The sequence below is a fragment of the Apodemus sylvaticus genome, chromosome 17, assembly GCF_947179515.1.
Source record: "Apodemus sylvaticus chromosome 17, mApoSyl1.1, whole genome shotgun sequence".
Lineage (NCBI taxonomy): Eukaryota > Metazoa > Chordata > Mammalia > Rodentia > Muridae > Apodemus > Apodemus sylvaticus.
The window spans coordinates 68878856-68950037 of NC_067488.1; the positions used below are offsets into that span (position 1 = coordinate 68878856).

Consider the following 71182-nt stretch of genomic DNA (forward strand, 5'->3'; position numbering starts at 1 on the left):
TCCTAAGAACAGGTTGACTGGGAGTAGGTAGGGCAGTAGATTCCAGATGAAGCTGGCCTTATGTCCCCAAACCTGAGTCTCTCGATATTGTCATGAGTTTTCTTCTAGAACAAAATAATTACTGAATAAATAAAAATAAGTAGATCTCAGACTCAAACTTCTCTCACTGTCCTTGGGAAACTGGGTAAAGGAGGTCCAGCACTCTGCAGGACCCCAGATAACCTAAAACAACCTCTGTCTCTCCTAAGATGTTAGATCTTGGAGGAAGTTTCATCCGGGACCAACCCTTTCCTCAAGTGCCAAGCTGCCTGAGGCCTTCCTGGTCTGTGCTTTTGTTAGCACTCTCTTCCCCCATAAGCTACCCTAAAGCAAGGGAGAAATGGGGACTGGGGACACTCTTCCTCCAGAACCAAAGATTAGCCTCTGGGTGGGGACAGTACCCAAATAGGCCAAGCGGGAAGGACTGGGCAGTACAGAGAGACCCCTTTGTTTTTCAACCCGATTTTCATAAAATGCAAATTCTCAACAAGCTGTTCATTGTGTGTAGGGGGAGCCAGGGACCATGAGAGAAGGGCGCGGGGTGGGGGGGTGCGTAGGGAAGGGCTACCCATCCCTTCTCTTTAACCTGGGTCTTGGGTCTCAGCATCTGAGGACTCAGGTCCTCTCGGGCCAGAGAGGAAGAACTTCACTTAGAGGGAGACTTAGGGCAGAGGGCGGGTGCGGCCCGCATCCTTCCTGCCCTGTGACTCTCCCACCGCGTCCGGTCCTGGCTGAAGTAAGAAGAGAGGCGCTTTCGCATCCCGCATCTAAGGTGCGGGACAAAGCGCGAGGCCCTCAGCCCAGGAAGCCGGGTGTCCCTGAGGAGGGGGTGTTTTGGGGAATTCCCAGCATTACTTCTAAGGGGTCATTAATCTCTCTCCGGTCCAGGGCTCAAGGACCCTCAACTTGTTCGAGGCAAGCGGTGGGGTTCCTTCCGTAGCCCTGCTCCAACTTGAGGTGTTTGGGCGGCATGGTCCCGAGAGTTTTTAAGACTTCTGGACACCCGCAGGCGGAGCAGGAGGCGGCAGAAAGCCAGATGGAGCAAGCTGGAGAAAGAGGGTGCTGGGGCGGAGTCAAGGCAAGAGAGTGGGAGGAGATGGGGCGTCCGCGCGTGGGGAATGGAGCGGAGAGCCACCCGAACTGGGGGCGTTGTGAAGGCGGGGGCTACAGCCTCTGACACCCGAGTGGGCAGGTTTGCACCTTCTGAAGACAGGGCAGAGCAAGGCGAATGGCCCAGGGTCGGAGGGCCGGGGAATGGGGCAGTCATCCGGCGCTGCTGCGGGTGACTGTGTCCTGCCGAAGGAAGAAGGCAGGGTACCGAATCTGGGGATGCAGGTTAAGTAACGCACCTTTCGGCGGGGCAGGGTACCCCCGGACACGGCGAGCGCGCGGTACAGCTCGGCAGGGTGATAATCCTCCAGTGCTGCGTACAGCTCCTCCCCGGGGGCTCCGGGCGGAGCGGCGGCAGCCGGGGGGCCGGAGGGCGTCGGCGAGGCGCGAGCAGCTTCGGAGTCGGGAGCCCGGCCAGCGGGGTCCGGCGCGGCGGTCGCCTCCTCCTTCTGCTGCAGCTTCCTGAGTCGGCGGAGGGTCATGGCTCCGGCGTCCGGCGCCCCTTGTCCCTCGGAGGCCGCGCTCACTCTGCTAGATGGTGTTGGAGACGGCTTTGGGACGCCAGCCCAGCGGGCCGCGTGTAGCCTTGCTTTATAGACTCCCGAGAGGCGTGGGGAGCGGCCTCCAGTGGCCTCGCCCCCCGACACGCAGGCACCTCCCCCAGGGGGGACCGCTATGGCGAGCCCCGCCCACAGTGCACAGCCACCAGCCGGGCTCCGGGAAACTCTGGGGGACTTGGGAGCTCAGTGGGGGAAAGCTAGCTGCCCGCGGCAGCGTGAGGGACAAGATATCTGGGGCGAGCAGGAGTTTGCATGCTACCGGAAAGCAATCTGTGAACGCACATTGGATGACGTTAGGGACTGGATGATGGCTTTATTGGTTCGTGGAGATGGGGCACAGTAAGGAGTCGTGGTAAATAAACTGAGGGAAGCTTTGAGATGGGGAAGCAGGGGCCAGACTGCAGGAAGCCCTAGACGGGAGAGGGGGAGGCCGGGGCAAGGCATGGGAGGGCTGTGGTTTCTGAAGAAGGAACTGGGAGACACCCCTGAATTCACCCAGCAGAAGCCCCTGGGGAGTGAGGGGCTAAGGGCTTCATCTTCCCACCTACAGGGTAGAAGAGCTAAGTAAAGCACCCTTCCTTTCCCAGGGCTAGGAGAAGGGGAGCCTTGGAAACCTGCAAGCAGGCTTCATTCCGAGCCTCCCCCCCTCCCCCATCCAACCCCAGGCATGGCATCATCTCTTTGGATGCTGGTCTTAAGGTCCCATTCCTCACCTAGAGTCTGGAATATGTCCAGAGCAGGTCCTCAAAGTTGGGCCATGACCGTTGCTGAGCCTTTCTCTAGTCCTGTCTTAGATACCATTCCTCAAGCTCTTTGTTACCATGGCTGCCGGTCTGTGGGAGAGGCGGGAATGACCCACAGCCCAAGTCTGTCATCAGTGGCACCCAAATAAGAAGCAAGAGAGGGAAGCAGTCTGTGTCTAGCCACCACAGAGGGAGTCCACATTCGGACACGAGACACTACTACGTGTGTGCTTTACATACATCACAGCAAAACTTACGAAACAGGCACCATTATTATCTCTTCCTGAGGAGGAAACTGAGACCCAGACAGAAGGCACCTTGCCAGGAGGGTCGCTCAGTGACAAAGTTGATGGTCCAAACGAGGCAGCCCCATTCTGGAACTTCTGACTAACTCTGTGATGTTGACTTCAATTCTTCATCGTGAGTTTGAGCCCTAGTCTGTGGCGGGGCTGGCTAGGCACTGGTGTGACAGAGGTGCTTGGTCTGGGAGCAGGTTGCATGCTGTACATGTGCTGTGTAAGACCTGCACAATAGGGAGCAGAGGCCAGAAAAGACCTTCTTCTACCTGTTCATCAGTCTGGCTATCTCCCTGTGTCTTGCTTCCCCTCCCCCAGCCCCCAACTCCCGCCGGGGCCTCTGTGCCCTCACCGCACAAGAAGTGTGAGTGGGAGGGGTGGCCCTCCACCATCAGAAATTGCAGAGGTCCAGATGGCAGGATGCTTGTGGGGTCGGGGGAGGGGTGGCTTAGGGACTGTGTCAGCTAAGATGTCTCCCTTAACGCTTCTCTCCCTGTTTCAACCACCAAGTGGCAATCAGTTGAGGGGCCAAGGGAGTGTCGGTGGGGAAACATGGGATTCTATTGAGAGCAGAGCGTTAACACAGATGGACCCCAGACCGTCTGTCCTGACAGACGGCATCTGTAGCGGGGGAGGGGGTGGAGAGTTACAGAAGCAGAAGGCACAAAAGTTTGTATTACATTCATTCTAATTCCTATTCACGAAAGGCCCCTCCCCCAACGGGATCCTGTGCCACCTCGACTATGAAGGAGCCACCTGCCTACGCCAAAGGATTAGTGAATGCGTATCTGTATCTAACAGCCCTGTTGACAGACCTCCTTTGTGCTGATATAGAGGTAAAAACCTCTCCCCTAACAACCCCAGTTTGTACAATTGCCTCTGGCCTCCAGGTGAGAAGCCACCACAGGGAACTGAAGTTCTCACTTAAGCAAGAAGGTGCTAGAAAACCAAGAGCAAGTGTGAGCCCAGAAAAGGCGATTTCTTTAAATCCTTGGCATGATTTCCTCAAATCTTAGGATTTCATAGCTGGAAGAGGCCTCATGTTCTGGAAAAGACGTGTGTGGCCCTGCAACAGCAGCCAGAGAGGAAAAGACTGCCCGGGATGGGCTTAGGAACCCAGGACTCTTGACAAAGACTGCTAATTCAGCAGCTGGCAGCTGGGGAGAGGACTGCCTGATTCCTCTGCGGTTCCACAGTTTCTCCAGGGAGCGATGGGTAGGCCTGGGTGCCTCCCTGTGGGATGGTGGCGCCCTCTGCTGGTCGTGAGCCTTGTGGTGGAAATATCTCCAGACTCAAAGCCCGCTGGTGCCCGGCGCCACCTGGAAACCCAGCCATATTTTGAGATTTCCACACAACATTTGTTCCTTTGTGAGGAAGTTGTGAAGAAGGAGATGCTGCCAGTGAAACGCACTCCACAGCACGGCTTCAGAGTCCAGCCTTCTCTTCCCCCACCTCCTCTTAGCCACGCCCTGTGTCTAGCATCTGTTTTCCTCCAAGAAGCATTTCCCAGGCCTCCTGCCACTCCAGAATTTCCCTCACCTCCTCATGCCTCTTAGCAAATCCCCTGTGGTCCTGCTGCTGAGAAATCTATACTTTGTCTGCAACTTATGTCGAAGCAGGTGTCCTGTTCTCAGGGAGTTCAGGTTTCCCAGCTCTTCGGTTCCAGCTGCCCCGGCTGAGACGGGGTTTGAGGCGGGGGACCTGGGTAGCATGGGATTAGTAGGGGCTGTCTAACAGACAAAGCCCCTTCTTTAGGGACAGCCCCTTGCCAAGTCTCCCACCAATCCACAATTCCCTGTGAGGAGCTGGAGGAAGTGACTCCTGTGACCCCACAGACCTGCTTAAACTTTGGGGAACCCTCGGGAGGTTGGAACACTCGAGCTGCGAAAGTTCAGACCCCGTAGAGTCCCAGTGAGTCAGTTACTTCAGGGCAGAGAACTAGAAAGGATGAATAAATAGCTCTGTGGATGCCTCCTCTGCTTCTGTGTGGGAGGGGGGAGGGAGAGGGAAGGCAGAGCGGGGTTAGCAGCAAGAGAGGGCCTGGGGCTCAGCTGGCTCTCTGGTGCACCAGGAATGACAGGCTGGGCCCCAGCTGCATGACATCACTGCTTGCAGGAGGCGTAGAACAGCCGGTGGGCAGCTGGCTGGGCAGGGAATGCTTGTTTTCTTAATGGCTCCTAGTGCCTAACAACGTTTGTGGTTTAGTGTGCTGTGTTGCTGCTGGGTCCCTGCCGGGGGAGGGTTCTAGCAGCAGGTTTGATCCAGCACAGCTCAGAGACCTGACTCCCAGGAGATCTGCAGGTGGGAGTCAGGTGGACAAGACAGTTTGTGTTGGCTATAGTGTCTCTGGTCTTCCATCCCGAGGCCAAGGGCCATCTGCCTCTTGAATGGCCAGGTTGGAGTAACAGAAAGAAGGGACACTCAATCTGGTTTTCCTCAGAGCAGCAACACATCACTCATAAGACATGGAATACATATTTTCTCACCTTTCACTTTAGCAGGAGAAATGCAGAAATTGAAAGCTCTTAGGGCAGGGACTCCACAGATCTCTTCCCTGTTGGCAAAGGCACACCTGTTCAGCATCCTAATCCCTGGCTTTTGGGTGATGGGCAGATAGCATTTGGGTCAGGCTACCCAAACCCCAAAACACATACACTAGGCCTCCGGGCCATGGCTCTCTCCGCCACTGACTTCAGAGAGAAGTCCGTATCCCCTTTCTGCATGGCTTTGTGATCATGCCTGAACCTGTCTCCTGCCCACTGGCTGTGCCTCTCCTCACAGTTCTGGTCTGCTAACGCAGCAAGTGCCTCCCTACAGACAAGCAGAGCCACATCATTCCCCTGCTTACAGTCTGCTGTGGTCTGGAAGCTGCTGTCCCACAGACCCAGCCCTCTCTGTGATACTAAGTGGTGGAGGTTTAGGAGGCAGTCAGGAGGGCTCTATCCTCACGAATGGGGCAGGCACTGCGCTGGGCAGTTTTGTGCCAACTTGACACAGACTGGACTTTTATCTGAAAGACGGGAGCATCAGTTGAGAAAATACCTCCAAGCCTGGTGGTGGTGGCACACTTAGGAGGCAGAGGCAGGCGGATCTGAGTTTAAGGTCAGCCTGGTCTACAGAGTGAGTTCCAGGACATCCAGAGCTACACAGAGAAACCCTGTCTCAAAAAACAAGCAAGCAAGCAAACAAACAATGCCTCCATAGGATCTGACTATAGGGCATTTTCTTAATTAGTGAATGATGGGGAGAGCCCAGCCCTTTGTGGATGGTGCTGTCCTTGGGCTGGTGGTTCTGGGTTCCATAAGAGAGCAGACTGAACAAGCCAGTAAGCAGTACCCCTTCATGGCCTCTGCACCAGCTCCTGCCTCCAGGTTCCTTTCCTGTTTGTGTTCCTGTCCTGACCTCCTTCAAAGATGACCAGTGCTGTGGAAGTGTAAGACAAATGAACCCTTTCCTTCCCAACATGCTGTGGCCGTAGCACTGCCATAGAAACCCTAAGACAAGCACTCGTATAAAGGAGTCTTAAGGGGGGAGCCTGCTTCCCTTCTTGCCATGTAAGAACTGGGAAAGCATCGTCTTCCAGAGCTAAGTTCTCTCTTAACGCTGATGCTGCCAGTGTTAATCAAGGGCAGTGCTTCAATCTCTAGAAAAGTTAGCTAAAAGTTTGTGTTTATAAATTATCCATGAGAGTGGCAGCGCAGGCCTTTAATCCCGGCACTTGGGAAGTCAAGATAAGTGGATCTTTATGAGTTTGTTGAGGCTAGCCTTGACTACATAGTGAGACCCTATCTCAAAAACAAAAAAACAAAACAAAACAAAAATCCAGGCTAAGGATGTCTTCCCACACCTACCATGAGGACTGTCTTAGTTAGGGTTCTAGTGCTGTGAAAAGACACCATGACCATGGCAAGTCTTATAAAGGACAACTTTAGTTGGGGCTGGCTTACAGTTTCAGAGGTTCAGTCCATTATCATCAAGGTGGGAGCTTGGCAGCACCTAGGCAGGCATGGTGCAGACGGAGCTGGCTGAAAGTTCTATATCTTCTTCTGAAGATTGCTAGCAGAATACTGGCTTCCAATCAGCTAGAACACAGGTATTAAAGCCCAAATCCACAATGACATACCTACTCCAACAAGGCCATACCTTCAAATAGTGCCACTCCCTGGGCCAAGCACATGCAAACCCTCACCAGGACTGAGCCCAGGGACTCCCACTCTCTTGTGTCTTAGGGACAGTGTTCTTACCATAGCTTGGACTTTTCTTGTCTATTTTGTTTGAGAGAGGGTCTCACTGTGTAGCCTTGGCTCACCTAAAACTCACTATGTAAGCCAGGCTGGCCTTGAACTCAGAGATCTGCCCATCTCTGCCGAGAAAAAGATGCAGAGATTAAAGGTGTGGCTACCTGGCCCAGATGGATTGGAAACAGAAACAACCTAAAACATCCTTCAGTGGCATTGCCCTATATGAAGAGAGAGAAGTAAGGTTTCTGTTTGGTGATGTTTTTTAAATATTTATTTTATATAAGTACACTATAGCTGTTTTCAGACACACCAGAAGAGGACATCAGATCTCCTTACAGATGGTTGTGAGCCACCATGTGGTTGCTGGGATTTGAACTCAGGATCTCTGGAAGTCAGTGTTCTTAACTGCTGAGCCATCTCTCCCAGCCCAATTTTTGTCTTTTATTTAGCCAATTTTTTCTCTCTTTCTGTCTCTCTGTTTTCATTTTTGTTTTAAGGCAGGGTCTCTTTGTGTAGCACTGGCTGTCCTAGAACTCACTCTGTAGACCAGGCTGGCCTTAAACTCTGCCTGCCTCTGCACCATTTCCTCCCTGCTATGTTTTCTGGTTTTCAGAGGAAGGGTCTCATGTTCAAGGCTGGCCTTGAAATCAGTTTATAGCCAAGGATAACCTTGAACTGCTAAGACATATATAATACCACATACCCAGTTTTATACAGAGTACTACTCAACTACATTCTCAGCTGCAGGAGGTTTTTAACTTAGGGCACAGTATACTAACTATTAAGAAAAGTTGGGAGACTAACACAGGAGGGAGAATTACTGATTAGCACATGTACCCCAGCAGAGGTAACACATTAGTGCTACATAGTTGCCATTTCTGTACTGTGCCCCCATCCCAGAAGTTGACTTCTAAGCTTGGGAAAAGCTCCATTTGATTTCCCTCCTTATATTGCTGGCTTCCTTAATGTGGCCAAAAATCTTTGGATTTTTTTTTTTTTGTCAAGATTTATTTTTACTTTAATGAGTGTTTTGCTTACATGTATGCAATTACATGCCTGGGCCCCACAGAGGCCAGAAAGGACATTGTAGCCCCTGAAACGGGATGTTACAGTTTCCAGCTGTAGTGTATGTAGAGGAGGTTGGCCTTAAACTCACAGAACTAAGTTCTGGGATTTTGAAGGTCTGTGACAGCTAGCAGGGGACCCCGGTTTTTAGAGACAGGTGTTAGGTAGTTCAGGCTGGCTTCAAATTGTCTCAGCTTCTCAAGTGATGGAACTACAGGTTGTATAAAGGGCATGGTATTGCTCCTGATGGGTTTTTAAATTTCATCTTGACAACTTGATGCGTGCGCATGCATGCTTCTGTCCTGGGCACACAGCCACACCCCTTACCTTTTCGTGTACTTGCTCTTGAACCGTAATGTTTTTTTTGACTGGAGTCTGTTTCAAAATGTTACCCCAACTTTCTCTCTCCCTTGTGGTCCCAGTGTCCTGTCTGTCCTGATCATGGTACCTACCCCCCTTAGTAGCCATCTGTTCTGTAGGAAGGAAGCCCCTGGAGGGTCCAGTATTTCTTCCCTAGACAGCTCACCAGGGGTTCTGGGATGCCTGGTATATTGCTCTATTGCAGAGCTTGCCCTGATCTACCTTACATTTGTATAATGTGCCTGTCTAGATTAAGCACTCCTTGAAGCCAGGGGCCATGGCTTACATGTCTTTGTGTTCTGCCTGTACTTTAAATTCTAAGGGTGCCCAGAAAAGACCCCAAAGCTCACCTGTCCCTGAAATCTCTAGGGCCCCACAACCTCATCTTTGGCTTCCAAGGAACATCCTCTAAAGGGTCTTCTGTTGGCTGGTCCCGGGATCTACCAGTTTACAAGGATCTGCTGTTGGCTGCTACCCTCCCTGATCCCAGGACCCACCAGCTTACACACTACTGGGCTCAGTTGTTTGGTCAAGTATCAACTTAGCTGTTTCTGTGAAAGAATGTTTACATGTGACTAACATTTACACTCATGGGGTTTTGATACAGTCGTGTTTTGTAATAATTTGTTTTTATGTGCTTTGGCATTTTTCCTGCGTGTATGTCTGTGTAAGGACATCAGCTCTTAGAGTTAGAGATAGTTGTGAGCTACCATGTGGGTGCTGGGGCCAGCCTGGTCTACAGAACAAATTCCATGACAGCTAGGGCTACACAGAGAAACCCTGTCAAACAAACAAACAACAAACAAAAATAAAAACCACCACCAACAAAAAACAAAACAAGACAAAAAAGAATGTTTTCCCACAGTCTGTTATGGAGGCTGTGCAAGCTAATCCTATAAATTTGACAGCATCTAGAATCACCCAGAAAACAAGACTCTGAGCCTGTCCACAAAGGATTATCCTGCTTAGGTCAGGCTCTAATGCCTGAGGGATTAGATTCTATGGAGCTGGGACCCTTTCCTGCTGTGGGCAGCACCATCCTGTGGGCTAAGGTCTCAGACTGCAAAAAGGAGAAGCAAAGTCCGGCTGAGAATGGGCCCTGGCTGCCATCCTGGAGGAAGCGATGTGACCAGTCCGTCATCAAGCCCTGGCCATCAGGACACACAGTGTCTCAAACCATGAACCTTTCCTCTTGGCTGCATCTGTCAGTATTTTGTAACTTCTGTTGTTTTGCTTGTTGAGACAAGGTTTCTCTATGTAGCCTGCCTGCCTCTGCCTTCCAGGTGTGCACCACCAAGGCTTATAGCTAGTTTTTGTAACTAAGAAACAGTAACTAAGACAAGGGCACATTCCCAATGACCTAAAGTCCTCTCACTGAGCATTGTCCTAAATTCCCACCTGCTGGTGCCACTGGGGACTACAGACCAAGCTTTTAACATGGACCTTTAGGGGACACTTGTCTAAACCACAGCAAATATGGGTTGGTTTTCTACAGCTGAAAGCTTAAAACTGAGGCACCCAGGGGAGTATTCTGCCCTTACATCCAAGACTGCAGCATCAGTTCTCCCTGGGAGCTGGCCTGTTGACCACTTTTCAAATTTTTGACTCGCTAGCCTTCACAACAGACTCAATGCCTTAAAATCTCTTTCTCTGTCTCCCTCTAAACACTTCTGATTCTCCCACTTTTTCTGCTCAACCCTAGTGTGACACCAGTACTGGCTTGATTCAAAGCCATGCAGCCACGCCCCAGTCGTGTCCCGTCAGTGGCTTAAATCAGTACTCCTAATTTTGCTTTGTGTTTAGCAAGCAGATTCCTAGGACCGTGAAATCCAAACACATATGGCTTGGGGGATCAAAAACTTCTGTAAAGCAAAACACCAAGTGACTCACCCTTCAAATGAGCCCGTGTCTTTGGTGACACAGTAAGTTCCATGACTATGTAGAGAGGCGCCATCATGGCTGATGCTCATGGTTTTCTTGTTCTTTCTCTTCCTCCCTTCCTTCCTCTTTCTTCCTTCTTTCCTTCCTTCCTTTTTCTTCCTTCCTTCCTTTCTTCTTTTATTTTTCTTCTTTTTTTAAGACATGGTCTTGCACTGCAGCCCTGGCTGTCCTGGAACTCACTCTGTAGATGAGGCTGGCCTTCAACTCAGAGATCTGCCTGCCTCTACCTCCCAAATGCTGGGATTAAAGGCGTGTGCTGCCACCATCCCACTAGCTGTTCTGATTTTCAAGTTGGCAAAGCTGACCCTGCAAACCATGCCTAGGCCCAGGATGGGCAAGAGGCTAATCAAGCCATAGGATGGCCTGCAAGGTCAGGGCTGAAGTCATACAAACCTCTGAAAGAAGAAGGGGTTAACAGGTCAGACCCACGGTAGTCACCATAAAACTTGGGCAAAGGCATTGGGCTTCTGCTGTAATCTCTGGGAAGGGAAGTATGGCCAGGACGCAGGACAAGTTAATAGGTGACTGGGTTGCTGGGGTGTGTGGCAAACTTACGGTCTACAGTGATATTGTAGTGAAAACAGAGCTTTTGGAATCGCATGTTTTCATGTACCACAGTTTGTATGTGGACATTAGAAGATGATTCTGTTTCTGTCTCCTATTTCGCCATACACTTTAACAAACTGAGTCATCTGGAGGCCACATGTTTTCTGTAGGCCTTTGCTAATATTAATTGCTCCCTTCAAACATTATTTTACAGTCTTTATTGAGATGGAAACCTGCAGAAGGCACATAGAAATTGCAAATCCTTTTTACAACAGCAGTCTACAAGCAGGAATCGTGGGCCTGGAAATTAGCACATGGTGGGGGTGACCTGGAGTTATCTGCAGGGACCAATCCAAACCTGGGATTCCTGTCCTAGCACTTGTTACTTTGGGTCCCCCAGCCCAGAGCTACATTTACACCTAGCCTGTTGGAACATGGTCCAAGAATGGGGCCATGTGAGGAGAATTCTGAGTGCTTGGAGAGATGTCCAAGAAAATAAGTCTCTTGACTTTAGTTTCTTCAAACACTTGGGATGGTTCTGGGGATGTGCTTTGTGCCCCACTCGGGTGAGGGGCACAGGAGTTTACTTCAGACTATTCATTCATCACAACTGGCTACCATCGCTTGTTTACATGCCTCCAATGAAAAACAGGTTCCTGCCATGTGCAGTTTGAATTGATGAGAACTTTACTCCAGTGACATTTTTAACGCCCAGAGTATAAGCAGTCTGACGCTCTGAATAAGTCTGGCTCTTCTGTGAGACTTCAGGCCCCCTCAGTTTTAGGCTCCGCTCTCCCAGGCCTGCCATCAACTAGACTGCAGCTAAACCATGCAGGCTCACCTCAGTCTCCTAAGTACCCGAGAACTCAGTCATACTTCAGGTCGAGGCAAGGGAAGTAAAACTGAAGAGTCTCCTATGTCGCCTTGGAGAATGAGTGGCCCGTGACTAACCAGAATCAAAATTCTTTTTTATAAACAGACCAAAATGCTAAAAGACAACACGAAGCCAGTCCCTAAATGTCCAGGTCAGCAATGAATGTTTTCTGCTCAAGTGTAGCATGCAGGGGACCCGTGCCCCACTCCAGTCAAGCCCTGGGCAGTCATTACATATGGGAGGCAGATGGATCAGAGAGGTTCTGTGAATAAAACTTTAATAATGTACAGCAGAAACTGGACAGGCTCGTTCTTATATTAAAACAAAAATTTCCTATTTTACAATATATTTACATTTGCATACTGGAGAGGTAAAGTGTCTAAGTGGCTATTTTACAGTTCTTTCTAATAAATTGTACAAAAAACAAACAGAAGTACCGAGAATACCGTTCAGGGGCCTTGACGGCGACTTACGAACGGGCTTCGACTTGGTCTGTGAATCCAGAATCCAGAGGTGCAGGTAGCCCTGTGGATCAGGGTGGCCTCAGGGAGCCAAACCACAGCTTCAGTTTCTCCCAACTCTCAGCTTAGTGTAAAGAGTGATGGGGTGGTAGTGGAGTCTCCCCAAAACCTGCTCAAGTCTTCCTGAGAGGCGGACAGAGCTGAGCTGCACAGAGGGCAAAAGGTCTCCTGGGAGGAGTCCAGTGGCGCGGGAGTCACTGTGGCTGTTACTGGCAGGTAACAGAGGCAGAGAGGACTCGACAGTTCAATCACCTGTAATCACGGAGACTCAGCTGCAGGGTGGGGAGTGGGAGGTCAGCAGGAGTGGGTAGGGAGGTTCCCCAGAGACACAGTTGGGGCTCGAGGGACACTGTCCAATGGCCAGTAAATTGGCCCAAGGAATTAAAGGAAGATCCCTTTAAAGCAAGGAAAGAAGTTATACACCAGGAAATAAATAGAAAGGTTCAGAATACGGGGAGACCAAGGCAGGAGAAGCTAGAGGAGACAGTTGCCCTGCATACACTCATGCCTCCCCTGGGGCAGGAAGGGCTCACAAGGACTACAGTCTTCAGGACCCACTGCTTGCCAGGGGCTTTAAAAACAGCCATTCTAGCTCACAAAGGCTCTCGGGACCAGCCATGAGCACCTCTGGCCTCAATAGCAGGTGCTCACCCATTCATGTGATTCAGTTCTCCCTCCAAAGCATGAGGAGCAGCACCCAAGCCTGTCCTGCTCACAAGAGATCCTCCCAGGGCCGGTGCTCAGCAGGCACACACCCCAGATTTGCTGAGCAAACGTCTGGAAAGGGTGCACCCAGCCCGACAGTGTGCTGAGGGCCAAGGTGCTCATGGGATGGGGTCAGGGTGCAGGCAGCACAGACAGCAAGCCCCCATGGGAGAAGCAGCCCTCACTGCTTGGCGGGATCAGGCTCAGGCTCAGGTGCAAAGATAAGCGTTTCCAGTGACTGAACTATGTGCGTTTGAGTCTAGAGAAGTTTTATGTTTTGTTTGTTTTAGGGATTTCTTTAAAAACAAACAGACTAAGAGGTAATTATCGCAGAGATGGTTCTCCTTTTACAAAACTTAACAATATTAAAGTTAAAATCCTGACTCTCCCCTCAAAATAAAATAAAATAAAATGAATTAAAATAAACCGCTCCAGTTAAAAGTTATGGCTTCAAAGTTATTATATACCTAAGATATGCTGACCAAATCACCACCCACAGCCAGGCTTCTAGAATTCATTAAATACTACACTTAGGTCAAACCCCATACTCAGATCAGACCGCTCTCCTCAGTAGGGACCCTGAAGTGGATGCAAGCCTCTCCTTCTCTCTACCCTGATCAGAGAATCCAGCACAAGGAGCCCACGCAGATGCCTCCCTCCCACCCCAAGCTCCCTCCCCACGCCCTGCAGCCCATCCCTCCCTCCCCACCCGAACCCACCACCACCAAAAATATACACTGCAGTTTGCAGAATCTGGGGTGGGACAAACAGATGTCACATTCCGATCTGAGCCCCGGCTCTGGCTTCGGACTCCTCGGCCCTCTCTCCTCCCTCACGGCTGCTGAGGGAGATGCCCTCGGGCTGGCTCATTTCCCATGGCTGACGCTGAAATGTGGCACCCAAGACTCCCACCTACACCCTCTCTCTGCTCATCAAGTCCCCCTCATTTCGACCCAAAAGCCCCTCCTGCCATGGACAAGTGGGCCAGCTTTGGTTCTGGTCTGAAACAGAAGAGGGGGGCCTGTGACACAGGATGGGCAAGCGGCCTGCTGAGAAGAGGGGACCTCCTTGGCTGACGGGGGCTGGGGACAGGAGACACCTCAGGAGGGCACCAGGTTAACTACATGCTGCTTGCTGAGAGAGGCAGCAGCACTCAGAGACAGTATGGCCACCACACCCTGGCCTGCACATGCACAGAAAGCTCAAGCAGGTTAAGTGTACACCTACACACACCTACACACACCTACACACACACACACACACTCTCTCTCTCTCTCTCTCTCTCTCTCTCTCTCACGCTTGCGTGTGTGGCACGGACCAGGCACAATGTGGGACACACCTCAGCACATGCGCACTTGTCTGGACAGACAGGCAGCAGGTTGTGTCTCTAGGGGCAGTCCCTCCAGATGTCCATGAGGAGAAGGGGATGGCGTGGCTCAGGACTGCCAACAGGGAGGAGGGAGGACACTTCTGGTTCCTCTCAATATCTTGGCGCCAGTTGACTGGTCCCTGGAGGAAAACCTGCAGCCCAGTGGACCACAAGGTATGGGGGCTGCTCCTGGGCGAGCCCAGCACCCCTTTCCCACTCCTGGCAACACGACAGATGCACTGGGCTTTCTGTCCTTCCCACTGCAAGCAGTTTGAGTTGTGGCATCGAGTCGTCTACATGACTTGCTCTCAGAGTCTCCATGCCATCAGGAGGTAAATATAAAAAGTGTCTGTCTCAAACCCGACGGGAGTGCGCATGTCTCCCAGGCTCGGTCCCTCTTGCAGGCCAGGGCTCTGGCCAGAGGGTTGGGCAGAAACAAGAGGTAGGCCTCCACGACGCTTGCACGGTGGCTGTAGTCATCTTCACTGCCCAGGTTCTTTGTGTAGGCAGAGGAACAGCTTAAATCTTCACGTCTTCCTGCACACTTAGCTGGGACAGAGTCTTCTTGATGCGCAGTGCTGTCAGGCGGGCAGCACCGTTGGCATACCAACACTCCCGCATCATCTTCCCCATCACTCGCAAGGCCTGTGAGAGACCCAGGTGAGAGACTCACAGTGAGAGACCCCGTGAAACCCACAGAAGCCTTGGCCACTGGCACTGGCTCATCTCCACTGCCTGCCTGTCGGTCACGTCAGATCCATCCCATGATGCTTTGAGGTTTTTTTCCTAGGCTTTCCCCTCCTTAAGTGGCAGAGGTGCAAGGAGAGAGCAGGCAGCAGTGAAGCCTGGCTCTTTCCATCTCACCCTCAGCTAAATCCAAGGTGCCCAAGCATTTTGGAAAATACTGCTCTCTTATGCAACCACAAGCAACTGGTAGGCACTAGCTAAAATGAGCCCTCGATGGATTCCTAGGCGCAGAGACGCCCCCTAGTGGCCAGGCACTCTAAAGATAGTCGTGCTCTCCCCACATGGGAGGGCAAGGATGTTAGAAAAGGCCGCCCTAACTCAGAACGGTTTTCAGAATTAGCAGAGCTGAAATGTGTCCAGAGTTGACTGGAATGCTCTCCGCACAATCGTAAGGCAAGTGTATAAACAGAAGACTTGTCGAGTGGTTTGACTGTGGTAGTTCCCACAGCCTAACGTAGATGTAAAGTCAACATGTAAATGTTATGTCTGACGTTGCAAAAAGGTTGCAGGAATAAAACAGTGAGTGGAAGCACTGTGTCCTGCCGGGAAGACTGAACTCTGCAGAACCCCAGAGCCCGGGCCAGTCAGGACTATAGGACACTCTGCTCGCTCCTTCCTTCCTTCCTTCCTTCCTTCCTTCCTTCCTTCCTTCCTTCCTTCCTGTTTTTTGTTTTGTTTTGTTTTTGTTTTTTCAAGACAGGGTTTCTCTGTGTAGCTCCTGTAACTTACTCTGTAGACCAGGCTGGCCTCGAACTCAGACATCCGCTTGCCTCTGCCTCCCAAGTGCTGGGATTAAAGGCGTGCGCCACACTGCCACTCTTCTCCTTTCAAACACCTCCTATCCCAGTGCCCTACGGCTGGAATGCAAGTTCTCCCTCTTAACTCCAACCCTCCACACCCTTCCCTCCAGCCCCATCATCCTCCTCCAACCTCTCTTGGCAGATGAAGACGACACAGATATCAAGTGAGCTCCTACCTCATAACTCTGCCACCAGTTGGGGACATTGGGCCGTAGCTTCTGGTCACAGACGACCTTTCGCATCTCCTCAATGGAAGGGTCGGAGGGCACTAAGTCATAATACGGCAGCTGGTACTCTTCATGGACGCCTAGGAGAGGGGAAAGCAACCTAGTCAGCAGCAACAGGAGAAAGGGCAGCCATGCTGTGGAATGACTTCTCACTAACACAGGCCTCAACCTGGGTCCTTCAGAGAAGCAACTGACTGATCCCAGCACAGTGTCCGGAGTGCTCGGGAGTCCAGCAAGCCCAGCAGCATGGGCATCTGGGTCTGCGAGACGGGAGGGTCGGGCAGGAGGACTGGGCTCAAGAAAGCCTCATAACCCCACCCCACTCAAACAGAAACAAAGCAAAACCAGAACTTGACAACTATAGCCCCAAACTATCAGACCCTAGGGTTACTTACTTGGCAATTTTTCAACTGATAAAATCTAAATAAAACAGAGAAATCTGAAAGGAACAGTTTTTTTCTATTTTTCTTTTATTATTTTATACTTTTTCTTGTATTATATTATTTTATATGTAGAGGTCTCTCTACATAGTACTGGCTGTCCTGGAACTCCCTAAGTAAACCAGGCTAGACTTGAACTTGGGTCCTCTTGCCTCAAGCATGCACCATCCTGCTAACAGGAACTCACTGGTTCATATCAACATTAGGAGAAGAACGTGCCATCCCTTTGCTGGGGGCTGAGGGGAGCTGTTATTCTGGAGCCCTGAGTACCAGAGGGAAGCGGGTAGCTCCTGTATTTCCTATTCTAAGCATACACATGGCAAGCAAACAGATAGGTAAAGCTGTTCTTTATTTTTCCCTTCTTTGGCTTAAGACAGGGTCTCATTATGTAGTTTAGGCTGGCCTCAGTCTCTGAGGTGAGTACAGGCCAACATACCCCGTGGCGAGGTCTTCCTTCACAAGAACAAAAGCAGCCAACTTTTTTGGGGGGGGGGAGTGGTGGTGGTTCAAGACAGGGTTTCTTTGTATAGCCCTGGCTGTCCTCGAACTCAGAAATCCACCTGCCTCTGCCTCCCAGAGTGCTGGGATTACAGGCATGCACCACCACCGCCTTGCTAAAAGCCGCCAACTTGCTGAAGGTAAATGACCTTGAATAAATGCTGGCATGTTGGGTTTCAGCCTCTAGTTATTCTGGATTTGTAAACGGTCACTCCAGTTGTCCCACCACAAAGGGAAAAGACTGATATTCTGCACTTTGTATTGGAAGCCCAAAAGACTAAAGCCACAAAACATTTTTGCACCAAATGAACAAAACAAATCTCCAACCCAGATGTGACTCTAAACTAAAGGCTCACACTACCAATTCATAGGAAATGTCAGGAACAGGGGCCATGCAGACTCCACAGGGCGCAATCTGTGGGATGTAGTCTGGGAAACTATAGGACATGTGACTGGATTCTCCAATACAGCAGGGGAAGAGGAAGCGCAGGGAAACTTATGACTGAAGAGACTTGAGGTGACACTGATGGTGGAATCTGGGCTCTGACTTGGATCTGCGTGTGGTCACCTTAGGCGAGCTCTCTGCTCCAGAGCTCGGCAGCATCCCGGTGTCCTCTTGTTTCTGAGATAGGGTCTTGTTATGTCTACCCAAGTTAGCCTTGAGCTTTCAATCCTCCTGTCTCAGCATCCTGAGTACTAGGACTGTAGGTCTGCACCGTGGCACCCAGGCCACAAGCAAATGCTCTCCCAGCAGCCTCTGCCTCCCGATGGCCTCGCTCGCTAAGTACCCTGGGGCCTTCTACTTGAAGCACTCTTGCCTCAGCATCCTAGGACTCACTATTTATTTATACATAAAAGAATTCCTAATAAAAAGTTAAGGAATCCAGAGCTAAGTACAATGGGATCCACCTTAACCCTGGTGCTCAGGAGCCTGAGACAGGGGGATTGAGATTCTAGGTCAGCCTGAGGCAAAGCGGGAGCTGTACTTTTCTCACTTTTACCCCCATCCAAAAAGAATAGCCTCAGTCCACTGCCATGCTGCACTAACAGGAGCCGCTGCTGCATTACACAGATGGATCTATTCTGCACTGCACTAACAGGATCCACTGGTACACTGGATCCGCTGCTGCACTGCACTAACAGGATCCGCTGCTGCATTACACAAATGGATCTATTCTGCACTACACTAACGGGATCCACTGCCAGGCTGTACTAATGGGATCACTGCTGCACTGCACTAATGGGATCCACTGCCAGGCTGCACTAATGGGATCCGCTGCTGCACTGCACAGATGGGATCCATTGCCTCACTGCTCTAACAGATCCACTGCTATACTGTACTACTGAGCCATCTCTTCAGTGCTATGAGGTAAGATTTTTAAACAGAGAATTTGAGTTGACAATAACTAGCTGAAGCTCATGCCTTGACCTGTTAGAGACTCAGCGCTAGGACCTTGTACAAATTAGTTAACCTTCCTGTCATTTTCTTACTCTATAAAATGAGGACAATATGAGTACCTGCCTTTGTGGATTTGCAGTGAAGATGCAAAGTGAGCACATGCAGCCGGGGTGAAGACATGCTAGTCATGCTACAGTCATGCTATAGTCATGCTACAGTCATGCTATAGTCAGTCATGTTACAGTCATTACACATTTAGCCCTGGCTTTCTGGATGTCATGAGAAAGAAGACACACACTTATTCACAGTTTAAGTGCTGTAGAGCAGCGCTGAGGAGACAGCTCAGGGGTGAAGTGCCCTCCGTGTAAGCATGAGGGGATGAGGAGTTCAGGGCTTCCACACGCCTGGGAAAGCTGGGAACACATCTGCAAGCCCAGTGTGGGACCCCTGGAGCACCTCAGTCATCCAGTCCAACTCATGGGTCAACTGGGACACCCTGTCTCAAAAACATGAGGTGACCCTTTGGCCTCCACATGTGCACATACAGTACACACAGTTTTTAAAAAGACCTGTAGGCATAATGTTATTGTGCACTATGTAAAGGTTATCCTGGTGTTTGTTATTCAAATACTGATTTCTCTGCCCGCATTTCTGGTTTCAATCTGGACACAGCATTGCAATGCATATGTCTAGAATCTCCCATCTCAAGTTTGTGTAAACTGCCTTGTCAGTAAACATTGAGCACCTGATGCCTGGGCAGAAGAGAGAGTAGGGCGGGGCATCTGCCAGCCAGGGGGAGGGGAGGAGGGACACACAGAGAGGGAGACAGACAGACACAGGGAGACTCAGACTGGGGTCACAAGGAGAGGGCCTGAGAAGGCACCACAAGAAGAAACATCTGAAGCAGAGAGAGCCAGAACAGGTTAGCATAGGGGGTGACGTAGACCATTTAACTGCCCGGTACTGAAGAGAACCTTGACATAAACTTGGCTTCTCTGTGTGGTTATTGAGGACTAGCAAAGGCTGTGAGCTGCAGCTGCCATACTAACTTGCTGTTTATATTTATATTAAAAATAATTCATTTTACAAAGATCCTTGGCAATTTTCTCTGTAGAAAGAGGGATGCTGGTGCTTATACTGCATATACTAATATATATATACACTGTACGAATCCTAGCACTACCACTGAGATACATCCAGCTCCAGAATTTCCAGTCATCTTTACCTTGTCACACACAAGCATCTCCTCCATTACTTGGGTCTAACATCATGGACAGAAAAGGGCAGGAACAGAAAAAAGGGTCCCTCTGGGAAATCTGCCAACTACTTCCAGTGTCCTGGAACCTTTCATCAGAGGAAAGGCTAAGGGCTAGACAGGCTCTGGGCCACTGTCATCAGCACATGGGGGACTATTTGGAGGCCAAGATAAAGTAACACAGCTGAGTAGTGGTGGCACACACCTTTGACCCAGCATTTGGGAGCAGAGGCCAGCTTGATCTACAGAGCGAGTTCCAGGACAGCCAGAGCCATTACAAAGAGAAACCCTGACTCAAAAAACCAAAAAACCAAACCAAACCAAACCAAACAACCAATGAAACTGTCTCCTGCCGACCCTGCTGTTGCCCCCTTACCAGGTGCTCACATGAACAAGCCACTGAAGCTTGCTTTTAGTTTTTAATTATGAGGGGAAAAAAAAACATTTAAAGACAGTCCTAAGCACTCTTGCCAGCCAAGAAAGTTCTACTCTTTGTACAAGGAGGAAACAGCAGGGCTCCCAGAGATGTGGATAGGAGCACATGAGAACATGTGAGAACACAAGAGAACACGTCAGAACAACCTGCCTCTGACTCACAAGGTCCTGGCCTGTGTGCCTCCTGGGAATTCTCTTTCACTGCAAATTAATAATACAGTGTGTGAGAGGAGAGAGGCAGGGAGGGAAGAAGGGGTGGAGAAAAAGGAGGAGAGAAGACAGAGGGTCTAGTGACTCCCAGATCTGTCATCACAAATATTGCACTGTTCAGCACGCAGACCCAGGGCTCAGGTATGCAAGAGTCTTGCTTAGCGTGGACAAAGCCCAAGTTCATCTGCAGCCCCAAGCAAACAAACAATACCAAGCTGGTCTCTCAGCACAGCTGCCTCCACATCCCGCAGGCTGCGGAGAAGGGGGCACGAGCACCACCGGGTAACCTGTGATGTTGGAAGCCAGAGCGGGAGCAGACGGTACCTCCAGAATTGCATCTGCGTGCAATCTCCCAGTACACGAGCCCCAGGGCATAGATGTCAGCACACTTGAAGGAGTCGAAGTGCTTCATGTTGATGGTTTCATCCAGCACTTCAGGAGCCATGTATCTGGAATGAGAGCAGAGAACAGAAGGATGCCTCTCTTTATTAGAGAGCCGTGCAGAGGTCTGGGTGTGCGCGACGGCTGCTCCAATGCAGCTCTTTGGGGAACAGAAGCAAGCCTGTCTTCTGCTGCATGGGCTTTCTGGATTCAGATCCACACGGCTCAGCACTGATGACTCCTTGGAGCCTGTCTGGATTTCTTGGCATAAGCTATTGTGAACCACACAGTGACCACGAATGCTGCTAGAGCCTTCGCTTTACTGAGGGGGACACAGAGACGAGGTGAGCTAACATTTCATACTCAATTTCTTTTGTAATCTTAACCTGATTTCAGACAAGTGGAACTAACTCTAGAGATGATCGACATCACACTTAGTGACTGAGCAGTAATCGTGTGTAATTACGTGATATAAGATGCCCTACCTACACCCCAGAGCCTGGGTAGATGCAATCCCAGGTCAAAAGGACAAAAGGAAGAAGCATAATTAGTTTACTTACATCCAGCTCACAGACCTCTCTTCCACCTACCTCCATCCTATGATGTCAGTTATATCCTATGATGTCAGTTCCTTCACTTCTCAATGACGTGGGGAGCAGGCCACACCCTTCCAGGTACCCCAGTTTCAGCCTAGATTAGCTCTGCTCTAGGATGGCAAGCCTGGTCTGCAAGCTCCGACAGAATACACTCTTTGCCTCCTTCAAGGGGCTTGCTCTGCAAGCTACCCTCTACCCTGCAGCTCTTCCCCAGCCCTGCCCAGGTCTGGGGTCTACCCTTCCCAACTCTGCTTCGAAATCTTTTTCATTTTTTGAGCAAGAGTTTCTCTATGTAGCCTTGGCTGTCCTAGAACTTGCTCTGTAGACCACGCTAGCTTCAAACTCAGAGATCTGCCCGCCTCTACCTCCTGAGTGATGGGACTAAAGGCATGTGCCACCAAGTCAGGTCTTTTACTCCAAATTCTTTCTTTGATGCCTGCCTCCAGGGCCATACTTGTATGGAGCTATGCCCTTGGCCCTAGTGCTTGGTGGACCCTGCTGTGAAGTGTTCCAGTGTGAGGAACAGAACAACAGTGCCATTCAGAGACCAGGAGATAATAGCTCCTCCTGTGTGTGTCCACGTCCTCCTGTGTGTGTGCATTACCCATACATGGGACATTCAGGCAAGGTGGCAAGCGAGGGCTAGGGCCTAGGGACTTCTTACCGTTTGGTTCCCACCCTCTGATTTGGAGCAATGTCTATGGTGTCAGTGACTGCATCGTGACGGACGGCCAGGCCCAGGTCTGCAATGGCACACATGCCGTTCTTCTTCACCAGGATGTTCTTTGACTTTAAGTCTCGATGAGCAATTCCAGGCTTCCCTGGCAGACACAAAACCGGGCATGTTCAAGGAAGATGTGTGTGTAGGAAATGCATGGCTTCTGCGAGGACTCTGGGATGAAGCCTGGCTATGCATCCCTCAAGCCAGTGACCCCAGGGGCAGCACGGTCTTCTCTCTGAACAAGCAGACGTACAGCAGTACTTCGTGGGAACGTGGAGAGGATAAAAGCATTCCCAGAGCTAAAGGCCTCACAATGACATGGCTGTTGATTCACATTGAAACAGCTCCGCCATTCACCAGCCCTCAAGAGCCCAGGTAAGCTGGATGGACAGATGAGCATGCGGAGCTGCTGCCCAGGCAACAAGCACCAGCGACCACACCAGGATCTGGAGGCAGTAGTACAACCGAGCACAAGGCCAGGATGCTGGCAAGCGGGCACATGAGCTGTGCAAGGCAGTGCCGGACCTCGGCACGAGACGCTACACTCCTGCTCCTGGTGTGCTCCTGAGTCTCAGGCTTTCATGCTGTTCCTTCGCAACACTTGTGCCATGCGGTAACAGCCACCGGTCTTCATCTTAGCCCAGGAGAAAACTCAGTTAGATTTTGTTCTTGCTCAAACACAGTTAGGAGCTTTGTTCCTCACATGAAACTACAATTCCCAGAGTCTGTCCCCAGCTGCCTCAGTGAGGAGGCCACACAGGATGGACAGGCCTTTTGTCTCAAGCTTCCTGCTCCCTGGCTGAGTTCACTACTCACCTTGAGTACCCACAATCTCCATATGCAGGTGTGCCAAACCACTGGCTGCAGACAGGGCTAGCTTAATCATTCCCTCAATGGTCACTGTGTAGCGGTTCAGATAATCAAACAGTGAGCCATGCTCGTGATAGTCGGAGACAAGCCACAGCTGAGTCCAGGTGCCATTATCTGCAGAGAACACAGACAAGGTTCACACAGAGGAACACTATGCAACAAGGAAGAAGGTATGTGATGCACACAGTGCCAGGGCCAGGCAGACCTCAATTTATACTTCCTACATCTACACCTCGGGCTGCCCCTGACTCCACTTCTCCACAGCAACCTCCAGGAAGGACAGAGAGCATCTCTCTTCTAGGCTCGCTCCCTCATCCACATGTGTGTGGTGGGTTGAACAAGACGCTCCGCCACAATAGTCTTGGGGATTTGATTACTTGACGCTCAGTTGGTGGCTCTTTGGGAAGCCTGGGAGGTAGGGAAGCCTGGGAGGTAGGGCCTTGCTAAAGAAAGAACATCACTGGGGCAAGCTCTGGGGTTTCAAAGGCCACAAGGCATCTTCCTGCCTGTAGTTCAGATTCACGCTCTCAGCACCTGCCTCTGCTTCAGCATCATAGGCTATGAGCATCTGGATCATGAGCACGAAGTAAACCGCTCTGGTCGAGGCTTTGGTCGTGGTGTCTTTATTATTACTAATAGTGTTATGTGTTATTACCATTATTATTGTTATTTTGTTTTTTAAGATTTCTTTATTTTATGTGTGAATGTTCTATCTGCATGTACACCTACATGCCAGAAGAGCAGCCAGGTGTCCTTAACCACTGAGCCATCTCTCCAGCCCTGTTTTTGTTTTTTGTTTGTTTGTTTTTGAGACAAGATTTCTCTGTGTAGCACTGGCTGTCCTGGAACTCACTCTGTAGATCAGGCTGGCCTCGAACTCAGAAATCCACCTGCCTCTGCCTCCCAAGTGCTAGAATTAAAGGTGTGTGCCTCCTGGTTGTGGTGTTCTAACACAGCGGGAAAATAAGTGACCCAGTGAGGACAATTCTCAATGGCACGCCACTTCACTGCCAAGTCTGGACTGTGTGAGCAGAGGGGGAAGAACTCGTGCTGAGGGAGAGTGCCGTCCAGCTTTGCTATACCCGCTCTGACAGGAGACTTGCAGGAGACTCGCAGTGTTCCACCCACCGCTGCCCAGGAGGAGAGCCTGCTCTGCTCCCTTGATCACGACCCAGCACAGCACCTGTCTCACTGGAAATGTCTCCTTCCAGTTGGTGGGTATCCTCAGGCCAAAGGCCATGACAAGAGCAGAAAGATCCCATTTGTGCATCCCTGTTACAGAGCCAAGAACGCTCTGCAGCCACGCGTGGGCAGCCAGCCCACTTGTGAGCACTCCCACAAAGACCACCCTGCCCTTCAGGAAAGCAGTGGAGGGCAGGAAGTGTGCTGACCTCTCTCTTTCACTTGAATTGGCAGGAAGGAGGACAGGGCGAGAATAGAGTGGCAGTGATCAAATCAGGTTGTGCTTGCTGCTGTTGCTAGGAAGATTAGAAACTGGGCTGAAAGTTCCCACATTCTAGCTGGTGCTAATCCCAGGGATATCCTCACACTGGATATATCATGGTAACAAGGCAAGAACGAAGCGGTGACCCCCTCCTTCCCTGGCTCTAACTCAGGCTCCACCAGCCAGATCCCAACTCACACAAACTTCCAGAACCAGTAGAGACTGGCTGCTGCAAATGTCTGAACCTTGGCAGCACTGACCCCAGTGAGGACCATATTCTAACCAGCAACTCCTTTCTGAGGCCATGACTTGTCATAGGACAGTTGGAGCCTTTTAATGATTCTAAGACATCTGGGATAGCAGCAGCTCCTCAGAAGGCTGTGACTGTCTCTTTTTCCCCTGCCTTAAAACCCAGGACTCTTCAGCTGGTGGGCAGCCAGGGACCTGGGAGCCCCGCAGCACTCTGAGGAATGCTCAGCTGGCATTCCCCGTAAGATCTGTGGCCTCTGGTCAATGTGCTACACAGGGAGGTGTGTCACAACTGCCCATACACTTCTAAAACACAACCTGGTGCCCTCATAATTTCTGTGTTCCAGGGGTGCCAGCTGCCAGGTGTCTGCCCCTCTTTCCCTGGGGTCTCTGTAGGTAGAGACCAAGAGATGCTGTAACATTAAATCAATAAACTACTTATGTCTTTGGCATCAGCTATGGTCCTTTCAGGCTCCAGCTGGTCAGATGTCCACTGTGCAATCATGAGGACCTGAGTTTAGGTTCCCAGTATTCATGTGGACATCAGGCATGACACATGTTCCTGTAACACCAGCACTGGACTAGAGGTAGAGGCAGAAGGATTGCAGGGATTTGCTGGTAGCTAGGCCAGCCAATCAGTAAGCTCTGCGTTTTGTGAGACTCTATCTCAAAACCTAGGGCAAAAAATAAAACAGGAGAACAAAGACATTGACTGCTGGTCTCCATATGCATGTGTGCATGTACACATATGCACGCGCATGAGCACACACACAGGCATGCACAAAAGCCCAGCATAACCTGGTCTCTGCCTACCCCTCCCATGCTCCTTCCATGTGACTGACAACTGAGACAAAGACTGTACATCTGAGGCCAGGTTGTCCTATATGGCGAGAGTATGCCTCATGACACCCTTCATAACAAAGAAGGAAGAAAAGAGGGAGGAGGAGGAGAAGGGATAGAAGGGAAATCAGCAACAGAAACTCAGGGGCTCTAGGTATAAAACAGGATGAAACCAGTCTCACAGCTATGAGGTGACACTGAGAGGCCAGTGTCAGCTTGTGGTGACTTCTCCACAACAGCGTGCGTAATACGTGTGTTGTGTTGTGTTGCGTTGTGTTGTTGTAGAATGTGCACGTGTCTCTGCCACCATTCCTGCCCAGGCAGGTGAGGACATAATTCCTTATTCTAGTAGTTTTCAAAACAAACACATGGGAGTCCCAATGGGGGCCACGCTGGGTGCAGATCTGAGAGCAAATCAGGGAAGAGAGGAAAAAGAGCCGGGGGTGGGGGTGGGGGGCTTCTAAGCTACGTAATAACCCAGGTTCCCGTGTGAGCTTCTTGGCATAAATGTTCCACACTTAAAGTGGGTTTGGAACTATGGTCTTATTCAGATCCCGTGTGCAGCAGAGGATCTTATTCAAATCCTGTGGCCGCTGACTTTGGGACACTCTGTACCTTTATTGTCAGCAGCAATAAATCCAAGGATGTTTTCATGGCGCAGCATGACGGTCTGGTAGATCTCTGCTTCCCGGAACCAAGACCGTTCTTCACGAGAAGAGAAGATTTTCACAGCCACATCACCGCCCCTCCAGCGGCCACGCCATACCTCCCCAAACCGGCCCTTGCCGATAATCTCTTGTAAAACAATGGTTCGTGCCACTGTGCGCTGGACAAAAAGGGGTAACCCTGTGGGCCAAAAAATAGAGAAAAATCTGACACTGCAATTCTGCTAAACTCTGGGCCTGCCACACAGGACACACCCCCAGAAAGGTCCTCCACAAGGTGTCTCTCCACTCTCCCTGGCCCAACAGCCACAGAATGCTACAGCAAGGCTGGAGCCATGCTGGGCGGTTTACCAGCATGCAAAGCACGAGTCAGCACAGAAAAACACATGCTAACTGCCCTTAACCAGGACTCCCCTCCAGGCTCTACGGATGAAAGGCTTGCAGGTAAATCTTTGACTAGATTTACCAACTCACTGATGCCTGCCTGCTTTATTCTGATGTAACAGGAAGAAATATGAGCAGGCTCCTGAGGTGGGTGGGCACTGCCCTCCTGGCCTCCCTGCTCACTAGCCACTAGAGGGCGATGCTGTGTGGCCAACAAAGCAGACCCACAGTGTAAGCACACAGGCCACCAGTGAACGAACTCCGCTCACAGGAAGGCTCCAGTGTAGACTGGGAATCCTCACACTAATTCATGACTCAGTTTACTGTCTCGTAGGGTTCACCATTGCTTCGTTTGACTCCTCTGGAGTCTATCTCCCTTTCCATCCGATTTCCCTCACCATCATGACTGACTTCCATTCTTTCCCTGGACCAAATAACAGCTGTTAGTAACCCTGGATTTGCTGGATTTACTGTGTGCTTAATGTGCTGTGGGTCTCCACTAAGGATTTTACAGAAATTCCATCCTTCCCTGAAAGATTATGCCCTGTCCCACTCTGCCCTCTTCCTAAAGACTCCTCCTGCCTGGTCTCTGACCTCACCTCAGCCTGCTCTTGCCCAGCGCACCCACACACAGTCCTGCTTCACCCAACCCTTTTTAGTAAGACACTGGCAAGCAAGTAGACTGACCCATCCTCCACACCACTGCCAACATTTTGTCCAAAGGGGAAAACGACCACACATCTGTCTGCGTAAGAACTTTCAGATACACTCTGACCTTCGAGTTGAAGTGTGGATCCCAGGGTCTTTGACAGCCGTCCGGCCTGCCTCTGCCCGCTCCAGGCGCACCGAGCCAGTCTCCTTAGGAGTTTTTAAACAAGCTGAGCCTTCACAGCACTCTGCTCTCTGCACTCACAGGCTGTCCTGTAGCCTGGAGTGCTCCCTGCCGCTTACCTCACTTACAACCTCAACCTGCTCTTCAAGACTCCTCGTGTACACACCGTACAACAGTTCTAACCAACAGTTCTAACCATGCCAGCCTGCCTGAACACAGGCTAGGCCAGCTCCTTCCCAGTCTTTGTTTGCAGGTATGTCCAGTGCTCATTTGTTAAGAAGGCCCAGAGTTACACACATACATGAGCTGAATGCTTTAAAGTCAACATTATTTAAAAACCCAGTAGCTACGCTAGAAAGATGGCTCAGTGGTTAGGAGCTGGACCAGACATGGCAGTGGACACTGTTAATCACAGTGCTCAGGAAGCAAAGGCAGGTAGAGTTCTGTGAGTTTGAGGCTAACCTAGTCTACATAGTAAGTTCCAGGCCAGCCAAGGTTACATAGTGAGATTGTGTCAAAAAAGCAAGCAAGTAAGCAAACAAGCAAGCAAGCATGACCAACTGCTCTTCCAGGAGATCCAAGTTCAGTTCCCGGCACATGTATCACATGGTTCACCAAGTCCAGCTTCAAGGGACCTGACATCTTTGGCCTCTAAGGGCGCTGCTCAGCTACACAGACCTGCTCGTCCCCCCACCCCAACACCCCAGAATCACACAAATAAGACAACACTTGGGATCTCTGTGCACTCTCCCAAAATGGACTGAATTACCCACAGAAAACTGTTATTAACCACTTTAGGCTAGACAAAGTATCCACCAAGGTTCAGCTGGTTTGAAAATCCTGAAAACTCCCAGGACAGTGAGATACTGCTCTCAGGCTCCTTCAACCGCTGCCTGACCCTTGGTGGGAAAGCATATGCTGGATATTTTCTAGGTTTCTAAAAATGAGCAGCTTTTAAATATATTCATGTTGGTGAGCTCTACTGACGAGCTTCATAAAGCCAGAATGACAGATATTGAGATGTCTGAGCTCACAGGACTCCCTGAGTTCCAGGAGGGCATCTGGCCATGACTGATGGTACCACTGTGTAACTACACTCTAACCCACAGCAGGGAAACAGAGTCACACACACTGTTCCAGCTCACATGGCAACACTGACCTCTTTGACAATTTCTTCTATGCTCCAGAGCAGAATAGCTCTAAAATGATCATTAATCTTCAGTTCAGCAACAGCAGCAGCAAGAGCTGCAACAGCAACAGTAGCAACAACAATAGCAACAGTAGCAGCAGCAACAACAGCAACAGTACCACCAGTAGCAGCACCAGCAGCAGCACCAGCAGCAGCACCAGCAACAACAGCAGCAGCAGCACCAGCAGCAGCACCAGCAACAACAGCAGCAGCAGCAACAACAGCAGCAGCAGCAACAGCAGCAGCAGCAACAGCAGCAGCAACAACAGCAGCAAGTCTTTTTTGGTCACAGTACATCTAACAGCTTGCTGAGCTGAGTTTCTGAGACAGGGCTGACAATGTAGTCCTGGTAGTCCTGATACTTGATAGATAGCCTGTATTGGCCTTGAACTTGAGGCAATTATCCTGCCTCAGCTTTCCAAGTACTACTGCTGAGATTATAGATGATTTCAGCCATGTTCTACTACACGCAGATACTTAATATGTTTCTGGTTTTGTCAGCTGAGCTATTTCCCGAGATGTGAGCAACCTACTAAGTTCTCTCTGTCCTGAGCTGTGGTGTCCTGTCAGACTGTGCTGAGCCCAATGCCTCATGAAGAAAGCCTTGCTCGGACACAAGAGGCTGAACAGGAAGTGAAAAGCAAGCTACGCGGGAAGCCCAAGCCACTTTTCTGCTAACTCTCCCCAAAGCCTGTGGCAGTGGGGTAAAGTCAATGATTCACCAAATCCCCAGTCTAAGCTTCACTCAGTGTCCTCAAACACCCCTCATGGCTGCTCAGGGATCAATGGTTAGCTGTCAGCACCTTACAGGAATCCAGCACACTCCTGTTTCTCAAAGGGGGCCCTTAAACTGAGCACACCACCACTCAGGTGGAACCAGCTCAATTTTCATAGACTCACAGCTCCAAAAACTGGAGCGAGGTGGGGTTTCAGCAATAGAAAGTTTTGTACCTGACCTCTGGAATCTCGGGGCATTAAGGGTTTTCGGTGAGGCCATTACTGTATCTTATTACATGTCAGACTCCAGATGATGAGAATTATGAAAGCAAATGACACAGCAGGGCCCTGGCCTTCCTCATAAACACGGTCTCCTGCTGGGAACTAGTGGTAAGGGCCAACACACACAGTGACTGGAGAACCTGGTACCTGAGCCAGACCCTGACGTGGAGAGATCGTAGACGAGATCCTGGAGCGTCTTGTCTTTGGAGAGACACATCTCGCAGGAGGGGTCCTCCATGTCCAGCCTCTGGCGGTTGTGGTAGACACGCTGGTGATAGTTGATGACCAGGAAGACGATGATGATAATGAGGAAGAGGAGGAAAACAGGGCCAGCAATGATGCCGACCAGCTCCACAGGGCCCCACATGGAGGGGTGCTCAGGCTCCTTGAGGTGTCCTGGGGAAATGAGCACAATGACGGCTGGGCTCAACTCACCCCAAACTGGATCACCTGTCAATGACCCTCACTTGAGAGTTTCCTCTGGTCTCCCTGGGCTAGCCCATGCCTTGATTCTCTCTAATGCTACCTTTCTCTCGGTGTAGCACCCCACCAACAGTAGACCCAAACCCACTCTGGAAGCTCACAGCATATCAGAGTAGCAAGCTCAGCCCAATCTCTCCAGGCTCTACTCAGTCTTCCCCAGAAAGATCTGACAAATGGGGGGGGGGGGGCTGCTCGAGGCTGTGTCTGACACTGCTCCACTACAGGCACCTCCCTTTCTAATTTCAGCCTTCTTCATGCCGTTCATCCAGTCCCCAGAGCGGCTGCTAATGGCCTCGACCCCACAAGTAGCTGGAAGCTCTGCTCTCCTCACCTTTTGAGGTGAGCAGTAAGCCTGCCTAGAAAGGAAGCCGATCCTTTGTCATCACCTCAGGGAGCAACTAAACCCATTGTCAGCTATCCCTGAGCCGAGGGCTGGGAAAGAGTAGACAAGAACCAAAGGACAGGATGCCCTACCTCCAAGGTGAGTTAACAACACAAGGGACCCACTCACCGCTGGGCACCCTGAGGTCAATCTTGTTGCAGAAGTCAATATAGCAGCAGTGTGTGTTGCGCAGATCCTCTGAGCTCAGGCAGTAGAAGGGCTTTCCAGCAGGGACCAGCTCCACCTTGGGGATGCAGGTGCGCACGTGGTGCTCCATGCCATCCAGGTTAAAGATGGAGACCATGCAAGCGCCATCCGTCTCACAGGTGTAGTTGGTCTGTAGGCAGCTGGTGCACGCACACAGTAGAGCTACAGAACAGGGAGGGGCAGGCAGGTATCAACAGTGAGGTGAGCTCTCCCGCCAGGTCCTTTTCCAGAGTCAGAGTGACCTGACTCCTTGGCACGGTTTACATGCCCACATAAGCAGTTTTCATAGAGCCGGGGACAGAAAGACAGCCTTGGCTGGGCACAGCTGCACCTCATTCAGCTTAGACAAGCTCTGTAAGCCCAGCATTTCCTAGCTGTTCTAGTCTGTGCCAATAAAGGACAAATGAACTACCTACTCTGCCCAAATGGGTCCTGTTTGCATGCAACCTTCCCTTGGGAAAGCAGGTACTCCCTACATCTCATACAGAACTAACCAGTCTCCTCCCATCTCTTCTTGGACACCAGGTACCCAATTCCAGGATGAGGGAGGCATGGTCTCACGTGTCGTTTCACTGAAATTCATTTTCCTGCCTAAATCTTTACAGGTTCTGCCAGTCGTCACTTTCCTTGACAAGCTCCCTGAGTCTCCTTTATCACCTGTTCTCTTTAGTCTGTGTCTGGCGTCCCTCACAAGGGCTGAGGAAGACGCTCCATAGAGAATCTGAATGCCTGCTTCACAGAGTCACTGTGAGGACAAAGTGAAGCCATGCACATAAAGTGTTTAATACATTTAAGCCACCCTAGAAGGCCCCTGAGCAGCACTTGGCATGTATACATACACTGTGTGACACACACGCACACGCACACACACTTTTCGTCCACGCAGAATACACGATCCCCACTGGGGCTGATGACTTTGCTGGGTGTGTATCACACAGAAGTGTGTGCCACTAACAGGAAATCACTGCAGATGAATCTGGCGCCTCTGAAAGCTGCAATCCTTTATTTATCTGACTAACAAGAATAGCACAGACAGTTGGTACTCCTCTACTGTCTCCCCCAAGCCTAACCTAGCTCTGACCCCCTAGGATGGGCAGGAACGGAGCTTTGGCTACAATACTGAAGCTGGCACTTATGGTGCTGACTGAGACGCTCGCCCACCAGGAGACAGAGGGAAGGGTACAAGGCCACGTGGCACTCCGTGGGAGGACCTGCACACTGAGCCGCTATAACAAAAAGGCTCGGGGCCACTCCAGACAGAAGCCCGGGCTAGAAAAGCGTATCCTCATCTCTTCAGCTAAGCTCTGAAAGCCATCTCTCAGCTCTGCACATCCAAAGGCAACCCAAGCTAACTCAGAGCACCTACCAATGAGGCAACTCCTCTGCTGTTCCCACTCAAGGACACAGGGACACAAGGACATAGGGACACAAGGACACAGGGCATGAGGAGGCAGGGAGGAGGCAGCAGCACTGTGAGACAAGCAGGTAGACAGAAGCCTTTCCATGCAGACAGGGCCTGCTCTATTCTTACAGCGTCTGATGAGATCTCTATCTTCTTGAGATGAATTCCCAAACATGCAGCCGCCTGCGCGCAGCTCGGGCTGTACCATTTCTCACAGACAGAGCATCTGAAGCAGGGAACTGTGAGCAGATCGGTCATAAACGGAGTTTTCACAGTGAGCTTTCCCTGGATCTCGACTCTGCCTTCTAGTTTCAAGACAAGAAAACCTCAACTCTTCCTCCCAAGCCTGTGGCTGAAACTTCTCTTTTGTTCTGTTTTTCTATGGGTTCGTGTGTTTGAGACAGGGCTTCACTAAGTAACCAGTGGGCCTTGACCTCTCTACCCCCTAGTGCTGGGATCACAGACCTGGGCCACTGAGCCAGGCTCTGTCACAATCCTCTTAAGAACTTAAAATTTATTCAAGCCTCAGAAAACTTGGCAAGACCCCCCTCTTCTTCCTCTGGAGTCCTGCTAATCCAAGAAGGAGCCTTTGTGTCCCTTAGGAGGTCCCCACAGGGAGCACCTCTCAGCACCGACAACAGCATTGGGTCTATTCTGGGAAGCAAGAAAGGGAAAATTAACAACTTCAAGAGATGACTCTTCTGAGCCCAGTGAGACACACAGCCAAACCCACAGCAGCTCTTTCAAAAGCAGTCACCTCGGAGTCCATCAATTAGTGGGGCAGAGGAGACAGGAGTCTCTGGTTCCTGATAGCTATTCTCCTTGTGGTGCTGGCCTCGTTCACAGTGATTCATTCTGGAGAATGAACACGCCCACACATGGCTCATTATTTTTGGGAAGTACTTAAACAGTCCTGGTGTAAGGCAGGAAAGAACAGAAGTGGCGAAATCTATGCTGGAAGGCCCGGGATAAGCTGGGAAGTGGGCCGTGTGGGCCTGCGATAAGGAGCGGGCAAGTCCCTGAGCCTATCTAGGCCTCAACTATCCGACCAGCAAACACGGGTTATCTTACAGAGACAAGAGGGAAGTTAGCCAAGCGCCTGCCAAGTGCTGCGGCCACCCTGAGCAAGGCTCACTCCATCCGCTGAGCCTTTTACAGATGGGTGGCAAGTCGAAACATACAAACAGTGTAGATAACCACTGCCGTACCCACAGACACACGGTGTAGACAACCACTGCCGTACCCACATCCTGTAAAGGGCTGATTCTACTGCAGCAGGGGTGACAGTGGGCATCACGGAGCAGCAGGTCACAGAGACCTGAACCTCACGTGCTTGTTTCAATACTGGCCACATGCCCTGTTGCACGCAGTTACCCTAACTGTGACAAGTCTCTTTTGGTCTGAAGCTATGATGTACAACTGTAAATAACTGTCTCACACAACATACAAACATTACATATAGTAATTACTTTAAAAGGACTTAAAATATAATGTGCTCAAATATGAACTTCCCTTTTTATGTAAAAATTGAAAGAAAAAAAAACCCAACGAGAAAAATGTCTCCTAACAGTGACTAGGAAGAGGTAAGTCACAGTCTCAGAGGAAACTGCTAGCTCGCTGTATGGTTGCAGGACTGTGTGGCTGTGTGGCTTCAGGAAGTCATCGACTGTCTCTGCACCTCATTTTCCTCCTGATTAACCGGAAGAAGGAAGTGAAGGAGATGACATCACGCTCTCACTAGCTGCAAGCTCTCCTCCCTCTGGTCTGGGTCCAGAGCACTCCTCTCAGTTAGTCTGCTGTGTCCTTTAAAGACATGTGTGCTCACCACTCATCTGTTAATACTCTTCACTGAAACAGAAGAGGCAATAATAAAATTATAAGCATATGCTGAACTTACTATAAATTCATATCCTAAATTTAATTCTTTCTGAAAAGCTAAATCCGGGCTAATGACAACAGCCTCTTGTAATGTTTCACCATGACTCATCAGGTCAAAAGTCTGCACATGTATGTATAGCCAGGGGTTACCTGCACACTGCACGTGTGTGTACAGCTACACGGTCACCTAAGACACTCCCTACTCCATCAGCAGGCGTGATGCACGAGCAATGACTGCCACAGAGGCACGACTCACTCTGTGTGAACAGGTCAGTGGCTAAGAGACCTGTCTAACACACGCAAAGCCCCAGGCTTGGTCCCCGGCACGTTGAAATATATTAAAATAAATCAAATATCCAATCAAATGGGGGGGTTGTCAGAACATGAGCCCTCCTTCCCCAGCACAGACTCTCTGTTGTTAAAGAGTCTAATTAGTCAGAACTAAAGTTAAGACAAAGCCACCTCGACAGGACTGTAGCATGGTTCAAAGTCTGTCTGACTGGAAGGTGGTTTGTGGTAGGATGTAAAGGCAAATCTGAGTGAGAAGAAAGGTTGTTTTGAGGAAATCCAAGTCCCAACTTGGGCTGACTGGCTGCTGTGTGTTGTAGGACACAGCCTCAGGAGGACAGAGGCTCATGGCTGTGCTCGGCTGGAAAGTCCTAGGAACCACTACAGACTCACAATGTCAGAAGACATTGCCAGGGATACTGCGACCTCAGGAAGTTAGGAGCACACTGCACAGCAGCCTGCTTTGTCCAAGAACTGGCTATGAACACAACCTCAACAGTCTCAAAGCTAGAGCGACCATGATCCTTAATTTATTCATTACTCCTCAGGGACAACACATTTTAAGCTGTTTCTGGAGCACTGTCCCAGGGAGACACACTGAACCTGCCTCTTCCACTCCTACTGGCCAGTCTATTGGGACTAGTGCCTGCAGGGGTTTGTGCAGCGCCCACGCTGCAGTTCCTAACGCCATCACACACTGTGAACAGCAGCAGCCTCTGGCCAGCAGGACCCACTGCTTCTTCCCTGGCCCCCACCCAACCTCCCGACAGCATTTTGGTGTTTGTTATGGGCACCGCTCAGGGTTGTATCTGGTAGATGAGCTTTTCTGACAGGCTGATATTTTCAGAGTCCAGGGCCTCAGGCATGCTAAGTAAGAGTTTCACTACTGAGCCATTTAAGTTAAGTTCACAAGGGATAGCACAAAGACAAGAGACTGGCTTTCTAGGATGCTGGGATGCTCAACTGACAACATTATTGTACGCAGCGTGGGATGAGTCCGCTATTCGGTGATCTGCATTCTCGTACATGGCCTCCACACAGCTCAGAGCCAAGGCAGACAGTGAAACCAAGGCCTTAGAGAAGGTCAGGGGTTCACAAACGGTAAGTAAGCAGGTGGCAGTATCTGGACCTTACAAACCCAGGTGTCCTAGAGCACTACAGTACTCTCCAGTGTCCCTGTGACCTTGCCCAGGACTTCTGCCCGTGCCACACACACTGATGTAGCTGCCTACCCTACTTTTAAGAGGCTGGTCTGCATACACAATGAAGTTCCCTCTTGTTGTGAGACTGTCACACGACAGTCAGCCTGGAACCTGGATCTTCCCACTCCAGCTTCAAAAGCCAGATTTCCAAACAGTCACCGTGCCGACCTTGGCCTTTGACAGTTTGTATTCTGTCTTCTCACTCCCTTTATTCAGACATTTTTACCTCCTTAAAAATGGTTTTACCTCCAAACCATTAGGCTGTCAAGTGTTAGAGAAACCCCACAGTCAGCTCTCCTCGGTGGCCAGACCTTCAGTGGGTCCCAGTGCAACAGCCAGGATTTCTGGCATCTCTACAAACAGGAGGGCTGGGTCACTGACAGTGTTCTGGCTGAAGTATTATTTAAAAACAAAAACAAAACAAAATCCAGACTGTGGTCCATTCCCCTATGGCTCCAGGATAGAGTATGAGTAGATTCACAGGAAACCTTTACTCAAAGCCTGGGTTTTCTCACTGGGTCGGTGAGGCAGCTCAGCAGGTAAGTATGACTGCTGCCAAGCCTAAGAACCCACGTCTGACCCCAGGAACATCACATCTCGGGAGAGACCTGACTCCGGAAAGTTGTCCTATGATCTAAACATTTGCTTATGACACCCCTCCCACAACACAAAATAAATCTAGTGGCCGTTTATCACTGCAGTGCTTAAGCCCTTCAAGACAGAGGGAGAACGGTGTTGTTCCAAACACTCCGGGGTGCAAACAGCCTGGTCCAGCATCTGCGGCTGTCCGTGACTGGATTCTAAGAGCAGGGCGGGGCAGCTGAGCCCAGGCTAGCTGTGAGAATCCTCTACAAGTTACATCTTAAACTGCTCGGGCCGGGCCGTGGTGGCACACGCCTGTAATCCCAGCACTCTGGGAGGCAGAAGCAGGCAGATTTCTGAGTTCGAGGCCAGCCTGGTCTACAGAGTGAGTTCCAGGACAGCCAGGGCTATACAGAGAGACCCTGTCTCAAAAAAACCAAATTCTCGAAAAAATGAAATCCAAAAACAAAAACAAAAAACAAAAAAAACAAAACAACCTGCTCGGCTCGCACTTCCCGCCGTGCCCCTGACCCCTCCCCACCACATCCCTGACCCTGACTGTTATGCTGTTGAGGGAAAGATGCCTTGTTCAAATCTGAACCAAAAACCCACGGTGTCATTACATTTGGCCAAAAGCTTTTAAAAGTCAGACCCATGTTACTACATTCAGGAAAATCACCTGCTGGGGATCCCACGTCCTGGGGTCTGCTGCCTCCTAGTGGTGTCCTTTCAGCACGCACACCTCTGCAGGTCTGAGGGTCTGACTTGCATACAATTCAATTTTACTTTTTTTGGCCCCTCTCTGTCTCTGAGATAGGATCTCCCACCACCCAGACCAGCCTTAAATTCCTGATCCTCCTGCCTCTGCCCACTGAGTGCTGGGGAGGTGGGTGGCTTCACATGTGACTGTTCTTTCCGATTTATTACATTTGTGTTTGCTTGTGTGTGTACACACACGCACACACACACACACACACACACACCATGTATATACCTGGTGCTTGTAGAGGCTAGAAGGTGTCAGAGTCTCTGAACCTGCAGTTATAGATGGCTGTGAGCCGCAGTGTGGGTGCTAGGAACTGAACCTGGGTCCTCTTGCAAGAACATCAAGTGCTCATAACACCTGAGCCAACTCTCTAGCCCCTGTCTTTTGGCTTTTCAAGACAGGATCCTGCTATGTAGCCTAGGCTAGCTTTCAACTCCTCGTGCCCCAGCCTCCTGACTGCTGGAACTCCAGGTCTGTGCCACTTATGTTCAGTGTCAGTTCTAATTATGACACACACAATTTCTAGATGGCTCCCTTTGTGGCAGGCCCAACTGTAAGCACCGTGTCCTTAGCACTGCCCTCCTCTGGCCCACTAGGCAGAGTCTCTGACTCAGATGCCTCTCACACTATGCATTCACTAGATCCATTCAAAACTAAAAACTGAATTCAATGTATTTCCTTAGTAGTTCTAAGGCTTAAAAATGGGCTCTTTAAAACATCTACTCCTGTGTGTGTGTGTGTGTGTGTGTGTGTGTACACATGCGTGCACGCACATTCATGCTATACTGCACAGAGGAAGAGAGAGGACAACCAAGGAACATAAGATCCCCGTGTGGTCTCAGGGGAGCACACTCAGGTTGTCACACTCAGTGGCAAGAGCCATCACGCCCATCCCTACAGATAGGTTCCTCCTTTGCTTATGCTTTGATAATTATGGCCTGCAATCATTCACGTCTGATCTAATCCTGTGGCTTGTCCAGCCTCGTTACTCTGGCCAGTTGGTCGGCAGCATATTCCTTCTGAGCCCAGTGATTCCATATAAGGACAAGGTCTTGTGAGTGGTCTTGTGTCAGGCTGTTTGGTCTCTACCAGGTCACTCTTTCTGCTGTGCCTCCCCACAGGTCTGCAGTCTGACATCTCCACACCATGAGCTGTCCCACCCTGTGCTGCTTATCAAAGTCCACCCTTGCTACTAGCTTCCCAGTTCTAGTCACGCAGTAGGACATCCAGTCTCTGTAAAAATTACTAAGGCTATTCTAAACATTGTATGCTAGTTTGGTCTTTTAATGCCCATTATCTTTTGAAAATTTTTATTTGTATGTATGTGTGTGCATTTGATGTATGTATGATATGGATATGATAAGTGAGTGTGAATGGTATGTGATGTATGCATGTGATCTGTGTGCTGTGTGAGTATGTGATGTGTCTGTGTAGGATGTGTGTATGCAATCTGTGTGTGTATGTGTGGTGCATGTGATGTATGTGAGAGGTGTGCAGAGCCATGCCACTAGTCCCAGTGTATTTTTCTGTGACTGGGTTGTTTTCCTTTTGGCTTTACACAATCCCCGTTTCCTTCTTTAAAGTGTTCGTGAATGGATGGTGGCGCCTCTCAGAACAGCAGGCACATCAGACACAGAGAAGCAATGGAGAAAAGCGGGGTAAGCAGCCTGGAGGGTGGCTGCAGAACCTGAGCGCTAGTGCTCAGTTACGCGCTCTATTTACTTACATCTCTCCCTGGCTCCTCACATGTAACTTTCAAAATAAATTCAGTAATACACAAAGAATGGGAACCTAATTTGTTCACCAACATATAAATTCTACATAAGATATATGAAATACATTACCATATATACATGTATATATATAGATGTGTATATATACATATATACATATGTTTATTTATATATTGGGACAGGGTCTCATTATGTAGCTCTGGCTGTCCCAGAACTCACTCTGTAGACCAGGCTGGCCTCAAAGTCACAGAGGATCCACATGCTTCTGCCTCCTGAGTGCTGGGATTAAAGGTGTGAGCCACTATGCCTGGCTATCACATATATTTTTTTTAAGTATTTATTTTATTTTTAACTATGTGTACTTGTATCTGCGTGCTAGCATGTGCACATGAGTGCAGGTGCCCTCAGAGGCCTGCAGAGGGCACCAGATCTCCTGGAGCTGGAGTTACAGGCAGTTGTGAACAGCCCGAAGGAGGTGCCGGAAATGGAAACCACACTCAGGACATCTGCAAGAGCAGGGCATGCTCTTAACTGCTGAGTAATCTCTCCAGTCCCAAATATCCTGTATTATAAATTACATATGAGAGGACACGGTGCTATCACTATCAATCACATCAAAGTGGCTATGCCCCTCCCCCATGGAAAAGCTGACTATAAAATTCACATAGCATTATAAGGGACCCTGATGAGTCAAGGCAACCATGGAGGTAGAAATAAAAGAACCAAGTCAGAGAACTCATTTCAAACTTTCTACTCTACAAATTCATACTTATCAAATACCACATAAGGACAGACGTGTGGATCTGAAACTGAAAGACCAGAAACAAAGTTATACATCTGATTAAATGTTTTTAACAATTGGGCTTAGAATATTCTAAAAAAAAAAAAAAAAAAAAAAAAAAAAAAAAAAGTCTCTTCGCCAAATCAGCCCAGTTTTCTGGACACCACTGTGTTGTGGTCTCTGACTGTATTGTGTCTGAGCACTCAGAACTTTGTGTGTTTTAAAATTCAGTTTTGATGATCGTGAAGATGAAATGGTACTTGGGAAAGGGCAGCCAAAGTGTAATTACTTTGCTGGTACAAGTTGCTGGTACAAGATTTTTCTACTTAGCATAGTTTGAACTTTGGGACCTGAACTTCCAACTGTCCACCTCTGAATGGACATCTGATTTTAGGCGGTGCCAGGCTGTCTCCATGTTAAGCAAGGGTCCTCCAATTACTGCCTTCCCACTTTTTTATCCCCTGAGCAAACCAAACATTTGTGACAGTTCAGAGAAGATAACTTTTTATTGTCTAATTCAGATCTCTTTTATTTTTAAAATTTATTTATTTGTAGGGAATCAGTACACATTCCAAGGCATGTGTGTGTAGAGGTCAAGAGGAGAACTATCTGTAGTCACCTCTTTCCCATGTGGGTCCCAGGAGTCGAACTCATGTCGTCAGGGCTGGCCAGAAGTGCTTTTGAATCAGTTGAGTCATCTCTCTGGCCTCCAACTCAAGGCTCTTGTAAGCAGTTCGGCAGTTTTCTAGATAGATGTGTGGTGACTGTCTCATTCTAAGCAGTGGGGAGAATGGCAGACAGGGGCTTTGAGGAGGAGCTTGGGTAGCAGAATCCTTGCTTAACATGGAGACAGCCTGGCACCGCCTAAGACCGATGTCTACTCAGAGGTGGACAGTTGGAAGTTCAAGGCTAGCTTGGGATGTGTGAGATCCTCTCAAAAGTAAAAGAGACAGGGTGGTGGGAACAGTGTGTGTTCGTAGTCTCAGCACTCAGTGACGCTCAGGCGGATTCGTGTGAAGCCACCTGGTCTAAATAGCAAGTTCTGAGCCAGAGACGACTACACAGTGAGACCCTGTGTCAGTACAAGCTGGAGAGATGGCTCAATGGTTAAGAGCACTTGTTCTTGTCGAGTGGGGTTTAACTGCCAGTGCCCACGTGATAGGTCACAACCATCTGTAACTTCAGCCATTGGGCATCTGATGCCCTCTTCTGACCTCCATGTCTGCCAAGCACAAATATGGTACACACAGCCACACACACACACACACACACACACACGCACGCACGCACGCACGCACGCAAAACACTAACAAAATTAATAAATCTAATATAAATAACATTATAGTCTAGAAGTGCATGTAACTTACGGGCTGAGACTTATCCAACACTGTTGGTCTAACTCAGTGTCTCTGCGTTTACCAGACACTGCCAGGGAGAGAACAGAGGAAAAGGTGACAGGACCCGAGTTGCCTTCCCTGTGCAGTCAGAGATTGTTAGGACTTGGGACACGGCAGAAGGCCTAGAGAACACTTGGAAAAGCACGGTGCTTTCAATTTTTTTTTTCCTGTACATTTGTTTAGTTTTTGTATTTGAGATTACATTACACAGTTTGCTTTGGGTGTGTGGATTTATGGTAGTTTTAAATTGTAATAAAATACATATAGCACAATTTACTTATTGTAACCATTGGAAAGTATACACTGTGGCATTAAAGTCTTCCAAAATCCAATCACCACTGTGGAATTCTCAAAAGTTGTTCAACATACCAAGAGAAAACTTTTAATAAGAAAATTCATTTTCCTGAACAGAACAGCTTATGCTCTAAGATCAAGAATTGACAAATGGGACTTCATAAAATTGCAAAGCTTCCGTAAGACAAAGGATACTGTCAATAGGACAAAACTGCAACCAACAGATTGGGAAAAGATCTTTACCAATCCTACACCTGATAGAGGGCTAATATCCAATATATACAAAGAACTCAAGAAGTTAGACTCCAGAGAGCCAAATAACCCTATTAACAATGGGGTACAAAGCTAAACAAAGAATTCTCAACTGAGGAATACTAGATGGCTGAGAAACACCTAAAGAAATGTTCAACATCCTTAATCATCAGAGAAATGCAAATCAAAACAACCCTGAGATTCCACCTCATACCTGTCAAAATGGCCAAGATCAAAAACTCAGGGGACAGCAAATGCTGGAAAGGATGTGGAGAAAAATGAACACTCCTCCATTGTTGGTGGGATTGCAAACTGGTACAAACACTCTGGAAAACAGTTTGGCGGTTCCTCAGAAAATTAGATATAGTACTACCTGAGGACTCAGCTATACCACTACTGGGCATATACTCAGAAGATGCTCCAACATGTAATAAGGACACATGCGCCACTATCTTCATAGCAGCTTTATTTATAATAGCCAGAAGCTGGAAAGAACCCAGATGCCCCTCAACAGAGAAATGAATACAGAAAATGTGGTACATTTACACAATGGAGTACTACCTCAGCTATTAAAAACAATGGGCAAATGGATGGAACTAGAAAATATCCTGAGTGAGGTAACCCAATCACAAAAGAACACACGTGGTATGCAGTCACTGATAAGTGGATATAAAAGCTCGGAATACCCAAGATACAACTCACAGACCACATGATACTGAAGAAGGAAGACCAAAGTGTGGATACTTTGGTCCTTCTTAGAAGGGGGATCAAAATACCCATGGCTCACAGCTAACCAATGGACTGAGCATAGAGTCTCCAATGGAGGAGCTAGAGAAAGGACTCAAGGAGCTGAAGGGGTTTGCAGCCCAATAGGAGAAACAATATGTACCAACCATTACCCCCAGAGCTCCCAGGGACTAAACCACCAACCAAAGAGTACACATGGAGGGCCCCATGGCTCCAGCTACATATGTAGCAGAGGATGGCCTTTTCAGACATCAATGAGAGGAGAGGCCATTGGTCCTATGAAGGCTCGATGCCCCAGTGTAGGGGAATGCCAGGTCAGGAAGTTGGGGATGGGGTTAAACAGGGGGAGGGGGAGCAGATAGGGGGTTTTCAGAGGGGTAATGAGGAAAGGGGATAACATTTGAAATGTAAATAAAGCAAATATCTAATAAAATAAAAAAGAAGAAGAAGAAAATTCATTAACCGGCCTCTCTCTTCAGCAGCACCTCCAACCACACATCCATGTTTGGACGTGTCCTCTTGATGGACTCACATGACATGGTTCCTTTTTCTACAGTGTTTTCAGGATTTATCCATAGTGTAGTATGTGTAATTGTTTCCTTCCTGTGGCTCTGTAATGATTCCATTATTTGAATATGTCGCGTTCACTTACCCATTCATCAGTTGATCGGCATTTGGGAATTTTGTGAATTCCAGTTCTTTTTAGTATCAGGCTAGGAGTGCGCTTGCTGGGGTGTGTGGTTGTTCTGGACTAACTACATGGTGACTGTTTCTATTACCAGGGAACAAGCACACGTTTCCTGCGTTGCTGCAACAGCACTTGGTTTTTGATTGGCTTTATGTGGGGGTAGGAGGGTATGCACACATCCGGGAGGGAATGCTCTCTTCTGCTGTGAGGGTCCTAGGAGCCAAACCTGGGGAAGGCCTGGTATAAGCATGAGCCCTCTTACTTGTGTTTGTAAGGTGATCTTGCTTGTAGCCCAAAATGATCTGGAATTAGTTCTCCTCTCCAGCCTCCTCCTGAGTACTGTGATACAAGGAGAGTGGAAAGGCGCTTATGGGGTGGTGTGTGTGTGTGTGTAGGGGTAGCAACTGGTGTAATAAAGGGAGTTTCTGTATTAGGGGCAAAACCCACCAACCTAACAATAGACGTCTGATAAACCTGGCATTTAACTCCAAATCTTGGAAAAGATCTTGGAACGGAGCTTGCACAAGAGAGAGGTGTCTGAAGAGCAGCTCGGCTATGCTGTTCAGTGAACTGCCTTTCGGAGAGCTACTTGGAGACAAACCCAACCCCAGAGAGCTGTTTAAACAAGTTCAGCTTTAAGCCTGGGGTGTAGAGAATGAAAGCTTTGTTCTCACTCAGAAGAGATGTTTGATGTTTATGTTAAGGAGCTGTCACTGCAATTTAATTTACGACTGATGGTAAATACCTGAGCATCAGAGGAGGGACACTAAGCAGGAATCACCAGGAGGGAGTGTGTGCGAAAGTTCCTCGGCCTACACACACAGACTCAGCTGTCATGCTTAAACCCTTCAGGAATTTGGTTTATTCTCCTTAACTTAGTTTATAACAAACCCAGAAAGCGGCTGTTGGTTTGTTTGGGCTGCATGTATGTAGATACACTTCTGGTTCATTATTGCAGGGTGAGTCTTCTCCTGACCCAGGCACCACACTGTCAGCAGACAGCAGTGACGCTCACACTTGTGCAGGAGAGAAGGGACAGGGATGACCATTTCTGGCAACTCAGGTAATGAAGACGAAAGAAATGAACGGACAAACAAATCAGCTAACACACAGAGACCAATGGAGCTGAGACTTGAGTTCACTTGGCTGCAGTAGAATGTGTAATAGCTCACACAGAAACCAGAGAGAGCTTATGTCCAAGTAACTCAAAAATATCCATAGCATTTCTGAGTGACTGGGGTTTAAAAGAACAAAATAAAACAAAACAAAATACAACATAGGGCGGTAGAGATGGCTCAGCAGAGGAGGCCTGGCTGTACCCACATGGTAGCTCACAACCATCTGTTACTCTGGTTCCAGGGCATCCAATGACCTCTTCTGGTCTCTAACACATGTAGTACACACACACACACATGCAGTCAAAACACCCGTACATTAAAAAGTAAAAAAAATAAATTAAAAAAACCCCACAAAGACAGAATTAGAATTATTTGCCTAGAACTTTGCCAAGAGGATGAAAAAAATGAATTCAATTAAACAAACGTATTAAGCACTTAAAATACACAAGGTTCTATCCTAGCTGAAAGACCCGTAGTCTGAAGGCAGGAAGAATAGAACCTTAAGCAACGTGAGCCTCCAGCACTCCCCACAGGGAAAGAAGCACTGCTGACCCGGACACAGAAGTGTGAAATCCCCTGGGTCACTGTCCTCAGTGAAGGGGAGAGGAGCCAGGAAGCTTACCAGGGAGAACAGGGATGGCACGGGGCCATGGACACACAAGGCACTCTGGGCCCACGCTGGGAAAGCTGGCAGCAGGGCCAGGGTCCCAGCCAGAGACAAGGAGCAGCAAGAAGCCCAAGGGCAGGACCACACCTCACTGACCATGCAAACTCAGGGAAGCAGTGGGCCAGGACAGAGGGGACAAGGGGGCAGAGCCGTACACATCCACAGGAAACCCTGGGGGGGGGGGGCGGGGGAGGGGACTGAGGGGACTGCAGCACTCAGAGCACCAGGTGCTGGCCACTGCCTAAGCCCCCTCCGCCCTCAGTGCTGAGGCTGAGAGACAAGGAGTTCTCAAAGGCTAGAGGCACTGTGTAGAGGAAGCTGCACTTCCAGTAGATTAGACTTTTATTGGTGACTTTTACTGCCACCATCACCCAGTGAATGAGAAGGTTTGAACTCCTGCAGTTCCACTGGAATTCCAACAGGCAGAAGCAAAGTCAATTTGCCTGTAAACTGCTGAAGGGCAAGGATATCCCTCTCACTTCTACTCTGGACCAGGCTTGTCTGGGCCATTAGAAACCCACTGATTTAATCTACGTCTCTGAGTGTTAAATGCAGTACACATACACTAAGACAATGCCTGAGGTCCTGGCGCAAGGGGGGTCCTCCACAAATTCTTAAAAACTCCTCAGCTCAACTCAATCCAAGCTAATCTGGAAAGTACACAAATCCTGATTTCTCCATTTAACTTCCAACCTTGAACTGACGATGATCTTCCAGCCCCAGCCTCCTGGCTACCAGGTCCATGCCCCACGCCATCACACGCTGAGAAGACTTTCGTATGTAAGGCCTAGTGACAGGATGCTGAGCTCCTGGCCACATCCTGGGCTGTTTCTCTTCATTCTCCCATTGTTCTGCTGTGCCTGCTGCTGTCTGATCACCACACACAAACACACACACACACACTCACACACACACACACACACGTACACTTCATTCTTTACTCAGTTTCTACAGGTCTCTGGTCCACACACAGCAAGACTCAAGCCAGCTGAGGTCGGCTTCTCTAAGACGAGGTCCACGTCTAAGTTTAATGGTTGTTTGCAAAACCCCACCACCTAGCAGATCCCAGGACTCAAAGCAGTTTCACTCCTCCTGTCAGCTGGGGACCACTCTCAGCTCCTCTCTGTCTGCAGTGTCTGTTGGGACGGGAAGCTCAGAACATGGGTGCTCGCTTACTCCCAAGCCAGCTGGCGCTCCTCTGACTTCCTTTCTGCAATGGACTTGAGAATAGGTTTGAAGGCAAGTTCAAGTTCATCAAGCCCACTCACCTGAATATCGACTGACTGAGACCTATCTGTCAAATTCCTAAGTGGTAGGACCAACTACACCACTGTTAGCCTGGGTAGCTGGGTACAAGTGGAAAGACATCAGATCCCAGGGCTCTGCGTAGGAAACAGGGTGGCTACCAGGAAGCACAATCCTCTGATACTGTCTACTGTACATCTCATTCGGCAGAAGGTGGGCATTCTGAAGAAAGGCAGTTACTTCCCTAGCAGCCATGCTAATGCCCGGTGTATGGAAGGTGCTCACTAAGAATACGCTACAGGATCTATCGATCACCAAAACATACTCAGCATGTATATGTGCATCTACCTGTAATCCCAGCACTCTGGGAGGCAGAGGCAGGCGAATTTCTGAGTTCGAGGCCAGCCTGGTCTACAGAGTGAGTTCCAGGATAGCCAGGGCTATACAGAGAAACCCTGTCTTGAAAAAACCAAAAATCCAAAAAAACCAAAAAAAAAAAAAAAAAAAAAAAAAAAAAAAAAAAAAAAAAAAGACTTCTAGGCGTGTATATTACAGTTCTGGGGTTCCACCTCCAGCATTGCCAAAAACCAATAAAATGTTCAGGCGCGGTGGCACCATTAGTGACCTTAGGAACTAGGGAGATAGTCAACCTGCTCCCTGTGTGAACATGAGAAACTGAGGTCAGACCCCAGCACCCCGCATACAAGCCAGGTGTGGAGGCACACATCTGTAAACCCAAGGACTGGAAGAGGATGTGGTGGGGGCGACAGCCAGGTTCTGTGGGCTTGCTGGTAGCTTGTCTACCCAAGACACCCTGTCTCCAAAAATATGCTGGACAGTGACTTGGAAAAACACTTGACATTGATCTCTGGCTTCTACATAGTCATGACCAAGGGTGGCTGCTCACACACATGCATATACCACACACAAACACGCAAAGGGATGACCAGGTGTGGCTGCTCACACATGTACACATACCACACACAAACACACAAAAAGGAGTCCTTAAAATTCTACATCATGCAATTATCTCCAGGACATTGGTTTTAACTACTGAAATTGATCTCTATTATTCCGATTGCATGCAAATGAAATTGCCTGCTTGCTGAAAGTTATCTGTAACCCCAAACACAATGCTCAAAATCCTTCCTGGCCGTTCAAGGCTAAGTACACAACAGTAAGCCCCGAGGAGCTCAGCACATTCGTTCCCTCTGGAGGTCGGTCAAGGTGACACCCGCCTTCCCACTTAGGTTCTCACACGGTAAACAGGTCCTCCTGGCAGTCTACTGAGTACCCTGCTTTTGCTGATGATCTTGAGATGGAGAACAGTCTCCAAGCACAGTGCTGAAGTGATGTCTGGTGTTCCTCAGCACAAGAGGACAGTGATACGCCTTGGGAAGAGGTAAACTCGTGTTTGGTAAACTCGATGCAGACAACAGTTATAGAACTGTTCTTGCTTGAGTTTCGTGGTGTCTTAGTGACACTCCACACTAAAGAGGTGTCTTCATACAGAAACAGGCTTACTTTTTGGTCATCTGATGAAACCTCTGGTCAGAGGCTTACGGAGGGCGGCTCTGGGCACACACTTGACCACCTTCCTCAGAGCCTCGGCTGGGAACTGTGTTTGCTGATGCTGAGTTTAAACCACTGTGGTTTTAAGTTCCACTACAGCAAGGCTTTGGGAATTTTTGTTCCTCTCATTCAGTGTTCTGTCCTCATGGTGGAAGTTGTTACAGGCACAAACCCTCCTGAATGAATAAAGACACCTCCTATATGTAACCATGTAGATATGAGAAGCCATGTGACACTGGTCACTCTGATTGTGTCAAACCCAAAGGATTCAGTAGGGCAAATGCAGGCTTGAGACTGGAAAGAGAGAAGGAAATGGGAAAAGATGGCCGGCCACATGGCCTGATCGGAGACCTGCAGCATGGGTAGGATCTGCTGGGGTGGAAAATTCACCACTAAATCAAACTTTGGCAGCTCTATGCAAGGAGAAGGAGGCTTCTCTGCAGGACAGCCCGTGCACCATGTCCCCTTATCCTGATGGAAGCCAACAGGTACATAGCAGACAAAAGTGCAGATGGTGTCTCTGGAGTCCATGCTCAGGGTAAGTCACACATAGGGTAGAAACACTGAGATGAGTTGAAACAGAGCGTGTATTCAAACCCAGCTCGCCATGGTGCAGGCTGAGAGAAATGTCAGTGAGACTGGCCCAGGAGCAGATCCTCTAAGGCTGCAAGTGCCTAGTCTCGGTGGGGAGGACAGCTGAGAGTACTGCAGCTGGATCAGCACTGCAGGCTGGATGAGGAAGGGGATCTTCTTGTACACACAGAGAATGATGTACCATCTTAAAGTAGTGCCCGCCTCCTGTGGCAGACAACATTAGAACTCAGTATGGAGAGGAGAAACCCCAGACTTATTGTTGACTGCTGTCCCAAGCTGAACTTCAGCAAGGAGCAAAGATTTCAAAAGTAAAACACAACAGTCATACTGGTATTCTAATTTAACTTTCAAAAACTAAAAAATAAAACAAACAAAGAGAGCCTAAAGTGCCCTGAGCTGAGTTCCACCCCACATGGCAGCCTGTACTGCTGGGTACTTATAAGAGACTGCAAAGCAGCTAACTCAGGTTCCGAGATGCAACAAGCAGCCTCGACAGGACATGCTGAAGCAGCGCTGTGTATCTCCTCTCCCTGCTCCTCTCTACTTATTCCTAAATGGTAGCAAGGTTACAATTAGCTCACCGGTGGAGAATAAGCCTATTTATAACACAGCAGTCCCCTGAACAGCACAATCATCTGAAAGGGTTTCTAAAGGAAAACGCGGCGCAGTGTCCCCCCCCGCCCCCCCTGCTGCAGACTCCCAGGGCTTTCTGGACGGAGCCTTCCTTCCTTCTAACCTCCCTGTGCTCACAGCCACGCTCTGGTCACCTCTCAGCCTCCATGTTCTTATGTAACATTTACATAGTACCATAAACACACCCAGAGTTGCATAACATTACCAACCAATAAAGCCTAAAGCAGGTCACTCCTCCAGCCTGCCTTCCATTAGATCAGGTACACTGCTGATCAGGGAGGAAAGAGCCTGCCAAAGGCAGAAATTAACTTGAGGAAATCTGAACCCTGGCTACCAAAAAGCAAAATCAGAAATGAGCTACACGGACATGTGGTGTGTCTATCAATCAAAGTATGCTATTCTGCCCCATAAGATAAAAAGTAACTCAACATTGCTTATTCAGTGGACTCAGAAACCATGTCTAAAAATACCTCCGTGCCAACTGCCTATCAGTAAGTCAGTCTCACAAATGTCCCAATCGGAGCAACACACAGTATCTTCTCAGTTCCAGAGGGAAAGTTGAGGCAGTAACAGGTTAAGTTACTTGTTCAAGGACAACCTGTATGAAACAAAGTTCCCTGAGCGCTGGCCTCCTCCTCCCTCCATCTGGCTCTAACCTTTAACCAGAGTAGCCATTTTAATGTGCTTTATCACATTTGCCCCAGGAGCTGTTTGAACAAACTAATCAGAGGCTCCCTGTCCCTCCACAGGAGTTCACTTCCCCCGCACTTCAAGTCCATACCCACTCAAAGAAGCTATAAGGCTTGGATTGAGGTTACATTTCTAGGCTGTTCACAGAATGCAAACTGTTCCTATCAGAACCTCAGATGCCTCTCTTGCTGCTGTTGCCTTTAAAAATGAATATCAAGTTCTCCTGCTACTAACTTAATTTTACATTTTATAATACTAGTTAAAATTCCCAAGACAGGTCTTAAAACACATCATCTACTCAATGGCTGCTGTTTCCAGGGTGAAAATCCTCCTCCTTGTCCTGACTTTTTACTAAGCCCCAGTTTGGATGAATTAGTAGACAACTATCTCTTGCTGCCCTCACTTGGTGTTCACATACCAGGCCTGAGAACTGCCTTGGTCTGTCACTTCTCCAGCCCACAGACGAGCTCTGTATAGGAAATGCAGGGGAGGGGAAAAAAATCAACTTCTTGTTATCCCAGCCTCTACTTTCCCAGAAGTGACGTTTTACTTTAAGCCTTTTGCAACAGTGGTCTCTGTAGCATGCTCTATTGGCAACTAGATGTATCCCGGAAAAAACTGCAGTGTCTGGCCAAGAAGTTTGAAGGCCTTGGAGAATGTTTGCTGGATACAACCAAATTTCCCATTTACCAAAAAAAGAACCCAACTCCTGGTTATACCCACCCACCGTCACCCCAACAAACATCCACTTTAGGGAGGATACGAAAACAAACCCCATTCAGAACCAGTTAGATTGCCAATTAAACATTCTCAACTATGCTAGCAACAAGAAAAGCCCACAGATACACCAAATCGGTAGGGAACTGACTGTTTCAAAATCTTGGAGATGTTAGAAGCAGGATATGAATTTCACTGGAGGGACTTAGAGATTTATTTATACACACATAACACGACAAACCTGAAGACGGAATGTCCTTATTTTTACCACCCTACTAGGGAAATAGCACTGTCACAGATCCCAAAACAAGGCCCATAAGCTGCAGAGAACAGTCTTATTTATGAAAATTATTCTCTTCCCACAAATGTAAGGCTGTTCACCCACCTTCGGCGGGGGTTTATCGGTCGCCGCTGCTCAGTTACCTGTGACAAGAGCAGCAGCACAGGGGAACTCAGCACAGTGCCTAACAGAAACACTAGCCAGTGAACAAAGACCCGCCGCTGCCGCCACACAAGCTCCACCACTCTGAGGGAGCACATCAAGGTAGGGGGGTAATGAACTTGTTTTTGAGACTCCAAAGTAACATGGTGTCTTCTACTGAGGGTCTGCATTACTAAACCAAGATCCACCTGAGCATCATGTGTGTGTGTTGGGAAGGGCCACAGACAGACAGACAGACACACACAGACACACACACACACACACACACACACACACACGAACTCACATTGCTGGGAGGTTGGGGGCGGTTGAGAAGCCAAAGCAGAAGGCTTCATACAATGGGAGCAGTGAATACAATCCTAATTGTCTCACCATATCCATCTGCGGGTCAATAATCACTTCGATGCAACTGCCAAATATAACCTTCCTCTGCAACCCCAATGCCAAAGCACATTTGAGAATACTACCAAATGAAATATTTTAGGGTTTCATGTGCTCTTCCCAGCCTCAAAAGCCTTATAAACAACACAGCCAGTGTAGCGTCCACAGTGTAGTGTCTCCACCTCTGTAGTGGGAAAGGTGGGGGTGGGCCTGGCCACACAAGGCCCTTAGGGTTGGAAGGTAAAGGGGTGTGTGTGGAGGGTGGGTGCTGGGAGGAGGGACTGTGTGTCAAGGCAAAAGTACAGACCAAGGGCCAGGGAGACGGTCCAACCGTAGGGTCTTTAAATAATCGGGGGGGGGGGGGGGTGGAAGCAGTTTCCAGGATTTCACCTGAAAAGCATCCTTGGAGTGATTAACTGAATGGGCCCCCTGGGGCGGGGTGGGGGAGGCAAGGAGGAAAGCAAACACGAATACACCTAGATTCAGATTAACAGCTGGGGAACTAGGTTTCACAGGGTTGGAGTGGTTCTGAGGCCAATCTCCAAAAAGGTTTAGTGGCCTGCTCGCCCCATTTCCTCCAAACAGCGTCTACAGGCATGGATATCCGAGGTGGGTGGGAAGGGGTGCCCTGCAGAACCCAAGGGACTGAGCGAAGGAAAGGGAGAATGTGACTCCGGTGCCTAGACTATCAGGGTGGCGGGGGTAGAGAAGGTAGGGACACCCCAAGCTGAGGTGAGGCTTAGAGACCCCTACCCTCCTAGCCTAGGGTACACATAGGCTCTCAGCATCAGAACACGTCAGAGAAACGAGCCCCCCATCGCCGAACCCCACAATCTTGGCGGGAGAAAAGACGCCCCCAGGAGCATCTGCTGACAGGGAATAACCCCCCTCGCACGGACGTGCTGAAGGGCAGGAGCCAGGGACCTCCACATCTCGAGGAAGCCTGGGCTGGGTGCGGAGGGTGCAGGAGGCGCGACCCCCTGGGCGCCCTGGTCGGGCTCCGCCTGGAAGAGCGCGCGGGTCCCCAAGGCTGACCCACCGCCACCCCGGCCCTCCGCGCCCCCCGCCCGGCCATATTGCGCGGCTGGGGAGGGGGCGCGCCCGAGCCCCATGGCGAGCGCGAGGCCTCGCCTGGCCGTCTGCATCCCGCGCCGCCCACCCCCCCCACCCCACCCCGTACTCACCCTGGATCCCCCGGGGCCCGGACCCGCTGCTGCCGGCGAGCAGGAGGACAACAAGGGGGAAGAAGGAGGAGGCTCCGGCCGACTCCGCCATAGTAACCGCCGCCGCAGCCCAGCAGCGCCCAGCGCGCGCGCGCGCCCCCCCCCCCGGCGCCTCCCTCTCTCTCTCTCCCTCTCTCTCTCTCCCTCTCTCTCTCTCTCTCTCCCTCTCTCTCTCTCTCTCTCTCTCTCTCTCTCCCTTCCTCCCTCCTCCCTCCTGCGCGCGCGCGCGCGCCCGGCTCCTTCACTCCGCGCCGGCACGTGAGTTCCCGGGAGCCGGTGCGGCCGCCGCCGCGCGCGCACCCCCGAAGGGCGGGGCCGGGCGCGCGCGGGCGCCCGCCTTAAAGGGGAGGGTCCTTGTTAAAGGGGCGGAGGCTCTCGCCTCGGCCAACCTTGCGCGCCGGTGCGGAGCTGAGCCGAGAGCTGGGGAGGCCGAGTCTGCCGACCGACAGTCAGTCTTCCTCCTCCCTCCGCGAAGTGGCGAAGTGGCGGAGCCGGCGCCGGCGCCCGCCCTCCGTCCTCCAGCCCCGACCCTTCGGCCCCTTGAATCCCGCTGGGTTCATCGCCAGGGTCTCCAAACCGGCGTCTTCGCGAGGCTCCCTCCCGCTGCAGCACGCTGGACACAACTACCTGTGCGAGCGTCTGTGTTTTCGAAATGTAGCTAGGGCTGGCCCGGCCGACAGCCTTGGTGAGGGTGCTGGCCAGGTAGAACCATTTTGGTAAACAATGTGACAGCACCTATCAGACAGCCTGACAAAACGCATTGCATTTGCCTGGCATTTCCTCCTGTCTGTCTTCAGGAAATAATGAGGCTAAATATTTACGCAAAATGTTCCCTTGCTTATTTATCATTGGAAAAAGCTGGAAACTAGAGAAGCAGTCATAGAAGCTTATATAAACTGTGGCTCACTCATGTGAAGGAACACTAGTGATTAAAAATCGATTTACAAAAACTAATGGCGCGAGGAACTGTTACTCCATGTTCAATAAAAATGCAAACACCAACCTTTACAATAAATTTTTGTGGATGGTATGTATGCATATATGCGTAGGAGAAAAGCAAACGATATTACTCAATATTACTACTAGGGTTTTCTGTTTGTTTTTGTTTTTGTTTGAGACAGTCTTATTAGGTAGCCCAGGCTGGCCTCAAACTCACTGAGAACTGCCTGTTTCTGCCGCTCAAGTGCTTTGGCCTCCACGCGTGTACATGTGAGTGAGCACACCTTTACACATACACATATAGTGCTCACAAAAGTTAAATAAGTACGAATTATCCGTTGTCAGAATAGCAATGGTCATCATTCTGGGCCCTCCCTGATCCAGTATAAATCCAAGTCCTTCTGTCCCTCTTTCTTCATGCTCTTTTGTTTGTTTTTGTTTTTCAATATACAGTTTTTCTGTAGACCAGGCTGACCTCAAACTCACGGAGATTCCCTCTGTTTCTGCCTCCTGGGATCTGGGATTAAAGGTGAGTGCCACCACCTGCCCAGGCCTTTTATTTGTTTTGAAACAGGGTGTCATGTAGCCCAGGCTGGCTGTGAGCTCACTATATACAGGAACATGGCCTTGAACCCCTGATTCCCCCACCTCTGCGGAGGTTTGAGGTGACAGGTATACCTGCTCCAGTAATGAGAACTTAGTTATGTTAGATCTGGCTTCCAAGTAAGATGACATCTACACATTTTGAAGGAACACTAGTTAATTCTGTGCAGCCAGTACCCCTGCAGTTGGGAGGGGACACTGGGTGTCTTCTGAGAGCGCCCTTCCTTATGTCTTGCTACTACTTCCTCCTCAAGACCAGGGGTCACAGAGGGAGCTTAGAGTTTCTTTACCTCTAAACAGGAGGAAGGTCAGCCTGACCACAGAGAACAAGGACAGATCTGTATGCCCACCTCATCTGAAACTCTGGGCAGGAGGTTTTTGCCTCCATAAACCTGAGTTCACTCATTCATACCAGATCTCAGAGGGACTCTGTGAGAATTGGTTACTGTTACATAAAGCACAGAAGGTATCAATGTAAAGAGAGTAGCTGCTCTGGTTATCACAACTTTGCCTTCACTACTGCCCTGCAGAGAAGCTGAGGCCAGGCCTGCAGATGCTACAGGAGACTTAGAAAAGGTGCTTGCCCATGCTTGCCCATAATTGGTTGTTAAAGCCCAGCCCACTGCTCTTGCACTTTGTTCAAAACCACAGCATCTTATGTTTTCCCAAGAAGCAAGCTGGAGATGAAAAATGAGATTTGCTGGGATGGGGAGAAGGGATAGCTCTGTTTCTCACACCCTGTTGTGAGGGTGTGAGATATCTTGTCCAGTCAGAACTCCTAGGTGAGGCATCTATCTACCTTCCCTCTTAGGCCCTGTGCTTCAGGAAGACAGACTGTCTGGCTCACTCCCATGATCCTTTGCTCCTTCATGTGACCAGGCCCAAGAAAGCCTCTTTCTAGTGCTCCTCAGCATGGCTAAAGACTCAGCGATGTCGCCTTGCTTTCTTGTAGTTAATAAAAAGTGCTTGTATTTTGTGGTGTCATGTGACATTCATGTGTAAGCATATACTGTGTATGATCAAGTCGGGGTAAACATATCTTCTCAGACATCACGTCTTTATAGTAAAGCCTTCAGACACCTTTCCCCTGGCTTTTCAGAACTGTGGAAATTCCCATTATCTATAGTCACTTTCTCTCGTGCAGTGGCACATTGAAACTTCTCTTTATCTAGCTGTAACTTCCCACCGTTTACCAACCTTTCCCTGGCTCATCCTTCTTCCCTCTCTCCACAGCCCCTGTGTGACGGTTTGTTTGTGCTCAGCCCATGAAGTGGCACTATTAGAGGGTATGGCCCTATTGGAATAGGTATGGCCTTGTTGGAGTAGGTGTGTCACTGTAGGTGTGGGCTTTAAGACCCTCCTCCTAGTTGCCTGGAAGCCAGTATTCTGCTAGCAGCCTTCAGATGAAGATGTAGAACTCTCAGCTCCTCCTACACCATGCCTGCCTGGATGTCGTCATGTTCCTGCTTGAAGACTGAATCTCTGAACCTGTAAGCCAGCCCCAATTAAATGTTGTCCTTTATAAGAATTGTCTTGGTCATGGTGTCTGTTTACAACAGTAAAACCCTAACTAAGACACTCTGTTAGCAATGCTTTACTGAAGTTCTTTAAACTGCAGGCTAGATCCCTCCTCATCCTATGAACTTCTCCAATATTGTGCCCCTTTTTTATACAATCCCTTGGAACTCCTAGAAGTCACAGTCACTTTCCTAGGGGAAAAAACCCTTCCTCCCTGTGCTCCAGGGACTAGATCTCACAGTGTTACCGCTCCCATCCTGGTCACAAGGCACCAAGACACTATGGGGGGGGGGAACTCCTCTCTCCTACAGAGCTGCGCCCCCAAAGGCAGGAGCCATTCATTTATTCTATGAGCATTTATAGAGCGCCAAAGTATACCAGGCACAACATAGACCATGCTGAATCTTGGTTACTGGATTTTATGAAGCTTGTCCCATGCAGACAAGCATGAAAGACAGACAATAATGGCTTGGGGACACGGTGGCACAAGCCACAGGGTCATTGGGGCAGAGGCTCGGGGGACTCCACCCTACAGGAAACAGCTGAAGAGTTAGGTGTGACCAGGAACAGGCTGTGCTTCAGTTGGCTCTGGGATGACCAGTGCCCCTCAGACATTCGGTTCCCTGTGTAGGGAAAGGGTTGGGAAGGTGGCTCAGTGGTTAAGAGTACTTTTTCCTTGCAAAGGATCCAGGTTCAGTTCCCAGCACCCACATCTGGCAGCTCACAATCACTTGTAATATAATAATGGGAGATCTAACGCCTTCTCTGGCTTCAACAGGTACCAGGCACACGTGTGATACACATACATGCATGTGAGCACCCATGCATGCACATAAAATACATCTTTTTTTTTTTAAAAAGAAAGAGGACCACTTTGCTAATCCAAATAAACTAAAACTTGATACAGAAGTTAAATGATGGGAACACTGACACCAAGGAGCCTGAGAGGAGGCTATTTCGATAGCCTAGATAGAGAGGAAGAAGAGCAGACCTCAGGCAGCCACAGCAAATAGGGAAAAGGATTCAAGAGTCTAACTTAAAGAGGTGGAGGCAAGATTGGTGGATGTGGGAAGTGAGGGAGAGGCTTGCCTGATAGGACTCCTGGGTGACTTGACACAGATAACTGGTGCCTAGTGTAGGAAGGGTGTGTATGGGGGAGAGACATGAAATCCCCATCAGGCACCATGACTTGGATAGGCATCATGTACATGAGTCACTGAGAGGTGGTCCTGGGGGCTGGAGAGATGGCTCAGTGGTTAAGAACACTGGTTTCTTTTCCAGAGGTCCTGCGTTCAAATCCCAGCAACCACACAGTGGCTCACAACCGTCTGTAATGAGATCTGACACCCTCTTCTGGGGTGTCTGAAGACAGCTACAGTGTACTTACATATAATAAATAAATAAAGCTTTTTTAAAAAAGAGGTGGCTCTGGAAGCCGGGAGCACTGCATAAGGCATTCTTACAGCTCAAGGGAGCACTGGAAACTGGGAGCACAGCCTAAGGTGTTCATACAGTTCAAGGGAACACTGGAAGCTGGGAGCACAGCGTAAGGTGTTCATACAGTTCAAGGGAGCACTGGAAGCTGGGAGCACAGCGTAAGGTGTTCATACAGCTCAAGGGAGCACTGGAAGTTGGGAGCACAGCGTAAGGTGTTCATACAGATCAAGGGAGCACAAGAATGCCAGAAGCTCAGCAACATGGCAGGAGGAGAGACTCACAGAAGAGGAAAGAGAATCTGGAGAGAACAGAATTGTGAAAACAGGCAAGAGAGGCTTCTAACAGGTGTCTAGGATCTAACTCGAAATAAGGTAAGAGCCGGGGACTTCTGGGGTCTTCTGGGTTTGAGGTATAAGCCCACTAATGACTTCTGTCTGAGCCGACTGGAGGGTGGGATGAGGGGCTTCTGGTGAGTGGGGCAGATTTTAGGGTAATTTTTCTCTTTAAAAGAAGCAACTCCAAATATTCAATAAATCAGCAAGGTAGGGGAAAATACCAACAACAAGGTAGACCATGGCTCAGTGATAGATAGAGCACTTGCCGGTGTGCCCTGGGGCCCATGTCTAGCTGCTTGCACTGAACTGAAACATGTCCTGCAGGGAGGAAGGAGGAACCTCAGGAGACTCAGGAAGCTTGCAAAATCTGGGAGATTCACAAGGCCCCTCCCTGAGGTCCTATAAGCAACACACGGAGTCCGGGTGAGGGGAACGGCTTCAGTGAAGCTGCTGTGAGTCCGAGTTCGTCGGGACCCAGCGGTTGTGTCTCCTACGCAGGAGGGGAACCGTTCCGTGGTGGATCTGCCTCTGGGTGGCCCGTGCTCCATTAAGTAGCCCCATTAATTCATTAGCTCACCAAGCTGGACGTGGCTGGAATCTCTCCTTTGGTCTGTCGTTGGCCTGTGTGTGGTGAATAGAAATAAGTTTTGCAGGAAAAGCACAGCAACACCCGGCCTCACGGAACAAACACCTGAGTGGAGAGAGAGGGGGCCAGGTGACTGCCTTTCACCTTGGGAGTATTTCTGCACCAAACACACTTGAGGTCTGTTCTCCTGGAGGAGCCAAAGCCCAGGTCCATCCAAACGAGAAACTCTTTCCGCACAAAGCTCTACGCCACAGAAAGTAGTTAGTCTAAGGAGCAAGGATTCCCCCAAGACACCACAGAGAAGTTGCCTGACTTGGACTGCCATTGGGTGAAAGTGAGACAAAAATCTTTCAGGAGAATTCATAAATGCAAGGCAGCTCCACGGTATATGTTAATTTAAAATTCCCCCTATCTAGAAAGTTTGGAAGATCGCTCACTATTTAGATTCAAGTAACCTCAGCCATGCATGATAGCACAGAAAAGAAAGTAACAAATCATCTCCAGAGGAATCAATCCTTGACTGTAGGAGATTATGTAGTTAATATTACAATAAACATAAAGCCAAAAAAACATGACCAAATAGAACGTAGAGAAAAATAAATCAACTTATAGCTATCTATTCATAAAGAATGCTTTTTTAAAAATGAGTCAATCAGAAGGTGTAAGTTAGTACTGACTTCATGCATACTTTACAGAGTTACATATTCACTAGTTGAAAAGGATTGTATAACTTCCAGGTTAAGAGAAGAGAAAACAGGATGAAAAAAATACAAGGAAGTAAACAAGTAAATGAAAACAACAATAGTAATACACAATAAATAGAACATACCTCTTATCTCTCTCTCTAGTCTCTCCCCGCCTCTCTCTCTCTCCCTCTCTCTCTCTCTCTCTCTCTCTTTCTCGCTGCTCCTCCTCTCTCTCTATTCTTTCTCCCCTTTCCACGTGGTCATGGCCTTTCCTCATCCCTCTATCTTTTCCTTTCTCTTTATTTCTCTATCTCCTTTTCTCTCTCTACTCTTATAATAATAAAGCATGGAAACTATAAAAAATAAATAAATAGAACATAATGAATAGAAATGAATTCAGATATATGCATGGTTATAATAAATGTAAATGAACTAAATAATCCAATTTTAAAATAATGACTTCTGGACTAAACAAGAGGGGAAAATAGATGGCAGGTACTCAAGGTGAAAGGAATGACCTTACGTTGTTCCATTGCTTTACCAAGCGCAGAGAGATTCTAGCTCACCTCTAGTGAAGGAGCCAAGAGGAGTTCAAAGGCACAGGAAGCTGAAGGAGGAAAACAGAGACAGGACCAAGAACAGAGGAAGAACATAGGCTTGAGATACAAGGGCACAGGGGCCAGCTTTACTACTGAGAACAGTACTATCTCAGAGACAGGAGAGAGAAGGTGAGCAAAGAGAAATGTGTTAGCACAAGAGATTATCTTAATGTTCCCGGTCAAGAGATAGTCACTTTGATAAAATTTCCTCATAAGGATGAATGGCTTATGGTGGAGAGTATGCTTGAAGAAAGTGTTAATAATGCAAAAAAAATTAATAAAAACATGACAGAGTTGATAATATGTAATGATATGGAAAAAGTGAGATTGGTATCCAGGGCCTCAGAAAACCAGAAAGAATGACCAAGGGGGCGCTGAGGGCCCAGCAGGAACCACAACTAGTAAGCTCTCAGGAACCCTGTGTGGCAGCACTAACTGTTCTGGGAGCGGTCGTCAGCCTGAGGTGGGAGCAGATGAGTCCCTTAGAGCCTGAAAAGGTGGGGCTAGAGGACGGGGAGGGGCATATGGACGGACAGGTGAGCCAGCATACCGAGGGAAGCAGAGGTGTCAGCAGCCTGCAGTCTGTGCACAAGCCGTTCCACAGGAAGGAGCTGAGCTGTGGCGTTCCTGAAGCACACCCTACCAGGCATTCCTTGCTCGCTCTCTCTGCCCCAGAGGCTACCTCAGGACTTTTGAGGAGGGCTTTCTTTCTTCAACTCTCAGACTGACCTGGTTCCACCCCAGTGCTTCCTTGGTAAACAGGTCCTGTGCCCTTGGCCCTGTGATGATTCATACTTGAGTTTCCACCTGAGGGTGCCCACTGGTCAAACAGGATTGCTTTCCTGGTCATTCTCCTGCTGTGGAGAACCTCACAGTTTCCTCCTGTCAGCCTGATGCCCTTGTTCTGCTTGCCGGAACTTCACAGTTCTGTGGGACTGCTGGTGCTATAATGTCTTCATCTCCCAGCCACCCTTCCCCATTGCTCTGGCTACACTACTATGTGCCTGTGTCCTAAGAGATCACCCCGCACTTTTTCAGCTGTCTTCTCCAGAACATACAGGTGTCTTTGTTGCTCAGAGTCATGAAGTTCTAAATCTGAAAGGGAATTTTAAGTTACTGTGTCTGGTCCTGATACTTCATTAATAATAATAATAATAATAACTGCTGTTGTTATCGTTGTTGTTGTTGTTGTTGCTTTTTCGAGAGTTCTTGGTACACCCTATGTAGAACAGGCTGGCTTCGAACTCTGGAATCTACCTGCCTCTATCTCCCGATGCTGGAACTAAAGGCATGCATCATCATGCTCAGCTTTGATTCTGCTATTTTAGAGTAGAGAAACCGAAGCTTAGCAGAGACAAGTGTCTTGTTCAAGGACAGTGCCCAGATTGGTAGTTAATAACTCTATATGGTAAGAACTTAACGCTCATCCAGATGGACCCCTTACACCTAAAGATGGTGCCCAGAGACTGGACACTAGCTTGCCTAGGAAGACTGTCCAAATCGTGTTCACAACCATTTAGTAGTAATACCATTCACCTCACCGTACAGGAGAGGAACTGAGCCCCCGTCCAAGGTCATTCAGGGAATACCTAGTCTGACAGTTCCTTTGCTACCCTGGTTCCTCCTCCCTATCCTTCCATATCCCTAAGATCCCTGGTATAAAGTCTCCCTCCTACCTGCTGGTCTATCATGCTTGACAGCAATTCCTGCTTCTCCAAGGGGTGAGGGGAGGGAGGGGGAACAAAGGTGGGGAGGAGAGGGAGACAAGGGCAGGAGTTGGGCAGGGGTGGGGAGGCAGGGGTGGAGGGTGGCAGGTGTGTAGGGAGGAGGCAGGGGTGAGAAGCAGGGGTGGGGGTGGGGGTGGGGGAGAGGCGTCGAATAGTCAGGCTTCTAGCTGCCGCTGATGGTACCAGGGCTGGCTATCTGGTCCCAGGGAAAGCAACCTAGAAACTAGCCAAGCCACCGAACAGCTCTCTTGTGTTTGAACTAAAAGGGCAAGAAGAGCCAGCGACTTAGCCAGCCTGTGCCAGGTGCCCGGGAGTGGCAGTGGGCCAGGCTGAGCTGGGAAAGACGTGCAGAACAAAGGCTCAAAGGTGAAGGAGACGAGAGAGTGTGGCTCGCTCGCTGGGGTGTGCTCATGGGTGTGTCTGTGTGTGCACCCCTATAACTTCGCCCAGGGTCATGTGGTATCAGGCTTGTCACCTGACCCGTGAGGTCTGTCTGGCAGTATGTTTCCTGGTGAGATCCTCTGAGATTTCCACCTGTGTCCTCACTTAAATGGCTTTGTCCTTGAAGCCTAGGACCCAGCAAACACACCAGCCCGTCTAATTCTCCCAGCTCCGGACTGATGCCTCCTCCAGGAAGCCTTCCCTCTGCCTTCTCCGCATCACTCAGAGCCTGACCACGGCAGATGTCATTCAGCCATGAGAGACATTCTCCAGCTCTGTGTCACCTCTTATCAAGTTTGCCATTTGAAGCCATTTGCCTAACCACTGCTGTTTTATCTTCTTGCAGTACATGTGACGGCTACTGTTTCTTTATCCTGGAGTACATATGGAAGTCTGTGAGACGGGCCTTGGCCTAGGTCCTGGGAATGAGTAAGCTCGTAGCTCTCACCCTCAGGCAGCTCGCAGTCCAGGAGAGGAAGCTAAATTCCCCTGACCAAACTTCGGTGTTGAAATCCCACTTGGATACCCACCATGACCACTGGCCCTGTGGTGTTGACACACACACACACACAAAGGCTCTTCCCCGTTGTTCTGCCCCTTTCCCCACCGCGATCATGGAGTCTGTTCCACTCCTCACGCTCCCTTCTTTCTGAAAGTCACTTCAGAGAGAGAGAGAGAGAGAGAGAGAGAGAGGATGAGAAACAGGAAGAGGGGCGACAGAAAGTGACAGAGAGAGAATAAGAGAGTTACTTTATGCTATTTTAGGACCCCCGACACTTTTCATCAACCTGGTGGAGAATCCTGCCAAAGCCCTGGGGTGGGGAGAGGAGGCTGGCCAGTTTAACCCCAGGGCAGGCTGGGTGTCTGGGAAGCCAGGCTTTACAACTGCCAACTGCCGAGCCCAGACTCAAATCTCTTCGCACCCTTAACTGCAGCTTCATCCATCGGCCCATCAGGCCCAACCCCACCCACCCCGTCTGATCCAACAGGCCCCCTCCTCTTCCGCATGCCCAGCCGCTTAGGACTCTGCACACCAGGCACCATGTAAAATTGTTTTGTTTCTGGAAACACACCACACGCCGAGAAGCCTTGAAATTCTTCTTGGAACGGGTCCAGGGGTTTATTTATGAAATTCCCAGGGGGTGGGAGAGACAGAAGTCTGGACTTCGCAGACTGAGTGCTGCGCCGTCATCTTGCCCGCATGCGTACCCGCCACTCCAGCCAGCTCTTACTATAGGCCCAGCTCCGGCTGTGCTGGGCGGCCAGAAAGCTAGCTCAGGAGTCCGGGACTCAGGAGAGCAAGGGGATAAAGCAGCTGGCTATAGTCCCGCACCTCCTGGGGTCCCTCCCTCCTATCTGCCACCCCCATCTCCCTCTCAGTCTACGGTCCTCCCCTTCCCTGTCCTCCTGCCCCGCCCCCCTCCTTTGGGGGTCCTGGGGATTCAAGCTGAAAGCTAGTTCCCACCAAAATGGCAGGTTTGCCGGACTGTCCTGTGTGGCAGGTGCTCAAGCTCTTTGGCTTGTCGCAGTTTTTGAGCTGAGGCAGGCATGGTAGAGGATGCCAACGCCTTGGAGGAAGTGTAGGATGTCCGAGCCTCTTCAGATGTTTTAGGGTTGTCTCAAGGACAGAGATGAGTGGTTAGACCTGCTACCAGCTCAACGTGCTGGATCATCCTGCTGTTCCACTAACTGAGAGGGTTCTTAGTGGGACTGGAGGGTTGTGACCTTAGCGACTTTTTTTTAAAGATTTTTTTTAAAGATTTTTTTTATATTTCTTAATAAAATAAAATAATAAAATAATAAAATTAGATATAATAAAGAAGTATTTTTATTTAATTTTTAAAAGATTTTTTAATATTTCTTTATTTATTATATCTAAGTATACTGTAGCTGTCTTCAGACACACCAGAAGAGGACGTCTGATTTCATTATGGATGGTTGTGAGCCATCATGTGGTTGCTGGGATTTGAACTCAGGACCTTCAGAAGAGCAGTTAGTGCTCTTAACCACTGAGCCATCTTTCCAGCCCCTTAGCGGTATCTTTAGATCACCAGGCGTGTAGTTTCTGAGGAGATGGTTTGTCTAGTGTACAAGGGGATTCTATTCCTGCCCTAGGAGGAAAACAAAACATACATGCTTGTTTTAGTTTCCTGCCTTCAGTGATGCCAGTGGTTCAACCCATGCAATGGCCATCTTCCACAAATGTCACAATTCTACTTCAGGACTGGTTTCACTAATCTATTAGAGACTCCATAGACAGTTGCCAAGATCGCTGCGCTTACCATAGGAGTCACAGGCCTTAAAACTCACAGAACACCATCCCCTGGCTAATAAAATCAGAATATAGGTAGTAAAACACATTGAATACGGGCAAATCCGAATGGAAAATGTCCTTTAAGGATGGCGATCTTCCCAGTCAGGCAGCCTCGGCCTCCGACTCTGATACTCAGGCCGCTCACTCTGTTTAGAAAGAAGAATCCAAAAAGTTCAGTTGGCATCACACACCTCTGGAAGATCCTCCTCCCTCGGGAAGCCCCAGCCTGATTACACAGAATGAGCTGGGCTGGGGAGATAGAACTGGGCCTAGCCTCTCCCAGGTGAGGCAAGCAGGTGTGGGCGGAGCACCTGCCGGCCTATGTGAGGTAAGTAGATCCTCTCCTGCCTGGGAGGGGACAGCGTCAGCCTGCCAGGGCCTGCATCTGTGGGAGCGAGCATGTGTGTACAGACGTGTGCTCAGACGCTAGCACGTAAGGGTTGGGGAAGGACTGGCACAGAGATAAAGGTACAGAACTACTCATGCCCCTAAAGCTATCCTGGTCAGTCATGGCCTTTTCCCAGGCTTATGAGTTAAAGCACCTGTGGGAAAGTGTAAAGGTACAGATCTATTTTTAGAAAATGTGGTAGAGGACAGACCATGGCCTCCGGACATAGACTGATGTGATTCAAACCCCAGATCTATAATTTGTTAGCCGTGCCATTTGGGGCCCACCATTTAATCTCCTAATCTCAAAATAGCCTTTTGGCTCCTAATCTGTAATATAGAAATTATGAGCTTTTTGTTTTAATTTTCTTTTGAGACAGAATCTCACTGCAGCCGTGGCTGGTCTGGAACTCAGGACATGACCAGGCTGGCCCTGAACTCACAGAGATCAACTGCTTCTACCTTCTTAGAGCTGAGACTAAAAGCGTGCTTACTACCAGGCTTGATGAAATAATGATTGTTGTTTTTGCAAATGTATATGAGAATAGAGGGAAATTGTCCCTTATCAGTTGCCAGAGACTGGAGAAATGACAGTTGTGCCTTCTGAGAGGCCTAGAATGCCAGTCCTGGGGTCGGGCTGCCAGTTTTAGACTTTACAGTGCTTCAGCCTGCCCACCCACAAGGCAGGAGTAACAGAGGCACTACTTCATGGGATCGTCAGAAGGCCAAGTCATATCAGCACACATGCAGCACATTTCTGCTTTGTGTGTGTGTGGGGTGGGGGGCAGGCACTTAGCTTGGAGTCGGCCGCTGTTCACACCTCTGTCGTCCCTGTCCCAGGACCCAGTGCCAGCACAGCCCCTGTCCCAGCTTGCCCTGTCTGTGGCTCCAGGCCAGGTTTTTTCCTTACAGTAAAATCTGGTTTTTCCCCAAGCTGGTCCTTCCCAGGCGTGCAGTTGTCATGGGAACCTGCAGAGGCTGCCTCGCTCGAGGGGGGTGGGGGAGAAAGGGCTTGTAGATGAAAGCTGAGGAATCCCACCACTGCGGTTGCAGCCACTACAGCAGGGGGCTCACTGTTACAACTCCAGAATACAGCCAGCCACTGGGGGAAGAGGTTCCCACGCACCTCACCTAGTGTCCCATGTTCAGAGTGGCCCCTGGGACAAGGACCACAGACATGTGAGAAGCGTGGCTAGGCGGCTGAAATCCCTTGATACAAACCTCTCTGGCACCATTTCTTTCCACTGCCTCTTCTCCCTCCTCCTTTCCCTTCTCTTCTTCCTTCCCTTTCTCTCCCCCTCCTCCTCCTTTCCCTCGTCTTCTCTTCCCTCCTCTTTCCCCATCCTTCCCCACTCCTTCTTCTTCGTTTCCCTCCTCCTTCCCCTCCTCCTTCCCCTCCTTCTTCTCCTTCCTCTCTTCCTTCCTCTTCTCCTTCCCCTCCTCCTTCCTCTCCTCTTCCCCCACCCCTCCTTTCTTACTCCTTCATCCTCCCCCTCCTCTTCCCCCTCCTTCTCCTTCCCCACTCCCTCCTGTTCCTCCTCTCCTCCTCCCCCTCCTTCTTCCTTTCCTTCTCCTTCCCTGCTCCCTCCTCCTCCATTTTGCTTTTCTCTAGACAGGGTCTCATGGAGCCCAGGCTGACCTCCAGCTCATTATGAAACTACATAAGGACATAAAGGTTTACTCTCCTCTCCCATCTCCCGAGTGCCAGGGTTACAGGCAAATGCCCCACACCTGGCTTTCTCTGCCACCTTCTCCTCATTGCACAGAAGGAGCCAGTGCTGGCCACCATTGCTTTGTGCTAGGCTGAAGCAGTGCAGGGCTTGGGGCAGGGTTTCAGATCTGATTTGCTACTCTTCTTCCTTTTTAACATGATGACGTGTACACAAGCAGGTACAATTGGCTTTGTGGGACAAGTGGGCAAACTGAGGCCTCAGACGCACAAGTGACTTCCGGAGTCATGCAGCCAGTAAAATAGAAGCCTCATCCTTTGAAGTGTGCCATTGCCTAGAAATGCTGGGGACTGCAAGGAAGCAATGGGAGGGAGGGAAGAAGGGACCCAGGAATAGGAACATGCCATCTCTAAGACAGCGGTTCCCAGCCTTCCAAATGCAGTGACCCTTTAATTCAGTTCCTTATGTTGTGGTGACCCCCAAACATAAAATTATTTTGTTACTACTTCAGAACTGTAATTTTGCTACTGTTATGAAATGGAAATATATATCTAATATGTAAGATATAAAAATCCCTTGGAAGGGGTCATTTGACCCTCAAAGGAGTTGTGACCCACAGGCTGAGAACCACTGGTTTAAGGGCACAAAAGGCCAAGCCTTCTTCCCCTGTTAAAGTTCCACTCCTGAGAGCCAGGCAGCACCCACCCCCCTCTTCCTCTCTTCCAAGCATCAAAGCAGCAATACAATAGGAATCTCTGTGAATTTCATAAAATTTTTCACCTCTTAATTTCACACCTAGCAATCGTCTCAGGGTTCTCCACATGCTTTAATTTTTTTATTTATTATTTTATATCGTGTGTAGGTGTGCGTGCCTGCATGGGGACATACGCACAGGAGTGCAGGTGCTCGTGGAAGCTGCAGGTGTCAGATCTCTTGGAGCTGGAGCTATAGACTGTTGTGAGTCACCACGGGCACGCCTCAACCTGAACCAGGTCCTCTGGAAGAGCAGCCAGTGCTCCCAACTGCTGGGCTGTGGCTCCAGCCCCTCCATGGGCTTCTTCATCAAGCAACTCCAGTTGTAGAAATTCACCCCAAAGAAATACTGTGAGTAGACATGTTCCTGAAGCCATGGACAGGTCAGTGCTCACAGGCGAGAACTGTCCCCGGAAGGCTCAGCCTGCCCCCCCCCCAAAGGCTTGCAGAAGAGTGCCTAGGAGCTGGGTGGAACTCAGTGGCAGAGCTCATGTTAGCATCCACAGGACCCAGGGTGCAACCTCAAGAACATCCAAACTGAGAAGTAATGACAGGAAGGTATGTCTGTGGTATATGATTAGAGCTGGGGAAAACAGGTTATAAAATATGTATGGTACAATCTAAAATTATACATAAAAGGGCTAGAAAGACATGCAGCAAAATGTTTACAAGATCTCTCAGTTTGGTGAAATTATAAATACTTTCTTCTTGACTATATCATCAGCATGTTGTAGACCAGGCTGTCCTGGAACTTGCTATGTGGACTAGAGTAGCCTTGAACTCACAGTCATCAAACTATCTCTGCCTCCTGAGTGCCAGGATCAAAGGTGTACACCACCACATCCAGCAAGATCATTTCTAAAGAGAACTATACCCTGTTTTTATGATCAAAACAAAAACAAAACAAAACCAAGCTATCTGGGTGTATTGCCACATGCTTTTAATCCCAGCAGGTAAGATAGGTCACTGAGTTTGAGGCCAGCATGGTCTACAGAGCAAGTTCCAGGATAGCTGTGGCTATTCTGAGAAACCCTGTCTCAAAACAAAACAAAACAAACAACAACAACAAAACAAAACAAAAACAAAAGAACCCAACTGAAAGCTAATTTAAAATAGCCTTGCCCCCAAAGCATGATTATGCTGGGAAAAAAAAAGAAGAAATATGTGTGTGTGTGTCTATAAATTACATGATAAACTTAAATATTATACCATCATTAGAATGGTTACAAACCCTATAGAAATATTTAAATATTTATGAGATGCTAACTAAGAAATACAAGACATGGGGCTGAAAAGATGGCTCTCCAATTGGTTAAGAGCACCAGCTGTTCTTCTGAAGGTCCTGAGTTCAAATCCCAGCAGCTACATGGTGGCTCACAACCATCTATAACAAGATCTGATGCCCTCTCCTGAAGACAGCTACAATATACTTACATATAATAAATAAATAAATAAATAAATAAATAAATCTTTTTTAAAAAGAAAAAGAAATACCAGACACAAAACAGAATGTGTTCCACAGTGGTAAATACATGCAGTACAGGTGCAATGACACAAATGGCTTCCATTTAGTAGGATGGAGTCTGTGTAGTTTCTTCCTTCATTTTCAAATACAATCCTTCTCCTGTTCAGTAGTGAGTGAACAGCCAGGTGGGGCACGGTGGCTTACTCCCATGATATCGACACTCACAAGGCAGTGATAGGAGAACGAGGGGTTCAAAATCATCCTGGGCCACATAGAAAGTTCAAGGCCATCTGGGCTCTCCAAGACCTTGTCAGGCCAGACAGGACGGTGCACAACTGTAGTGCCTGTGTTCAGGAGCCCGAGGCAAGAAGGAACACCCAGGTGTCTGCAAAACATGCTGGGCAATAGTGGCACAGATGATATAGGAAGAGCCAACTGCGTTTTAATTGGGTTTAAGGACCTTTCCATCCATAACATGGAAGCCATACTTGACACTAGTAAAGAGACCAAGAATCTGAGACTGGGTGGGAATTAGACCAAGGGGAACCTACTATTGTTCTGTTACAGAGACATAGCAATGCAATGACTCCTCCTATGTTAAAGGCATAGACCAGAGATTCACTCTATTCTCATTCGAGACTCCTCTTCTTGATAGATAGGAATTAACACAGAGACCCAGGTCTCAGTTACGTTTCTTTTCTTTTTTCTTTTTTTTTTAAAGATTTATTTATTTATTATATGTAAGTACACTGTAGCTGTCCTCAGATACACCAGAAGAGGGCATCAGATCTCATTACGGATGGTTGTGAGCCACCATGTGGTTGCTGGGATTTGAACTCAGGACCTTTGGAAGAGCAGTTGGTGCTCTTACCCGCTGAACCACCTCTCCAGCCCCTCAGTTACGTTTCTAATGCCATGATAAAACACCATGACCAAGGCAACATAGAAAAAAGTGTTTTTTGGGGGGCTTATGATTTCCGAGGACTAGAGTCCATGACCCTGTACTGGCTGGTTTTGTGTGTCAATGTGACACAGGCTGGAGTTAACACAGAGAAAGGAGCTTCAGTTGGGGAAGTACCTCCATGAGATCCAGCTGTGGAGCATTTTCTCAATTAGTGATCAAGGGGGAGGGCCTAGCCCCTTGTGGGTGGTGCCATCCCTGGGCTGGTGCTCTTGGGTTCTATAAGAAAGCAAGCTGAGCAAGCCAGGGGAAGCAAGCCAGTAAGGAACATCCCTCCATGGTCTCTGCATCAGCTCCTGCTTCCTGACCTGCTTGAGTTCCAGTCCTGGCTTCCTTTGGTGATGAACAGCAGTGTGGAAGTGTAAGCTGAATAAACGCTTTCCTTCCCAGCTTGCTTCTTGGTCACGATGTTTGTGCAGGAATAGAGACGCTGACTGAGACAACCCTCACGGTGGGGAGCACAGCAACAAGCAAGAAGACCTGGCATTGGAGCAGTAGCTGAGACCTTACCTATCGACCCAAGGGCATGAGGCAGAGAGAGAGGAACTGGGATGGCAGCCCACACCTCCAACAAGGCTACACCTCCTAATCCTTCCCAAATAGTTCTACCAACTGACCACTACGTCTTCAAACATGAGCAGACGGGGTCCAATCCTCATTCAAACCACCAGAACTTGCAATTGTAGTGTATGGAAAGTGAGAGACTTAGGAGCCGTCGTCAACCTTAAATGGCATGTCACCACCAAACCCCTCCCTGCAATGCTCAGTGCTCAGGGATCCACTTGGAAAAAGAGGTGGGATGACAGACTGTAAGAGCCAGAGGTGTTGGAAGACTCCAAAGAAACAATGTATCCCAGCCACAGCAGGACTGGCACCCACATGAACTCAGAGACCCAGGCAGCATCCACAAGATCAGCACACACTCAAGCCAGACAGGGTCTCAGAACAGAGAGGGGGAAGGTGACATGGGGTCCACCCAGAACCAAGAAGCTAGTTGTAATTGATACGCTCTGCCAAAGAGGAAATCAGTTTTCTCCCATAGAGTGTCGCTCTAGGGCAGACTCCATGCCCAGTAGTTGGCCAATACAAACTAAACTCCACTTTTTTGGTAGACTTTTTGTTTCATTTTGCTTTGTTTTGGTGAATATATAATATAATATAAAAAAATATAATATAATATAACATATAGTATTATGTGTTGCATTGGTTCTTTTGATTTTGGACTTTATTTTCAAGAGAGAATAAAATTGGGTGGATAGGAGGTGGGAAGGATCTGGGAGGTATTACAGGAGGAGAAGACATGATCAAAATAAATTGTTTGGGAAAAATGTAAAAGAAGGGGTAAAGGAATTTGAAAGCAGGCTGGGAGGCAGAGAAAGATGAAAGAAGAAAATGGGAGGTGTGGGGTGTGTAACACATGCATAAAGGAAGGGAGAGGAGGAAGGGGGTAGGAAGGGAGGAAGAGAGAGAAGGGAGGGGGAAGGAGGGAGGAAGAAACAAGAGGAGGACAGGGAGAGAAGGGAGGGAGGGAGAGGAGGGAGGGGGAGAGGGAGAGAAGGGAGGGAGGGAGAGGAGGGAGGGGGAGAGGGAGAGGAGGGAGGGGGAGAGGAGGGAGGGAGGGAGGAAGAGGAGGGAGGGGGAGAGGGAGAGAAGGGAGGGAGGACAGGATAGAGGAGAGGGAGAGAATTAGCTCAGTGCACAGCTCCATTTATTAGTCGTTACTATACAGGTAAACACCTCATTTTTTGTTTTATTTCTTTAAACTTTCTTAATTTTTATTTTCTCGTGACGTGGTCTCAGGAGACCCCATCCTCACTGTGTAGACCATGCTGCCTTCACATCAGCAGCAGTGCACTCCGGCTGCTTCTCTCACGCTGTGGTTATAGCTGCGAGCCACCACGCCCGGCTGCTTGTTTCCTCATTTCTAAGGTGAATTTTGTTTGCTTGCTTGCTTTTGAGGCAAGGTCTCCCATAGCCCAGGCTTGACTCAAATTCACTATGTAGCTGAGTTTGACTTCAACTTCAGATCTTGCCTCTGCTTCCAAATCACTGGGATTGAGGGCATGCCCCACCCAGCAGGCCTGGTTTTACACAGCAGTGGGCTTTGAACCCAGGCTTTGAGTGTGCTTTGCCCTCTACTGATGAGCCACACCCCTAGCCTCAACCCTGCTTATTTCACAAGATACATAAGTCACTTAAGACTTCCTTGAAATCCAGGGAACTCCCTTCCTTCTCCCTGCCTAGAAATGCAGAGTTTCTCATAATTCAATTGTTAGGCACTGAAGAGCCCTCTCATTGGCAACCTCTTCCTCTCTGTGTCTTGTTTCCTCTGCTCCAGTCTGTTACTCAAACCTGCCCTCTCTGCTGCCCAGCACTGAGTCTCACTGGACTCCAGTGGTTAGTTTAAGAGATTGGAGGTGGGCTGTGGGTGCCTGTGGAGGTGGGCTGTGGGTGCCTGTGGAGGTGGGCTGTGGGTGCCTGTGGAGGTGGGCTGTGGGGTGCCTGTGGAGGTGGGCTGTGGGGTGCCTGTGGAGGTGGGCTGTGGGTGCCTGTGGAGGTGGGCTGTGGGGTGCCTGTGGAGGTGGGCTGTGGGGTGCCTGTGGAGGTGGGCTGTGGGGTGCCTGTGGAGGTGGGCTGTGGGGTGCCTGTGGAGGTGGGCTGTGGGTGCCTGTGGAGGTGGGCTGTGGGGTGCCTGTGGAGGTGGGCTGTGGGGTGCCTGTGGAGGTGGGCTGTGGGGTGCCTGTGGAGGTGGGCTGTGGGGTGCCTGTGGAGGTGGGCTGTGGGGTGCCTGTGGAGGTGGGCTGTGGGGTGCCTGTGGAGGTGGGCTGTGGGGTGCCTGTGGAGGT

At 49.3% G+C, this 71182-nt stretch overlaps 2 protein-coding genes across 2 annotated transcripts in view; both read right to left on the reverse strand.

Moving 5' to 3' along the window:
* Positions 1-1766, reverse strand: part of Tamalin (trafficking regulator and scaffold protein tamalin) — a 9940-nt gene extending 8174 nt beyond the window's left edge. Inside the window, exon 1 of the mRNA XM_052161338.1 lies at positions 1389-1766. Within this exon, the coding sequence (XP_052017298.1) occupies positions 1389-1631 (243 nt within the window). The 5' untranslated portion in view covers positions 1632-1766. The remainder of the gene's footprint in view (positions 1-1388) is intronic.
* An 11946-nt stretch (positions 1767-13712) lies between these two features.
* Acvr1b (activin A receptor type 1B) lies at positions 13713-52010 on the reverse strand. The gene is made up of 9 exons (XM_052160850.1): positions 51877-52010; positions 30546-30785; positions 29699-29947; positions 26098-26328; positions 22896-23063; positions 22023-22179; positions 20706-20830; positions 16094-16224; positions 13713-15015 (listed from the first exon to the last, which is right to left on the reverse strand). The coding sequence occupies exons 1-9, from the start codon at positions 51965-51967 to the stop codon at positions 14890-14892; spliced, it is 1518 nt and encodes a 505-aa protein (XP_052016810.1). The 5' UTR covers positions 51968-52010; the 3' UTR covers positions 13713-14889.
* Positions 52011-71182: the final 19172 nt, after the last annotated feature.

Excerpts from the sequence above, each read along its gene's own strand:
- Acvr1b (XM_052160850.1), bottom strand. The coding sequence starts at position 51,967 with ATGGCGGAGTCGGCCGGAGCCTCCTCCTTCTTCCCCCTTGTTGTCCTC. Across the intron at positions 29,948-30,545 it reads TGACCTCAGGGTGCCCAGCG|GACACCTCAAGGAGCCTGAG; the intron begins GTGAGTGGGTCC and ends TCATTTCCCCAG. Across the intron at positions 16,225-20,705 it reads ACGCAGATGCAATTCTGGAG|GCGTCCATGAAGAGTACCAG; the intron begins GTACCGTCTGCT and ends CCCCTCTCCTAG.